The following is a 69,425-nucleotide window of genomic DNA, read 5'->3' as shown; positions in this document are numbered from 1 at the left end:
TAGAAAGCCTTTCTCTGTCTTTAGCAGCTTTTCTTTCAAATCTACTTACAAAATCCCTCTCTAAAGCATTTTTTCTACCAGGTTTTCTGGTTTCTTTTCTTCTTTTTTTTTTTTTCTCCTCTTTTGCCCTGGAATTCAGAGTATTTTCTCCACAGTCAAAATCTTTTTCCTCACTTTTTTCTGTTGTTTTGGTTTTTTTTTTTAATATAATTACTGTTCACATAGAAGCCCCAAGATCCACAATTTCTGTTACAAAACATATTTACAGCACAGCAAAGCTTTTAGGTCATGCACAGGAACCAATTTTTCACTGAAATCACTTACTGGTCACAATAACCACAACTGTTATTGTGTTGGCTTTATTTCAAATAGAAATTAATTTCCTTTCCATCCTCATCCCAAAATCCACCGTGAAAAGCTAATGTATTCTGAGTCATTTGCAGGCACCATGCACCACTCCCACTGTGGTTGGGATGCCACTCCCTCCCACAGGAACATAAACTGCTGACTCAAAGACCAGCTTTAGCGCTGCTTTGATGGATCCTAACTTGAGATAAGTTGGAATTTTCTGGCAGAAATTTAACCTCCTATACACTCAATTAGATTATTTTAGTCTCAGTTAAATCACCATCCGCCTTCCATTGTGTGTTATAAACCCTCCAAACAGCCTAAATCTTCTTTTTTTCTATTAATTCAGAAATTGAATCAATTTACCTCCCTTCTAGTCATGTTCATCAGGGTGCAGCTCTAAGAAGAGCCCAGCTGAGGCAAAGGCAGGCTGTTTACACTCCACAATATTCCTCTGCTCACTACATGTTATTCTTCATGGCTTGTTGGCTTCTCTGCTCAGAGTCAAAGCCATTTACTCAGTCTCTGTTGCTATTAAGAGCATTGCCCGTGTAATAATCCCGAGGGTCTGTGCAGCACAGACAAATTCAAGGTTTGTTCACACCACGGGGATCCAACACGTTTGTTCCTCCTGACCAGCAGCATTTCCTGTGACAATAATAGCTTCTGGTTACCACAGGCTGCCACATATTTACTACAAATTCCAGTTTCTGAGAAGAAAATAAGTGTTCCCTTCGTGTGAAACTCGACAGGTTTGGTTCACATGACGTGGTGGAAATGACCCCAGCTCCCAGAGTTCATCTCTGGGTTTGTGTTATTCCCCCTGTGTCTTTCACATCACCACATTTCAGCCATGAATATCTGTGTTTTATCCCCCTTGAGTATAATTTTCACCTTGTTTTAACCTGCAGCCAGTTTTACCCTGAGGGCTGGAAGCAGGAGCTGAACTGCAGGGTTTATTCTGGAACACTGCTGAGACTCCAAGGAACCTGTGTCAGGAGCAACGAGCTAAATTCAACAGCAGCTCCTGTTTTACACAGCCTGTTCCAGAAACTGTTGGCCTCACCCTGCCTGTCTGGGTGTGATGACACCTTGCCTGTGCCTGTGTGACAGTGCTGTGCTCCAGAGCTGTGCTTTCCCTGTGCTGGGATGGGTTCTGGGCTCCAGAGCTGTGCTTTCCCTGTGCTGGGATGGGTTCTGTGCTCCAGAGCTGTGCTTTCCCATGATGGGATGGATTCTGTGCACCAGAGCTGTGCTTTCCCTGTGCTGGGATGGATTCTGTGCTCCAGAGCTGTGCTTTCCCTGTGCTGGGATGGGTTCTGTGCTCCAGAGCTGTGCTTTGCCATGCTGGGATGGGTTCTGTGCACCAGAGCTGTGCTTTCCCTATGCTGGGATGGGTTCTGGGCTCCAGAGCTGTGCTTTGCCATGCTGGGATGGGTTCTGAGCTCCAGAGCTGTGCTTTCCCTGTGCTGGGATGGATTCTGTGCTCCAGAGCTGTGCTTTCCCTGTGCTGGGATGGATTCTGTGCTCCAGAGCTGTGCTTTGCCATGCTGGGATGGGTTCTGAGCTCCAGAGCTGTGCTTTCCCTGTGCTGGGATGGATTCTGTGCTCCAGAGCTGTGCTTTCCCTGTGCTGGGATGGATTCTGTGCTCCAGAGCTGTGCTTTCCCATGCTGGGATGGGTTCTGTGCTCCAGAGCTGTGCTTTCCCTGTGCTGGGATGGGTTCTGGGCTCCAGAGCTGTGCTTTCCCATGCTGGGATGGGTTCTGGGCAGTGCTCCCCAGCTGCTGTCCCTGCTGCAGGTGTGAGCCAGGCATGAGCTGAACACCCAGGTTTAATGTGGGTGCTGAGTTTGCACTCCTTAATCAGCTAATTACTATTTGTGGCCTCAGTGAAATTAACATTGAGCTATTTGGAATCTTCCCAGGCCTTTTACAACAAGGCCTTGGTTTACAACCAATCCCTTGGTTAATGTTTGTGGAAGGTTAGAATATGCATGATACTTTTTTAGCATCATCCATATATAAACATGTATGTGTGTTGCTAAAAAAGCATATATAAGCATATATAAAAATTTATAAATAAATACATAAATAAATAAATATAAATACATATATATATATATATATATATATATATATATATATAGCATATATGTTTGGGTTTTTGTTTTTCTTTTGGTTTTTTTTTTTTCTTTTTAGGATCCATCAAAGCACTATTGGGATTTCTTGAGCAACAGGTATGCGGTGGCCTCAGTAAAATGAAGATTGAGCTATCTGGGATCTTCCCAGGCCTTTCACAACGATCCCTTGGTTAATGTTTGTGGAAGGTTAGAATATGCATGATAATTTTTAACATCACACATGTATAAACATATATGTATATATATATATATATATATATATATATATATATATATATATATATATATATAAAGCACATATAAGCATATAAATAAATAAATAAATAAATAAATAAATAAATAAAAATACATAAATATATATACATATAAAGCATATATGTTTGGTTTTGGTTTTTTTCTTTTCTTTTTAGGATCCATCAAAGCAGTATTGGGATTTCTTGAGCAGCAGATATGCAGTGGTTCCTACCCTCTCTGTTGCACACACAATGCAGCATCTCTGTGCTTTTCATACTCGGCAAGACCATGGCAGCCCCTCGTGGCTTTGCCTCATGCCCTCAGCTCACAGTGCAGCTGGGATGGCCGCTGGCAGCCTCAGCACTGAGCTGGGATGGAAGCACAGCCCCAGGAATGCTGCCTGGCCCAGCTTCCCCTCTGCTCTGAGCTGGGGAGCTGTGCTGACTTGCTCTGCCCAGCCCCTGCACACCCAGTTCCTTCCCTGGATTTTGGGCTGGTTTCATTCCCTGCCCTGGAACTGAGGGCTGTGGATATCTCAGGATGCACTCGACAAGTTGACATGGTCTGAGCTAGTCAAACAACCCCAGCCATGGCAGACTTCCCCTGTGGTCCCTGAACATTCCCAACCTTCTTGCTTCACTGTGAGTGAAATTGTTCCCTGTTAATTGTGCTCCTGCTGCAGATATTCTGCTTCCACCCAGAGAGAGCTTTTCCCAGAACTTGAAAACATTGTTCTTTCACCAACCAGATTGGACTTTGAATCTCATGAGTGGCAGGGACTAAGTACACTGTGCTGTAATGCCCCATCTGTCTTCCCTGGAGTTGCACAGTGCACAGCCAGAGGACCTTTGGGCTCATGAAACCTGAACTAAAAATAGTAATTACTGGGAAACAAAGGGGACAACCTGACCCTGCAGCTGGCAGCCTCAGTACAACAGCAGTGAGCTGTAATTGCCTGCATATTTCTGAACTACACCAGGGAGCAGCTTCCAGGAACTTCCAAGGAGAGCTCCACACACAGCTCTGACAGATGGTTCCCCTTGCAGGAGAGAGAGCTCCTTAAACTCTGCAATCCCCATCCCAAATACAGGCTAGGCTGTCTGGAATATTGCTGCTCCACTACCAGCAAAATATCCCCAGACCTGACCCTATTCCCTGACAGCAGAGGATTTGAAGAGAACAGTGAAGCTCTAAATTACCCTGATGAAATAGGAGTAAAGCCCTTTGTGGTGGTAGAAATCCCAGAGTAGATCAGGGTCCTGTATTATTTGGCAGTGAATGGATGTCCTGCAGTTCTTGCAGAGAAAATGGGCAGAGCCCAAGAAATGACACAGATTTGAGTTTGTGAGGGCTAAAGGACAGATTAGCGTCAAAGCCACAAGTGTTGTCCATCTTCTGAGCCTGACAGCAACACTTTAATTCACTGGCTGAATTAAAGAAGTTATTGACACCCTAAATTAGCACTGATGTCAGTTAACCTCTTCTATCCACTCCCTTGCCCAGATGACTTTTGTATTTTATCTTGTAACTCATACCAGATAATTCTGGTATGAGTTACAAAACCTGTGTCCTCATACACAAATATCATTTTTCCATCTTCTTTCTCTGTTTTTCTCCTTTAGGCTGCTTTGTAATGCACAGCTGCAATAAAGATGACTTCAAGACTGAGAAACTCACACACACAGAGGATTATTGCTAAACCAAAAGCATCCCTCTGTCTAACACAACCCAAAACAAGGTATATGATGTTTGCAGAGCCCATTTCTGAGAAAATGAAAACCTTGCTGGCCTCCCACATCTTTGTGGTGGAGAACAGTCACTTCCCACGTCAAGCCCAGAACAGGTAAAGAGCAAAAGAAAGAGGCTGGGGTTGTCAGGCTGCTCAGAGCTGCAGAAGCCCAAAATCTCCTTGAAAGCTGAGATTCTGCTCTCAGGATCTAAGTTACCCATCAAAGGATCTCTCACCAGGGATCCAGCTGCAGCAGTGAGAGGCAGGGCTAATGAATGCAGTGTATGCATCAGGCTGGTTCAGCCTATCCCAAAAATGTCACTTTTCAGATGTTGTCTGCATGAGCAGGACCAGGAAGAGCAGAAATAAAAAAGACATTTCATTTTTCACAGTGTGCTCAAGTTTATCCACTGCTTTCCATGGGGAGACTCCCTCTAATCCAACCCACTGAGGGAAAACATCCCAATGATTATCCCAGACATCTGCATGGGGCAAAACCCTCTTGCATGGTGTTAGAGAAGAAAAAGAAATTTTAAATGGAATTTTGAGGGAAAACATCCCAATGACTATCACAGACATCTGCATGGGGCAAAATCCTCTTGCCTGGCAGAGAGGAGAAAATGAAACTTGAAATGGAATTTTGTACCACAGTTCTATGGTCCTTTCTGCCAGGTTTGAGCACGAGTGGATCATTTAGCAGGACAAATTCAGTCCAGACCATGCCTGGGCACAACAAGGAGGTTTCTGTTGGATCAGCCAGGGCTCACAACACGGCGTTTGTGCTGGCTGCGTGCCGGCAGCAGGGAGAAAGACAATATCTAATCTGGCATAAAGCCTACCAATACAGAGCTCCTGTCATAACTTCTTGAACAATTTTGAATGGGATCAGTGCTTTGGGTTGTGTGGTCTAGGATTTTGTACCCAGGAGCCCCAAAGCCAGGTTTCCTGCTTTATCAAACTATGACCACTTTTTGCCGTGCATAAAATTTTCTCTTGTTATGAGAAACCCTTATCCCATTTGAGTGCTTTCTGTAATTCATGATAGTGCTGTATTCTCTAAAGCATATATTCAGCATGTCCCTCACAACAGCCTTTCCCAGTTGCTCCTGCAGGTCTGTATGTGTGTGTAATTGTGTGTAAATTTTGTAAAACAAACATCTCAGCTGTTTGATCAACTGGGCCAATGGATGCCCACGAGCTGGGACTGCTTTGGGCAGTTCCTCAAATGTGGCAGTGTTGGTCTCTGAATCCATCTCTGCAGTGATCATTTCTGAAGGGACCTTCTCTCCACTGCAGAGCTGGGCTGGAAAGGCTGAGCTTTCTCCCATTCCCAGAAGGTGCTGTTTTCTAAGAAAGCTGACAGAGTGCCAGGCTGTCATTCCCTGAGGAACTTGGAGGAATCTGTTCTCTGAGCTGTTTTACCTGCTGACACTTCTCATCCAGTGAGTTTTACCAGAGTAATCCTCCTAATTTACGGCCACAGGCTGGTGTTTGTGTAGTCTTTGGGAGAAAACTTACACTGGAAAAGTTGCTTATTTTAGAACCCACAGCCTCAAGGAAGATATTTTCCCCTAATCCTAAACTAAATGATATCATACTTGGCTAGTGCTGTAACCATGGTACTGCAGTTATTTATGACTCTGAAATTAATGCTATAGTTAGCAACACTGGAACAGGGTTTCTTCTATGCTACTGTCCAAGTGCTTTCCTCCCGCAGCCCAAGGCTGCACTGGAAAGCAAGACAGAATGTCTCCAAAGGGTCTTTAATTTGCAGTAAACAATGTCAGCCTCTGCTGATTTCCAAAACTTGGCAACATACAAGTGGATATGTACAAAGATGCGTCTTCTAAGCAAAACAAAGCACTTGGCTATGTTGTTATTGATCTTGTTTTGTGAGGAGATTTATTTGGGGTTTGTTTGTTTTTAATTCTTAAAGTAAATGTTAATTTCTGTGAAAGGACCTGGAACTGCAGTGTGCAGAGCCAGGGCTGGCAGGAGGAGGGAGAGCTGGGCTGGACGCTGCTCATCAGCTCCACATCAGGGAATCACCACGAGGGCAAAGAGGAGAGGTCAGCCCTTATCCCTGGGACACTCTGGAAATCACCTCCTGCAAGTGGATAGCCTGGGTGCACAAAATATGTGTGTACAAAATATCTGGGGACCAAACCAACATTATTCCAGCCTGATCCCTCTGCAAAGAAATCCCAGAGAAAGTTGGGGAGAATCCAGCAAAGTAGAACAGAGGAAACACAGAAAACCTCCCAATGCTGGATCCCTCCTGGTCAGAGATCAGGCAGTTCCCTGACTCCAGATCCCTGTCAGGAATTCTCAGGGCCATATCCTGAGGGTCAGATGGCAGCCTGGGGACCCAGGCACCTCTCTCTGCTCTTGGAGGGGGACTCGTGCCAGCAGCAGTAGCTCCTGCATGCCTCACACAGTGCATCACCCCTCAGCCAGGGAATGAGGAGAGCCATAAAACAAAACTGCAATAAAAGCACTGAAATAGAAACAGAGAGGGCAAAATGCACAAGGGAAAAAAAAAGGGAAAGGAAAAGAAAACAAAGGAAGGAGAGACAGAGCCAAGTGTGAAGACGCGATGGGATTGTGTTGTGCAAAGGCAGCCCATGCTCTGATCCACACCTGGAGGCTGTTGGAGTGAATTTGAGGGAATGGAGCTCAGGTCACAGTGCCCATCCTCAGTGCCTACCCTCACTGCCCATCCTCAGTGCCTGCTCTGGGACAGCAGCCTGAGGTGGGGATACAGCACAGCAAGGCTGCTCACCTGTGCCACCACCATTTGATGTAAGGTCTGACTTCGTGTCAGCTCTGCTACCTGGATTAACCTTTCCATGCTGCCTCTGAACAGCAGCTGACAGAGCATTCTGAGTCTGTTTATGCCAAGAATAAGGAGGATCCAAGTCATTACCCCTCAGTTTAGGATTTTCCAGACTCTCTGGCTTTGGGCCCAATCTGATTTACAAGTTGGTGGAAGAAAGTCTCAGAGCCTTCACTGAGAAGCAGATAAGGCATTCTGGGAAAATTTATTGGGTGAGAAAGTAGCATTTATTTGGGGTTTCAGTTTTATTTTGGTTTACAGTCTAAACTTCCAATTCCCAGAGACACAATTCTCCCATCGCCTTCATGGGATTTATAGTGGAGTCACTTGACCGGGTTTTGCTATGTCTAACATGTTTCTTTATTTTTTCCTTTTTAAATTTTTTCTCCTTTTGACCACAGGCAAAGCAAATAAATCATCTGACATCGTGCCAGCAAACTGCCACAGGCACTTTGAGATTGGAGGAGTTTCTCCTGTCCCAAAAGAGCATTAAAAAAAAAGACTGGCTGATAACTTGGACGGGGTTCAGGTATGTTTATGCACATACCAGCAGTTAAACTTATTTCTTTTACTATCTTATCTGTCCATTTCTGGTTTTAAAGGGGAGGAAGTTTGGCAGGCAAGTTACTCTTGGAATGCACTCAGTAAACCATGGGCAAGAGGAGTGAAGAGCACAAACAGAAATAACCATAGGTACAGCAGCTGGGAGCCTGACTGCTGGCTTCTATTCCTGGCTTTACCCATGACTCAGTTGGTGACCTCAGGCAGCCACTTCACCCCTCCATTCTCCAGCTTTCTCACAGGCAAAATCCCCCAGCCCACAGGTCACCCCAGCCAGAGGGACCCTGTGTCTCCCAAATGGGGGGGTAAAAGCACTGAAATGGAAAAATTCTTCTTTTTTTTTTTTTGCAGGAAAAGCCCCATCCTCCTCCCTCTGCCAGCCCCAGAGCCCTCCACATGCAGGATGAGGACGTGGTGCCTCCCTCCCCGAGGGGAGCTGGCAACTTTACCCGAGTGCATTTTGCGAAGGAAAAGCACTATAACAAAATGCTGCTAATTTTAGCGTGACAGCACACAACACATTCCTGCTCTGGACAGAGCTCTGCTATCAGCCAACTTAATTATCCAGTACCTTTGCCCAGCTCCCTCCTTATTAATTGTGCCCAAAACGCTCAGCAAGGCCAATTTGCTGCTTGCTCTCCATTTCTCCTTATGCAAGACCAGTTCCTTGACAGCCTGGGCCGTGGGACTGCTGTGCTGGGCAGTTCTTGTGCTTTCTTTCCCCCCTAGCAGCTGCAAACAGGGCTCTGCACTTTGTTCCTGCAGCAGATTCCTGGGATGTTAATGCCAGGCTCAGTCCTGCTTTGGGATGAGCAGTCCCATGGCTGGGGCAGGATGGAGCTGTGCTGCAAAAACTGAAATAAAATAAAAATAAAATAAAATAAAATAAATAAAATAAATTTTAAAATAAAATAAAATAATAAGATAAGATAAGATAAAATAAAATAAAATATAAAATAAAATATAAAATAAAATAAAAAATAAAAGAAAATAAAATTTAAAAAATAATTAAAATAAAATAAAATAAATAAAACAAAATAAAATAAAATAAAATAAAATAAAATAAAATAAAATAAAATAAAATAAATAAAATAAAATAAAATAAAATAAAATAAAATAAAATAAAATAAAATAAAATAAAATAAAATAAAATAGCCCAGAATGCACCCCTGGAAAAGCAGACTCTGGTTTTGTAGGAAAAGCTTTTCCCTGGTGCTTGGGAACCTCCTGCACCATTTGGCCAAAGGGATGGAGGGGAATGGAGGGATGGAGGGGAATGGAGGGATGGAGGGGAATGGAGGGATGGAGGGAAATGGAGGGATGGAAGGGAATGGAGGGATGTCCCTCCATCCTCAAACCCGAGGTCTGTTGCAGCCAGGAGGATCTCAAGGACCATCAGGAAAGCTGAAATAACACTCAGAATGCCCACAGAGAGCCTCTGTGTGCATCGGGACCGGCAGCCGCACAAAGGCATCCTGGATCTATCGAATTTCTGTATAAAAACAGGAAACTGCCCCTCCCTTCGCCAAGGCAGAGGCAGAGCCGCGTGGCTCACATCTGTCTGACCGAGAAAAGGAGCGGGGGAAGCAGCAAACAGCTCCTTTCCTCCTCCCTTCCTCTCATCCCCGAGCGTGGCGGAAAGAGGATGCATCAGTCAATGTGTTCCTGGGACAAGGAAGTCTGTCCCCAGGACAGGTCCTAGAAAACAGTGAGATTTCAGAGCTCAGACCTCTCCTAACACCCATTTCCAGCAGGGACGTCTCCCCAAAACACCCTGGGAATTTCGGGTGGTTCAAGTTCAGTTTGGGCTTGGGGCAGCTGAACCCCAGTGTCACCTTATCTGAGGGTTGTGGAGGAAATGAATCCTCACACACCAGCCTGCCTGGCCTCCCCTCCTCCTCCAGTCTCACAACAGGGAAAGCCAAGGCTGAGTCAAGACTGAGCAAAAATAAACCCTTTCCCTTCAGAAACGGTGCTTCCCCCACTGAGCCAGGCTTTGTGAGGCCCGGGGAAGGCTCTCACTTCTGACACTTAATTCTACAGAGAAAACGTCTTAAGAGAGCGGGGATGTTAAATAATACCTGGCCTCTGCCCTACATCCACTACAGAAAGAAGAGTGAGAAAATATCTATATTCCTACTGTCATTATTCCCCTGGACTGAGGGAAATTTACTATCATAACTTGGGAACTCGTGTATTCTCTCAGGGCACAGCACCCTGCTCTCCTTCACTCATCATCTCCCCAGGTCATAGTGATGTAAGATGCCAATATAAATCCTGCAGCTCCACTGTTTGCTCTGGCATTGCGGGCAATGCAAATCAGGCTGTAATCAAAGCTTTACCCCTTTCAGTGTCAATGAAATCAATGTATGGTGTTAAACCAAAAGCCACATTCAAACATCATTGCTCTGCATGTCAAAGTTTTTCTCAGCTTAGCATAAAAGTGAGAAACCTCAAAATCATGATCAGCTTTTCCTGACAATGACTCCTGGATGTTGCTGTGTTCAAAAGGAAATATCAGGGTGATATTTATTCACACACTCATAACCATCATTTGCTTTTTCTGCTGTCTTGTACTCAGCAGGTCATGAACTCTGTGTACCAAATGATTTAGAGATGAGGAAGCAATGGGGAGATGCTCTTCATGCAAGGAGAATAAAAAAGGGAGAATGTAGATTCTTCTGGGGGTAGATTATACAGCTGAGAGTATCTTTATCTTCCCCTTTTGGGCAAAGGATTTTCTTTTCATGATAGACACTTGGCTTCTCAAACCTTCCTCTCAAATACACTCTTCTCATCTCTAAGCTTCACCTTTCCCCTGCAGCCAAAGAGTGGAGACTTCCCATGGGCTCTCCACACATCCTCAGGAGCTGCTCCACCTGCTTTGGAAATTTCATACAGGGACCAGACCAAACCATGCTCATTTTTACACCTGGAAGAGCTCCAAAGTGTCTCTCAATTCCTGTCTGTTCCAATCTGCTGTGATAGCTCCAAAACATCTGAGACTTTTTCAAATGTGGTCCAGCTTTTCCCGCTGTCCATCTTGTAGTCAAGGAAAGGGCACATCTGCCCAAATCTGCCCTGCCTGGCTCAATTTCAGCCAAAAGGAATCAGAGGAGTCCAAACACCTCAGCTTTGTCCTTGTTGTCACCAGTTCCCTCTGACATACCTCATAAAGAGTGTTCAGCCACCTCCCAAACACTGATGGGAGTTTGAGAGAAGGTCTGCAGGTCACTGAGAGGCTCAGGTGACAACTGTGCCCTCTGCCCCACACCCACTACAGAAAGAAGAGGGGAAAGTGAGAAAATATCTACATTCCTACTGTCATTATTCCTCTGGATTGAGGGAAATTTCCTATCATAGGGATTTCAGTGCCCTCCAAGGCCCTATCATTTTGTGCCACCCAGCAGAAGAGCTGATAACCTGCAGTGACTCCTTCCAGGGCAGCATCTTTACACCAGCACAGGCAGGCTTTGGGGGCTTTATCCCCAACCTGGAGCACCAGCACTGCCCTTTTGGCCAGGATTTCTGCTAAGCTCCTTCTCCCTGCCCAGCCCCTCCCAGCCTGGCACCAGAAAGCAAACAGAGAGCTCTGGGAGCTGCAGGATCTGCAGAGCCTGGCTTTCAGCAGGCTGGAGTCTCTGGGGGCACAGACCTGTGAGGGCACAGACCCTGAGTGAAGCTTTTCCCACGGTTTGGGCATCAATCAAATGTCAGCTCCAGTGGATTCTCCAGTGTCTAATAAGGTCTGACAGCATGTGTTGTTTTTTCTCACAGCTGCAGCCCTGGCAGGGCCATTCTTTGCCCAGCTGTTTGTAACGGCAGGAGCTCAGCTCTAACCACTCTCATTTTTTACAGAACTGGCCAAAGGGTTAAAAAGATTTTGAAGAGAATAATTTGGAGGAACATGAGTGGGCTGATATACAATGTGCTTGCATAAGCTCTGTTACATTAGGAAATCAAAATAATAGACCCTTTTCCCTCTAAATGGGATAGAATTCCAAATGCTGAGCCTGGTAGTGCAAAATCCTCTTTTAAACTTTGCTCCACGACCTCCAGACACACTCCAGAACTTCAAGTTGCTGCTTTATCTTCCAAGCCTGAGCACAGGAGAGGCAATCTTTGCACTTCAGGTCCCTGTGGAAAAAACGTGGCCCCCACCAGAATGGCTCTTGAGTCAGGCTGTGAGCAGCCCTGGGAGCCACAGAGATATGCAGGTTTGTAGCACACCTGATAGCCAAGGCAGAGTCTGGGATTGGAAACGTGTCTCTGACATTCCACAGGAAGCTTTGAGGCCTTAAAAGAGTATAAAGGCTGTAAAGGGTGCAGAGGTACTTCTCACAAGGAATAAATTAGCTGTGATGAGACTGCACAGCTCAGACCAGGTATTCTGCAAAAACAGCTCCATAACTGAGATTCACAGGGTGGATTTGTGCCCTGGAGCTGGGCTGGTCCCCAGAGCAGCTCTGCTTCCTGCGGCCTCACGTGCCAGCTCTGTGCACACTCAGAAGCAGCATCACCTCAGCGTGTCCCCAGCTGCCCCCAGCACAGGAGCTGCACGTTCAGGGACAGGGTGAGCGTGACCTTTGCAATCACAGCTCTCACAAGCACTTCCTGCAGGGTGACAGCACAGAGCTGCTCCTCCTCTGCCTCTCACTTGGCTGGAGAATATCAGGGACTGTTGCTTCCTCAGAGCCCACTGCCAGGAGCATCTCTTCTGGTCACTCTGTATCTGAACATGCTCTGCTGCTTGGAAAGCTTTAAAAAGCCCAGGTAGCTGGTGAGGGAAAGGCTTTCCTAAAACAAAACATCTCTGAAGCCTTCATCCATCCAGCTGCATCACCTGCCAGCCTCTCAAGGGACACACAAGCTGGGAACACCCTGGAAGGGACCAGCCCATCCTGGTGCTGCAGCCAGGCTGACACTGCAGAGCATTTTGGAGATGGCATTGAGCAACTTTTGAAGGATTTCTCCAGCAAATTGTACTTTGCAGACCCACTGGGAACCTTGCTGTATCTCAGGCCTGACACAGGCTGGCTCATCTCAGATATTCATCAAAGGAGACCTCCTGCTCCTGAGCATCCTGCCTGGAGTTACTGGAGCTCTCCTTGAAGAGGAACAGCAGCTCTGCAGGTGCTGCTGCTGTGCTGTACTCACAGCTCCCTGCAGCCTATGGCAGAGCTCACCTCTGCTCACCCAGCACCTTCTTAGAATCACAGAATCAGAATGAAACAGAATTGTTTGGGTTGGAAAAGCCCTCTAAGATCATCAAGTCCAACCATTACCCCATGGCTGCCAAGCCCACAAATAAACCATGTCACCAAGTGCCACATCCACAGGGCTTCTAAATCCCTTCAGGGATGGTGACTCCACCACTGCCCAGGGCAGCTTGTCCAATGCTGGACAACCTTTTCTGGTAGAAATTTTCCTTTATATCCAACCTAAACCTCCCATGGTGCAGCTTGAGACTATTTCCTCTTGTCCAGTTGCTTGTCCCCTGGGAGAAGAGATCAATCTCCATCTGGCTACAACCTCCTTTCATGCAGCTGTAGAGAGTGAGAAGGTCCTTCCTGAGCCTCCTTCTCTCCACACTGAGCCCCCTCAGCTCCCTCAACAGCTCCTTGTGTTCCAGGCCCTTCCACAGCTCCCTTCCCTTCTGTGGACACATCCAGCCCCTCAATGTCCCCTTGTCAACCAAACACAGATTTTGAGGTGTGACCTCAGCAGTTCCCAGCACAGGGAGGGCAGTCGCTGTCCTGGACCTGCTGGCCAGGTCTGAGCCTACTTAGCAACAAAAGGATAAGCAGAAAATTTGGGGAAACATCGTTGGGGTGCCCAGCTCTTGCACACGATGTGATGTGTCCGTCGGGTACCGAGGAACCGGCGGCAGCTCCCGGGGATGGTTCGCGGCTGCCCCGCGCTCCTGGGGCGCTGCAGTGGGTGCGCTCCCCGCCCCCGGCTCCCCGCTCCTCACAGGCTCCTTCTCCCGGCGGTCGGCGGGAGCAGGGAGCAGCCAGAGCCGCGCCGAGCCGCCAGGAACCCCCGCCCCACCGAGCCACGGGGACCCCCGAGCCGCCGGGGATGCCCGGACCGCCGGGACATGCAGGTGATGCCCGGACCGCCGGGACATGCAGGGCCCCCCAGAGCCACCGGGGATGCCCGGACCGCCGGGACCTGCAGGGGATGCCCGGACCGCCGGGACCTGCCGGGCTCCCGGACCCTCGAACCATCGGGACCTGCCGGGCTCCCGGGGATGCCCGAACAGCCGGGACCTGCCGGGCCCCCGAGCCGGCGCTCCCGGCGGAGTCGGGCGGCACCTGCGGGCAGGTCCCGCTACTGCAGCGGCGGCCGCGGGAACGGCACGGCCGGGACGGCTCCGGTGCGGGAACGGCCTCGGGGTTGAGCCCCGGGCAGCGCCTCCGCCCCCGGCTGTCACGGTTCGGCACCGACACGGCTCGACCGAGGATGCCGCTCTCTCCGCCGGTGCCTCTGGGAGCGGCAGGATGCTGCCAGTCCTTCCTCGGGAGCTCTCCAGGTTGGCACGGGGAAAAGCAGCTTTCCAGACCCCAGCAGTGTTCCTGGCTATGGATGGCAGCGTTTCCCATTGACAGAGAAGCTGCGAGGCCGAGCTGCAGCCAGGGGTTCACCGCCAGCCCCATGGTGCAGGGGGTTTGGAAGCTCCAAGCGTTTCCTCACAACACACATTTTTTTTAAAAACCTGATTTCTTATCATCATCTGAAGGGACAGACTGGATTGACAATCATAGGAAATCACAAGCCCAAATCATAGAATCCTGGAATGGCATGGATTGGAAGAGACCTTAAAGCTCATCTCATTCCAGCCTCCTGCCATGGACACTTCCAGTAAACCAGTTGCTCCAAGCCCAGTCCAACCTGGGCTTGAACAATTCCAGGGATGGGGCAAGTGTTCGTGGAAATATCTAAAAATCCCAAACACACACTACAAAGCAGATCCTGAAGACGTGGGAGCCTTTATGGGCATTTGTGAGCTTCCAGTTAAATGAATTGCTAAAGAAAATCGTGAGGGCTGGTGGCCCGGTCACACAGCAGGAGGGAGCAGCCTGGCAGTCACAGCTCCTCACTGCAGCTGCTCCCAAGATCTGCACAAGTTGCAGGCAGAGGAAGGACCTTGCTTTGTCTGGAGAGGTTCCTGGGTGAGAGCTGTGGAGATCCCACTGTGAGCTGGATGGGTGAAAAAGAGGAAAATCCAAAGTGCTGGACAGGTTGAAAATGTGGGAGGCACTTTGGGTCTGTCTGATCCCCCAGTGCAGAGGCAGAGGGATCAGCTCAGAGATGCTGCTTGCATGGGTGGGGGTCAGGGTGGAGTTTTCACTGCAGGAGTCGCATTTGGGGCCTATTTTAAACACGTCCCCCACGTCGCCGAGCACACGTCTCGAGGATTTAAATAGATGGCGGTTTGATCATTGTCTCTCCCAGGGAAACAGTTTTTAATGAGGTTTTAAATAATAAAGTGGGATAATTTGCCTGGCTGGCAAGATCATGAAATTTTTATGCCTCCTTTCTCTCCCAAAGTTTTATCACCCTTTATTTTTAGTGATGTATAATCCCCGCTTTTGAGGAAAAAAAAAAAAAAAAAAAAAAAAAACAGAGAAACCACTGACACAGGGAAAGCCACTCCTGAGCAGCGACATTTAGGTGGGAAACAATCTGGGCAAAGCTTCACAGACAGCCCTTCCTCATCCCCTGGGGATGGAAGAACACCCCAGAGTAGCAGAGGGGATCCCCAGGGTTGGTGCAGGGTGCCAGTATTGGTGCACAATGCTGATGCTGGGTGTAAGTTTGGGGTGCAGGGTGTGAGTACCGGGAGCCAGTGCTGGGTACGTGATGCTGGTGCTGGGTGCCAATAGTGGGTGCATGGTGCTGGTACTGTACCGGGTGCTGGTGCTGCTTATCAATAGTGGGAGCACAGTGCTTGTCCTGTGTGCCAATATTTGACACTGGGTGCTGGTGCAGGGTGCTGGTACTGGGTACCAGTGCTGGTATTATGTGCAGGGTGCTGGTACCGGGTGCAGGGTGCTGATTCTGGGTACCAGTGCTGGTAGTGTGTGCAGGGTGCTGGTACTGGGTACCAGCGCTGGTTCTGTGATGCTGGTGCCGGGCACAGCCGTGGGTGCCCGGCGCTGGGGGCAGGGGGCCGGGGCGGTGGGTGTTGCGGGTGGGTGTCAGTGTGTGAGTGTGCGTGTGTGCGCCGTGAGGAAGTGCCAGGGCTGCAATCGCTTTCGGAAGTGGCCGGCGGGGCCGGGCCGGAGCCTGCGCAGTGCCGCCGCCGCCGCTCGGCTCCCGCTGCCGCTCCCTCTCCCTCCGGTGCCCAGCCCGGCGGCAGCGCAGCGGCGGCGGCCGGGGGCGGCGGCGGCGGCGCGGATGCCCGGCCCGTGAGTACCCCGCGCCCCGGCCGGGGGCTGCCGCGGCCGGGGGGGACGCGCTCCCCTCGCCCCCTCCCTCGCCCGCTGCCCAGCCCAGCCCCGCTCCCCCGCCGGACCCCGCTTTGCCCACCCGCTCTCCCTCCCCCAGCCCCTCCGCACGCTCCCCCTGCATGGACCCCTGCCCCGAGCATCCTCCCTCCTGCACCGCTCCCCCCACACGCGCGGAGGATGGAGAGCCCTGCCCGTGCCTGTCTGTTTGTCCGTGCGTCCGTGTGTCCGGCTGCCGCCTGTCACCGGCCCCGTGTGCGAGCGCTGGGGCGGGGGGATGCTCCGTGGGGACCGGGCGGCAGGGCGGGGGGACCCCGAGCACGGAGCAGGGAGGGGGAACTCCCCGCCGCATCCCCCCAGGGGAGGGCAGGGCTCCTGCCAGGAGGAGGAGGAGGAGGATGGAGAGGGGGAAGGAGGGGGGCACCCTCCAGCCGCAGGGCCGGCGGCGCCGGGGTTTGCCCAGCCCGGGGCGGGGGTTGCAGGGAGGATCCCCCCGAGGCCTCCCCGGCTCTCCCGCACCCACAGGTGGGTGCCAGGGCGGTGCCGGAGCATCCCCGCAGCGGCGCGGCCGGGCAGGGCTCCGTGCCCGTGCGGCTCCCCGGGCTCCGTGCGGAGGGTGCCGAGCCTCGCCCGGGCGAGGGGCAGCGCTGAGCCGGGCTCGGGCAGCGCCGGGGCTCGGGGAGGTTGCCTGAGGTCAGGGCAGCCTCGGGCTGCGGTGCCCGCGGGTTCTCCAGCAGAGCACAGCCAGGGGCTGGCTCAGGAACCTGCCTCGGGGGTGTCGGGGACGCGGCTGTCCCCAGAAGGGCCGTGACATGCGAGTGTCGCCCGACACGAGCCCATCACGTGCGCGGCGTCGCGGGATGCTGCACTTGGGGCTGGGCTCGGTGGCCCAGGGATGGAGAGGGACAGCGCGGCCACCACGCCCTGAGCGGGTCACTGCACCCTGTGCGGGTCACTGTGCCCTGTGCGGGTCACTGCACCCTGTGCGGGTCACTGTGCCCTGTGCGGGTCACTGCGCCCTGTGCGGGTCACTGCACCCTGTGTGGGTCACTGTGCCCTGTGTGGGTCACTGCACCCTGTGCGGGTCACTGTGCCCTGTGCGGGTCACTGTGCCCTGTGCGGGTCACTGCACCCTGTGTGGGTCACTGTGCCCTGTGCGGGTCACTGTGCCCTGTGCGGGTCACTGCACCCTGTGCGGGTCACTGTGCCCTGTGCAGGTCACTGTGCCCTGTGCGGGTCACTGCACCCTGTGCAGGTCACTGTGCCCTGAGCGGGTCACTGTGCCCTGTGCGGGTCACTGTGCCCTGTGTGGGTCACTGCGCCCTGTGTGGGTCACCGTGCCCTGTGCGGGTCACTGTGTCCTGTGCGGGTCACGGTGTCCTGTGCCGGTCACTGTGTCCTGTGCGGGTCACTGTGCCCTGTGCGGGTCACTGTGTCCTGTGCGGGTCACTGCGCCCTGTGCCGGTCACTGTGCCCTGTGCGGGTCACTGTGCCCTGTGCGGGTCACTGTGTCCTGTGCGGGTCACGGTGTCCTGTGCGGGTCACTGCGCCCTGTGCCAGTCACTGCGCCCTGTGCGGGTCACCGCGCATCCCCCGGCACCCAGGGGCTCCCCAGGAAGCTCCCTCTCCCCGCTGCTTCCATGAGGCTGCTCTGGCACGGATCCACGGCCTTATTTAAGAAACTAAACAAAACGTGTGAAGTGAGTGGGAGGGATTCCCCTGCTGCGAGGGGAGTTCATTCCCCTCTGGATGCGTCTCCATCCCCATCAGTGGAGATGCTCATCCCGTGTCACGCTGGGTGAGCGGAGCTGTGGCATTTGCTGGCCTGGTGCACGGCGTTTTCTTTGGGAAAACGGGTCACCCCAGTGGGCACATACTTCAGAGTATCTCCCAGGGGAGAGCGCCACATCAGACTTCCCTACAAGGATTTTAGCTGCTCCGCGTCAGCCCTTCCCCACAAATGACTCAAGCCACTGATCAAAATACAGTCATGTTCTTCAGCAATTAAACAACCTCCACCTCACAGGATTGTAGTGGAGAAGCAGGAGTTTAGTGACATGAATATATCTCAGTCAGGGTGCGAGCACCCGTTTTGGTATTATTATTTAAGAAAAGAAGGAACTGAAGGCAGATAAATATTTCAAACGAAACCCAGAAAGAGTAAGGGAGAAAAATACCTTGGCAGGGTTGTTGGTTCTGAGTCTGCCCAAGGTGCTGGAGCAGCCCATCTCAGCCATCTCCTGAAGTGCATCCTGTCCCATCTTGGCTGAGCTTTGGTTCTTGTCTTTGCTTTTAGGCTGGGCCTGGGTTTCAGCTGGGCTGATGTGAAGTGAGTGGGTGAGCTCAGTGCTCAGAGCTCTTCCCTGTGAGCAACAGGTCAGGAGTAGCAAACCAGCCACTGTGTCACTCCTCAACCTCTGCAGAGCATGAGCTTGAGCTGCTGAGGCTTTTCCTCTTTTTTTTTTTTTTTTTCCCCAAATTTTTATCCTCTGGATAAAAATAATTTTGGAAAGCTCATGAGGAGGTAAGAGCCACTCTGCCTTTCCCCTCAAGCTCCTCCTGCTCCTCGGATCAGTTCATGCACCAACCCCTGGCCATGCCTGAGCACCCCAAAAAAGAACAGGCAGGGCACAGCAAGGCCAGCAGGCATTCCCCCTGCCATGCCACACTCTCAGGGCTCAGCAGTGGGCTCTTGCCTGAATAACAGCAGTTCTGAGTGATCTGGTGCCCAGGGCCTTCACCCGAGACTTCCTATTGCTCAGTTCCTTTTTCATCTGCACATCCCTCTCTGCATTTCCATTACAGAAGCTCTTCAGAGAGGAGGGATCTAAATCCAGCTGGTTTTATACTTTATTTCATAGTTGTCACTTATTCTGGGAGAAGAAAAGATCCTGGACCTCATCAGTGATTTTTTACATCCCCCCATGTGTTACAACCTGGGTTCCACCTGTGGGGAGGGCAGGAGAGGGAAGTGTCCGACATCTTCCGTGGTGTGAGAGGGGAAGGAGCTGAACTCGCAGGACTCCCAACACCCTGTCACAGAGGGGAAGCAGCTCTGTGGTGCCATCACTGCCCCAGCTCTGGCAGCTCAGGGAACAGGCATCCAGCCCCAGCATCTCCCTATTCACTGCCCATCCAGCACCACTCGAGCCTCCTCCAGCTCATTCCCAGCACTGCTGGGCTCAGCCAGCCCTTTTCCTTCCCCAGCTGCCACTTCATGGGTTACCCCATGCAGCACAGGGAGGGTCACCTGCAGAAAATCCTGAATCCTCACTGCCCTGGCCATCCAAAGGGTGTGATGGTAACTCCAGCAACACCACTGGCCAGCTCTCCTCTGTGCTCCCACGGGTTTCAGGACATCCAGAACTTCTCACAGGGATCAAACATCTTAAATCCAGCTGTGCATGCTCTGCAGGAGCTGTTGGCTGTGCTGCTTCACAAGCCCTGGGGTGAGTTCCCTGTGCAGCTGCCCAGCCATCCTCAGGACCTGGGGACACAGGAGCTGGTGGCTTTGGGGTAAAGCTAGTGAAGGCAGAATCCTGGCTCCATCCAGATCCTGAGCGCCATGTAAGACAAGGCAGCAACCCCAGAGTTTTGATCAACCTTTCACCCTTCTGCGAAAGCGCTCCCTGGGAGCATGGAGAATTATTTTATTTCTGTTATTTTTGGCTGCAAGTCCACTGGGTTCCTTCTTCAGAGTGGACCAGTAACAGAAACCTGCCTGTGATTTTTCCCCTCCCCAGACACTGTGCAGGGCATGGAGGGTGATGCCTCAGCCCATCCCCTCATATTTTCTGGATCCATAGGACCTCAGTCATTGTGGGTGAGTGCACCTGGAGAGGCAGGGAGTGCTCTGCCACTCACCCATCCTGCAAAACCTCCTGCCCTTGGCCATTTCGTGAGAGCAACATTTAACCAGCAGAAGGGTGGAGCAGCAGTGAAAACAACAACAACGTTCTTTGGGGTTCAGCTTCACCATTCATCTTAGACATGGAAAAAAGGGGGTTTCCTGACCGCAGGAAAATGTGTGGTCGAGTTTTCGAGCAAGCCGCCCTTCAAGTTCTCCGAGCACTTGGAACCAGCCTGGGTTGACCTTTTGAGGGCTCCCTGCTGGGCTTGGGGGCCCAGGTTTGCCACACTCCACTCTCACTTGTCAGCACTTGCCCCACTCTGGAGGCAGAAATGCTGCAAAGCCTCCAGGGGAGCAGCGGGATGGGCACGGCAGAGCGGGGTCACAGCATTCCTGTGCACGGCCGTGGCTCTGGGTGCGCTGGCAGCCCACTCCCAGTGCTGGAAACACCCCTGGTTCCGCCCAAAGCGGGTCAGCAAAAAGGTTTGGGGCAAGGGTTTGGGTTTTCCAGCTGCTCCCCCTCCTGCAGGTTTAACCCAAGCAGGGCTGCAGCTTCCTCGACAGAAGGCGAATGCCCAAGCAGCGCTGCAGGGCAAAGGGCAGGAGAAGAACAAACAGGTACATATTGGCATTAGTGGGCAGAAAGCTTCAATCTAGACTGGAAAACACCCTCAAAAACCAAGGGAAGATGCTGCCTGAGAGCCTGGTGGGGGTTTCACCAGGAGGAGAGAGCTGCTGAAGCAGATTTGGGGCTGCAGAAATGTATTGCTGTGACAGCAGCTCGTGTGCTCTGATGGGACCTGCACCCTGCAGCATCCTGGGGGCTCAGCAAAGGCCATCACCATGGCCTGTAAATCAGGGTCTCACTGAGATGCCCTGCAAGGCCCACTGCCACCATGTGAGCCCAGAATGCCTGCAATGGGCACCCACCATGGCCAGGGTCCTGCGCCCCAGCTGTGCCTGCCCTGTCTGGCAGCAGGGGGATGAGCAGCTGCACTGCCAGACAGTGTCCCAGGACATGGGGCCACACAGGGTGACAGTGCTTCCTTCCTCCCCACACTGCCAGCTCCTCCCTGGGTGATGGAGCTGAGCCCTGCCATCAATCTTCCCCTTAGGTTGGCGTTTAAATCACCAGGGCAGCTGGATTTGGGGGACAAGAATTGCTCACCCTGATCCCTTCTGGTGGCTGGGGCAGGGCAGAGCCTCCCTGCTGCCCTGGCACCATGACCACACCTCAGGGGTCACCTGTGACCCTTGGGACTCTCCAGAACTTGGGCAGGGCATTGGGTCAGCAAATCCCCCTTTCTCTGGGTGTTTGCCTGCAGGATGAGTCCTGGGGGATTCATTCCTCAGTCCCTCAGTGTTTTAATGCAGGACCCAAGTCTGATGTGGGAGGAAGTTTTGCTGGCATAAGTGACAGCCCAGCTCTGAAAGCTGTAGTCCAGGGACTTGATGCTGGGGACATGTCCCAGCCCTGGTGCATGTCCCCAGCAGCACAAAGTGACATCTGCCTGAAGCCAGGCTCCAAAGGCATCTGTCAGGGCTGGCAGTGTGCAGGCAGCAGCACCCACAGCTGAATAAACCATGGTGGGCAAATGCCCCTGGGTGCAGTGTTTGGGACATGCTCCCCTTGTCCCCAGCTGTCCCCAGCTGCTGGTGTGGCCCTGGCCTGGCTGGTCCCACTGCTGGTTGAGCCAAGCTCTGCCCTGCCCTGACCACATCAATGCCATTGGGGCCGTGCTTTGGGCAGGAAGTGTGGCTGCAGAGCAGGGCCAGACCTGTCCTCGGCGTGGTCACACTCAGCGCCTGCCCGTGCCAGCACAGGCTCCCAAACCTCCTCCTGCACCTCCTGGTGCCTCCCATGCAGGGCTCTGCGTGCAAGCATGCAACCCAGCTTGTGCTGGGGGAAGAATCATCCCTCAGGTGTGCTGGGAGCTCTCAGAGCTGTGCTGAGCCAGCCCTTTGATCCAGCATTGCCCTGTGATGCAGTGTTCTTCCTTTTCATCCCATCCTGCCTTGGTTCTCTGTCTGGTTCCTCATTTCCTTGAAGGATGCCACTCTTCATCCCTCAAATCACCACTGTCCTGTGGTCCCAGGGGCTGGCAGCTTGCTGTGAACAAGGAGCACCCCACCACCCATCCAGCTCAGCTCTCCCCTGGCCATGCCAGTGCCTTATCCTCCTCCCTGTCCCTCTGATCTTCCCTCCCATCAACCAACAGGCTCCTCCATCTGTTTAGCCCCTGCTGGGTATTGATCACTGATCTGTCTTCTCCTCTCCCATGGATCATTACTGAGGTCAGAACAGGCCCCTGCCCTCACACCACAACACCTCTGGTAGTAGAAACAAATTGTCAGTGCTTGCCTTACTAAATCCCCCAGCTGACTGGCATGGGGCTATTTTTGTGCTATAAAACAATTGACTCTGGTTCAGTGTTTCAGGGTCAGGGGATGGGTGCTGGCAGTGCTGTGCCTGTCCTGCTGCCCAGCAGCCATGGTGCCAGGACAGAGCCATGGGTCTGTTCTCCTCTTCCCAGCAGGTGCTGGATGGGTTCATGTGGTCCTTTTGGGAGGGCTTATGGTGGGATTTAGCTTGGAGGATGCTCAAGCAGAAATACACAGGGAGCAGAGGAGGTGGGTGGTCTGGAGAAGGACCCTGGCATTGTCCTCATCCTGGCAGGAGAGGGGCTGTCAGCTCTCGTGGTGTTAAAGACTGGGGAGGTGTTTGGACACACTGAAGCATGTCACAGTTCCCATCAGCAGGATTTGCCTTTCCAGCCTTTGGGAATGGCAGAGGAATCACTGCAGGACAGAGGATCTCCCCAGAGGTACCTGCTGGCCACCGCTGCCTCACCCACATGTGCAGGCACATCGGTGGTGTTATCAGTGCCATGGGCTCCTTATCAGTGCCATGGGCTCACAGGGCAGCAAGGACGTGGCAGGGTGCGACCACATGGGCACAACCATGCCTTCATGCCAGCAGAGCCCACCCAGCCCTGCCAGGGATCACTGGCACCTCTGTGCTGGTAGGATTTGGCTCAGCCCAGCCCCATCCCGCAGAGACAGGGGGCTCAAGCCCTCAACCTCTTTAATCTTTTTCTAAAAGATTGCTAAGGGGTGGAAGGGGGGGGGGATTGAAAACCAAGTCTAAAAATAACTCCTAAAACTTCCTGTGCTGCTGGCAGGTGGCTGGGACAGGCTGCGGGGGCGGGAGGCAGCTGTGGGGCTCGGGGCCGTGCCTCTGCTCTTACCATGGGGTAACCCCGGCAGAGGGGTCCCGGGGGGGTGCCAGCCCCCTGCCACCCACCCCAGCTGCCTGCTGGGCTGCCTCGCCTCTGGTTGCACTCCGTGGCTGGTTCCAGCCAAATTTGGCAGAGATCAGAGGTGCTGGGACCTCCTGGGAAGATGCCAGGGAGGGGGTGGGGAGGCTGCAGGCTGTGCTGAGCCCTTATGAGACACTGGAGAATCCAGCAGCAGCACGCCAGGGCTGCCAGGCTCTCCTTGTGCTGATCCAGCGGGGCTGGTCTAGCAGGTGGTGGGTGTTTGCTGCTCCTCCAAGGCATGGAGAGGGCTCAGAGCCGGTGCTGCTCCTGGCTGAGGCATCACTGGGCTGTGACAGGGATTTGGACAGGGATGGTGTCTCCATGCCGCTGGTGGTTTGTTCATTGTGCCCACCTTGCGGGATCCTGTGATGAGCAGCAAAGCTGCTGTCCCGGCTTTGACCCATAAAATACCAAGGGAAGGTCCTTCCTGGGGTGGAGAGTGACAAGAGGTGACCAGAGAATGGAAATACTCTCAATGCCTGTGAGCTGGGGGTGCTGGAAGCCGTGAGAGCGTGGCTGCATCCTGACAGCCCCAGCTGTCCCCCTGCCTTGTAGCAGCAGAGGGAATCCTGGAACACCATCTGGGGAATGAATGAGGTGCGCAGAGAAGCGGCGCCCGGCTGAGCCCCTGGAGCGCCGGGGGTGACGGCAGGGGAAGGGGCTGCCCAGGCCGGTGGTGGCTTTGGGTGACAGGAAGGTTTCCATCCGGATGGAGTGACTGGGGACAGCAGCAGCACAACCGCGTGGGGTTTCGCGTGCCGGGTGTGCGGGCTCGGAGGAGGGGAGGTGATAACTCGTGTCCGGGGAAGGCGGCGCTGGGATGAGCCGATAGCAGGCACATGGCGCTGCCCCAGGGGAGCGGGGTGGCTGCCGGCGTCCTTCCTCCCTCTTTCTCCCCTTCTGCCCTTTTTCACCTGCGGTGAGACCGTGCCACCGAGGGGCAGCCGCCAGCACAGACCACAAGCCGTGCTGGTCGCTTGTGGGCTGCAGCCTCCTCTGCCCACAGCAGGGCCGAGGGTGAATTTAATCAAGAAAACGGAGGTTGGCTGATTCCTCTCTCTCTCTCTCTTGTGTTTCTATTTTTCCTGAAGAGGAAAAAAATCAAACAACTTTGTTTGTGAGTCACTCTTGGCCGAGGGAGCAGGGCTGCGCTCTGTGTGTGCATCAGGCTGGCACATCCCACCTCGCAGGGACAGGGATGCTGCCGGAGGCACCGCCGGCGGCTCTGACTCAGCCCTTCCCGCACAGCCCTTCCCGCACAGCCCTTCCCGCACTGCCCACCTCGCTGCCGGTGTCCGTGCCCTGCGGGCAGTGCTGGCAGCCCGGGCACATCGGGGGCACAGCGTGGCAGAAAGCGCTGTCGCTTTGAAGCGGCCTCGGCTGCGGGGTTGTTCCTGCCTGGCACCCTCGGCAGAGCGGGGTTGTTCCAGCACCAGCGTGCCAGGGCTGTTTCCGAGGAGCTGCCATCAGTGCCAGTCCTGGCTGGGGAGCCCCATCTTGGTAGCCCTCGTGGATCCATCCTTGCATGGATCCAGCCCTCCTGGAGGCAGGAGGCTGACCTGGCTCAGCCCCACTGTGCCCCTCCATGGGGCAGCTGGCCCCGTGATGGAGCAGCAAGGAGAGCGTCTGGGCCGGGCTGGGGCTTTCCCAAAAAAGGCCTGAACTCTTCGGTTGAGTTTGCCACTTCCCTTACCACTCCCTTTCCTGTGAGAGGATGTGTTTGGCCGCTTTTCTCTTTCTCTCTTCTTTTCTCCCCCACCTCCCTGCCCGCAGAGCCGGCGGTCCTGGCGATGCCGCGCACCCCCTGAGCCGGGCAGGGTCACCCTGGCTGGTGCCATGGCCAGGCTGCAGGTATGGACACAGCACAATGGCTGCTCCCACACCCCCCAGTCCTCCCAGCACCCACAGCACAGGTGGGCACGTCAGGGACAGCACAGGTTGTGCTGGGAGTGCTCCTGCACTGAGGTGGGTGCTGATTTGTGCCCTGTGCTGCAGAACTGGGGGAGATTGCTCTGCCCAGGGTGAGCAGGGCACGAGGAGCTTCATATGCAGGTGTGTGGGATGGGGCCAACATCTCAGCAAGGCCTGCTGGAAGGGGAGGTTCCCCTTTGAAAGTGATTTTGGGGAGAGCTCATCTTGTCTGGTTGCTTGGAGGGTCCCTGCTCCATTTGGCAAGAGGACAGTGCCAGACATCATGGGGACATCACAGGTGTGTGATGCCACCTGGCACAGCCCAGGGACACCTGGCACACGGGGACTCCCAGCCTCACAGGGGGCTTGGGGAGCTCAGGGAGGGTGGTTCTGGGCTGTCTCTTCTCTCTGTAGGGAAATGTCCCCTTTTTGTCATCCTTCCTCTTTCTGCAGCCTCGAGCGCACGCCCTCGCCTTCCCTCTGGCACTTCCCTATCCGCCAGCCCCCAGGGAGGCCTGGCACTGGGGCAACTGGTGACAGCCCCACAGCACCCAGCCCCTGCCAGCTGGGGAGCTGGGGGTGGCAGGGACATTAAAGGGTGCTGAGAAATCATCCCTGCAAATCCAGACCATGATGGCAGTGCCCTTTGATGTCCATCGGAGTGTCCTGGCATCGCCTTTTGGTGCCAACCCAGATGTGCTGAGCTTGGCTTTTGGTGCCAAGCCAGATGTGCTGGCATTGCCTTTTGGTGCCAACGAGGATCACACCAGCAGCACCTCTTGCTGCCATCAGACAGTGTCCCTGTGGTCCCTGTGGAGGCCCACAGTTCCTTTCTCCCTGTTCCCATGGCACAGCACACTCTTCCAGAATGGCCCTGGGTTGTGTCTCACAGCACCCAGGGTGGGCAGTGGCCTGGTCCTGCTCCTGGCTGGGTGCTGAGCACACCCCTGGCATGGGAAGGGGGTGCTCCTGCCTGGGGATGCTGCTCCCTCCTGCTGCCTCTCTAGGGTGTGTTGGCTCAGCCACTTATGGCTCAGCTCTGGCCAAGGAGCAAAATGAAGTACCTGGATGTCCTCACAGAGCAAAGCCACACACTGTCCCCATATCCCAGTCCTTCAGTCACCCCCAATCCAACCGTTCCATAGCCAGGGCTGTGGCAGAGCCAGGCTGAGCTGGGAGGGAGCTGGGTGTTCCCAATGCTCAGGGTGTCCTGCTCACCCCGTTCCCCCAGCCTCAACCCCAGCTCCTGTTGGTGCCACAGCCCCTGGCAGTGCTGGGTGCCATGGGATGGGCAGTGGGATGTGGGTGCTGGGAGTGGAAGATGGTTGGGCCAGGAGAGGCAGAGGAAAGGGAAGAAGTGGGGAGTTAAGTGGACCCGAAGGCAGCACGGTGTGAGAGGGAGCAGAGCTGCTGCTGAACCGGGTGACAAGATCACAGCCATCCTGCCAGCACTTGGGGCTATAAATAGGGACAATTGGGAGTGAAACACAGACTCTCTCCTTTTTCATTCCTGTGGGAGCACTGGGACTGTGGGAGGGTTTGGGAGAGCCCAGGAAAGCACTGCTGGGAACAGGGGGGCTCTACCCCAGGGCTCATGGAGGGCTCTGGGGACAGCTGTGTCCCCAGCTGCATCCCACAGCCTTGCTGTGTCCCCTTGCTGAGTGGCAGCAAGACTCAGACGAGGCCTGAGGCTGCTCAAGGTGGGGATGCTGAGATCTCTGGGGGCTCTCCCTGCTGCCTCTGCTCCCATTCCTTCCTTCTGGCAGGGGAAGGACCAGGATTGCTGCCCATCACCCTTGGCAAGGCACAGGGAGGTAGAGCCAGCTGTGGCCTGACATAAACACTGCCCGTGCTGAGCCCAGCATCTCTCCTTCCCAGGAGCATCCCTGCTCCAGGCTGAGCCAGTGGTGTGGGCAGGGACAGGCAGGTGTCCTGGACAAGGTTTGGTTTAGCACCAGGAGCTGTGAAAACTCACCACCACCGCCCTGTTTCCTTCCACTCACGTGATGCTGTGTAGCAGCTCTGACTTCCCCATCCCATGCCTGAAGACACCAGGGGTTTCAGCCACTCTTCCTCATGGCACAGGGCATGGCCAGGGGTGTGCAGGGCCAGCACTGAGCCCCTCACCCTGCCAAGCCCCACTGCTGCCTGCAGTGAGCCCCACAGCATCCCCAAAGTGTGGGATGGGATCCCAGGCAAAGCAGGGGGCTGACAGAGCATGTGCCACTGCATTTCCTCTTCTACTTTCCTTCACACTTCCTTTTCTTGCACTTTCTGCCTGCTGCCCTGCCCTCGCTTGCCACCTGCCCAGGGCATTTCCCTGCACAGAGCTGCCCTGGAGCCACTCCAGGCCGGGGGTTCTGTGCAGTAACGAGGTCCCACTCCTCCCCTCCCCACAGGCTCCATCCAGGAGGCGGCAGGGACGGTAGCCAGGGGGTCTCAGAGCTCACCCGCGGGCTGGGAGGAGCTGAGAGCAGCAGAACAGCCCCTGAAACACGACCCAGACCCAACGCCGTCCGCCGTGTATGAGGCTGGGACACAGGTGAGGCGTGACTGGGGTGGCAGGCAGGAGCCAGCACTAAATTACAGCAAGTCACTGCACAGGGGCTGCTCCTTTGTGTGCTTGCACAGATGGGGGTTGGTCACTGCAGCTTCCTGACCCTCTCCCCCTCTCAGTACGCAGGACCCGCGTCCACAGAGTCGTTCCTTCCGATGTCCCGGCATGAGACCTCTCCGAGCACGGTGCAACCCGCCAGCAGCCACCGCCCCAACGCCTGCTGCTTCTGCTGGTGCTGCTGCTGCAGCTGCTCCTGGTACGTCCCCCTGCCCCTGCCCTGGCTCCTGCAGCCTCACCCACTGAGCATCACCCACCCACCTCGTCAGGGGCAGGGGATAGAGTGCTGGGTGCACTGTGATTGCTGTTCATGACACAAATCTCTTGGGATGCATAGAGGGATTCCCCCATGCTGCCCTGATGGTCTCCAGGCAAGGATGGCCCCATCCATATGAGCCCTCTGGGAAGCTCTGCCTTGCAGCAGTGAGCACAGAGTCCAGCCCTGCCCTCCCAACACTGCCCAAAGCCAAGGATGGAAGCAGCTGCTTGCCTCCATCTGCATCTCCTGTCCTTACTGAGGATCTCCAGCTCCTTATTCTCTGGATAGCCTAGGTTTTGGAGAGCCCATCTGCTCTTCCTCCTCAGCATCTGCTCATTCAGAAATTGCTGATGACTCCAGCTTTGCAGCAGCTTTGGTCTTTACACCCACCAAGAGCAGTGAGCTTGGAGGAGCAAAAACCCTGGAGCTGAGCCCCATGCATCTCCCTCCTAGACACTGTCCTAGGCTTGGTGGCATTCCCTGTGTCTGTCCTTAATTTCTGCAAGAGCCTGTGACAGAGAGGGAGCAGAAATCCCAGAGATGGGACAGCTATTCCTCCTGTATCCCCCCCTGAGTGGGGCTCAGCCCTGGCAGGCAGCGAGCCCTGGGGGTGGCACAGGCAGGGACATGCCCAGAGCTTTGCCCACCCAGCTGCCCATGCTGGGGCAGAGGTTTGCACAGCCAGTCCTGTGTGAGCAGCAGGGACAGTGTCGCAAGCAGGAAGGGCTGCGGTCAGTGCTGGGACCGAAATTCACGGGCCCAGGGGAAGTTGGCTGATGGCTGCTCTCCACTTGTGCCACCAGCACCCCCGGGGACAAGGGGACACAGAGACAGGGAACACTACATCCCCAAACCCCAGCACCTCTATCCCACTATCTGCCTCCAGGCTGGACTGGTGCTGGCACGTCACCAATAAACACTTGTTTATTTCTTGGTGATTGTTCGTGACACAACAGCTCACAATTGTTGTGAACACATCAGCTCCGCCTTGGGCTGGTCCAGCACTGACCTCTGCCGGCTGCTGTGGCCACTCCAGCTCAGCTCAGTCCTGGCACATGGCCCTGGCACACAGCCTGAATGCTGAAGCAGGACCAGAGCCACAGCAGCCCCCGAGCACAGGGACAGCACAGGGACACGCTCACATGGTGACAGCATGAGGGAACCAGGGTGCCACCAGGGCAGTGGTGAGAGAAAGGCATGGCTGGGGGGTACTGGTGCCCACGGAGGAGATTCAGTGGTCAGGGGTCAAGGTGGGGTCTGCATGTGTCCCCAATGCCCCTGACTACCTTTCTGTCTCCCCGTTAGGAACGAGGACCGAGAGCGAGCATGGAGGGCATCCCGGGAGACCAAACTGGAGAGCATCCCAAACTGTGAAGCGTGGTGAGTGCAGGGCCAGTGCAGTGGGCTGGGGTCAACCACAGCAGGGCACAGTATGGCACTGTCTCCTCTGCCACCCTCCATGGCAGCCAGGACTGTGTTCTGCCCTTGGGGTACACACCAGGGCTCAGGGGTTCCTGGTGATGTGTCCAGCTCCTCCCCAGTTCTCACCAAGAAACAGGGAATCTGGAGCCACAGGCTGAATCCTACTGTGGTTCTGCCCTCAGGCCCATTGCAAAGGGAAACTGAGGCATGGAAGAACCTCAGCAGATTTTGGACCTCATTCTGCCATTTAGATGCACTGCCAAGAGCATTCTGCAGCCACAGGGAGAGGAGGGGACAGGCCATTCCCAGGGGCTCTCAGCGCTGAAGTGGAAGCAGCAGCAGTGTCTACATTCACTCAGGGAGGAGCAGGATGGGCCAGCACCCCACTCCAGGAATGCTGGGCACCAAGCACCCATTCCCTGAGCGACAAGTGTGACACACCCAGCCATGGGGGCTCTGTGCCATGCCTGGAACAGCTGGGTCAGGGTTAGATGTGCTAATTAGCCGTGGATAATGAGTGTACCTGGCCTGCTCAAACAGGTGCTGAGCATTTGCTGGGAAACAGCCTCCCTCCCTCTCCACCCTGTTCTCTCCCTCCCCAGCTGAGAGGGGTGATGGACCCATGTCAGTCTCTTGGCTCAGAGCTGCCTCTCCACCAAAGGGCTTTTCCTCCTGTTGATATTTGTGCAGAGCCAGCACCAAAATACACCCCAGTTTGGGAAATCCATACCAAAGCAAGGCTACACTCCAGCTTGGCTGAGCAGAGCCAGGACAGAGCCCAGAAGTGACCTCTGGAAGCTCCACACCACTGGAGCCTGAGCAGGAACATCTCCTCATGGGCACGGGGGATGTGGTTGGGCACAGTTCCTCTGGGTGGGACCAGGGATGAGCAGGAGGGACACAGTGGGATCCTTGGGACACAGGAGGGACACAGTGGGATGTCTGTCTGGCTGTAACACCTTCCCCTTGCCTTGCCATGGACCTGTCAGTGCCAAACCCACGCCGGAGGAGGTGCAGGGCTGGGCACAGTCCTTTGACAAGCTGATGAAGAGCCCGGCGGGGCGCAACGTCTTCCGGGAGTTTTTGCGGACTGAGTACAGCGAGGAGAACATGCTCTTCTGGCTGGCGTGTGAGGAGCTCAAAACCGAGTGCAACAAGCACACCATCGATGAGAAGGCCAGGATGATCTATGAGGATTACATCTCCATCCTCTCTCCCAAGGAGGTAGGAGGCAGAGCCTTTGAGGGGAGGGCTCTTAGGGAGAGGGCTCAGTTCCAGCTGCTGCCAGAGCCCTGTGACAGTTTGGGGATGAGTTTGGCAGGGTGACGGCGGTGGGAAGGGGATATCCAGCCCCCCAAAACCCCCGGGACGCTGCTGGCACTGTGACTGCGGGCCGGGTTGTGCTGCGGGGCCGAGACCTCACGAGGGCACCAGCGGGCCGGGAAAATGCTGCATCCCGGCTCACAGCATCCCTGGAGTGGGGTACCCAGGGCGGGACCACCCCATCCCACCTCCCTATGCCCAGCTGGGGGACACAGAGGGGTCCCAGAGAGATCCCCACTCGATCCTGCAACCCTTCCCAGCCACCAGGGCTCCAGTGCCAGTATCTTCTGGGATGGAGCACACTGGTCTCCCCACATCTGGTGCTGCATTGTTACTCAGTTTCCCTTGAGAGGGGTGCGGGGATGGGTGCTGGGCCAGGGGCTTGTCCTTGGGTGTCCCCCAGCCCCCACTTTCTCTCCGTGCCCCCCAGGTGAGCCTGGACTCGCGGGTGAGGGAGGTCATCAACCGGAAGATGCAGGAGCCGTCCTCGCACACCTTCGACGACGCACAGCTCCAGATCTACACGCTGATGCACAGAGACTCCTATCCCCGCTTCCTGAACTCTGCCATTTACAAATCGCTGCTCCAGACCGTCTCCCACTCCTCCTCGGAGTCCTAAGGGCACCCACTAGCCGTGGGGACAGCAGTGGGGACATGGTGGCCAGGGACGGTCGGTGCCTCCTCCCCTCTGCCGCCCTCCTTGCCAGACCTCACCGTTTTTAGCTTTTTACCTATGAACTGTCACCCCGGTGTCTGGGCCACACTGCAGGACTGTCCCCAGGACACAGCCTGGGCCAGTCCATACTACTGATTCTCTGCCCTGTCCCCAGTGCTGGCCAGAGCGAGCTGGGGGAGCACAGGACAGCGCCCAGGGCCTGGCTCTCCCCACACCCTGTTTGGAAGAGGTCACTTTATCCCATCTCCACACACCTGGGGACACAGAACGTCCCCATTTTCCACCTGAGACCCAGTTGGGGGTTTTTTGAGGTGGGGGGGAGGTCAACTGTTGTTGGTTTGGGTTTGTTTTTTTAATTTTAAATGCTCCTTTGGTTGGCTTTTACTGGGGGACTTGGGGTGCGGGAGGGGGGTTGACGAGCATCTCTGTACATATAAAAACTTGTCAGGTTTACCTGGTTCCAGCTGTTTGAGGTGGCCCAAAGGGCAGGGGGGTGGTGATAGAGGCTGTTTGCATTGCTGGTGGGGCAGAGGGCAGAGCTCTGAGGTGCCATAAGGGACCATGGGGATGTGCTAGGGGGTGGGCAGGAGATGTCTTACAGCTGCCTCCCCTGCCAGTCCCCATGACACCACACACTGCCACCCCAAACCCAGAGCATCCTCCATCCTTGGTTCATGGACCTCAGGGAGGGGGAAAACACCTGTACAGGTGTTGTTTGCCCTCCTGCAGAACCCACAGGCACCAGGATGCCTGCATGAGAGCTCCCAGCTGGCCCAGGCCTGGGAGAAGCCCAGGGGTCTGCCCTGGTTCCTCCCTGAGCAGGCACCTGGGCTCCATGCAGGATGGAAGTGTCACAGGGAGGATACAGAATTCCCATGTTTCTCCACAGCACAAGGAATGATTTACTGAAGGCTCAGTATGCAGGATTAAAACGTCTGTCCCTGCCCTTCACACTGAAACAAAGCCAACACAGGGGTTTTGCTGCCAGTCTTTGCTTCTCCTGATCCACCACAGCAGTTTCTTATTTATCCATCCCTTCCCCTCCTCTCTTCAGCCCTTCCAAAAGAAAAAAAATGCTTTTTATTGAACATATTTTTTAAACAAACCAATTCTTTCAGCTTTTTTTTTGTTGTTTTTGTTTCCTTCCTTCCTCATGGCATGACTGTGTGGAAATTCATGTCAGTAAATTTAGTTTTCTTTGCCAAGCTGGAAATACAGTTCAAGAAAATGTATTTTTGAGAGAGACCAGCAATGGTTTATTAGGAATGTCGGTATTGTTATTATTGGCAGGTTTTTCTTCAGTCTGCAACCTTACAGCATCCCCACCCTGCACAGGGCAAGTTTTAGTTCTGGGTTCATTCTGTGAGTAAGGGAAATACTCTCAAATGTGGCCCCAGCCTGAGGGTTGGAGGTTGAACATCCCTGAAGCTGTTCAAGAGCATGCCTGGGGGTCAGAATCCCTCCACACACCACAGAGGTCTCAGCACAGGGAAGACCCCACTGCCATGAGATAATCTCGTTTTTCTCTTGCTCCCACTCCCTTTTAAACACCTTACAAGCAAATCTTTACTTCTGAAGCACCTTTTTATCCAGTGTGCTTCCCCTCCCTGGCTCTCCTGGAAAATGGAGCGGTAAAATGACATGGTAGTTTTCCCAAACTCCTGCTTGGGACTCTTGGTACCTAATTCAGGATTGTCAGAAGGCTGTACACAAGCTCAGCTCTGCTCCTCACAGGAACACAAGAAGAAAGGCAAGAGGCACTGGTGAAGAGCTGGCTCCCTTTCCCAGCACACGAGCCAGTGCTCTGGTCAGCGTGGGTTTTAGATCCTGAAGCTTTTTCAGCAGCACTGCGAGGACACTGCTCCCTCCCAAGCCTGGCTTGAATAATCCCATTCACCACAAGACTCGTGAGGCTTAAAGGAGTTGTCAGCGTCTTTGAATATTTTCCTTCTTGGGAGACTTGGCTGCACCCTGTAAAGTGAAAGCCCTGAGCGAAGGATGCTGGTGGGATCCCTGCCTCCGGAGCAGCACAGCCCTCCAAGGGGCTGGGAGCACGTTTTCCGCTGCTTTCATGTGGCTGCTTACTCCTCTCCAAACATCTCCGAGGTCTCTGCTCAATGTCTGCTGTCTGGCATGCTGGGAAGCCAGTGGAAATACTTGTTTTTCACTCTGGAAGAGGGAAGCAATGCCATGAGATGTGACTGCTCCTGCCCTGCCCGTCAGCACAAGAGCTGGAGAGCGCAGCACTGCTCCTTGGCAGCCTCAGACCCACAGAGCTTGCTGGGGTCCCCCAAGTGCTGCATCACCCCAGCTAAAGGCTATGAAAAGGAAAGAGGAGGGATTTTAAGTTTGGCTGAAAGCTGTTGTGAGGTCAGATGGAATTTCCCCACCAGGTTTTAGTTAGCTCCCAGAAGGAGCCTCATTCTGTATCTCTCCTTCACAGGGTCACATCTGCAGATGTGGCACCTGGGGCTGGCTTAGCTACAGGATCCTTTCCTTATCTGACCCCTTCCAAGCACCAGCTCTGAGCTCACTTCAAACCTCCTCCACTTCCACAGCTGAGTGCCAACAGCTCCCACCCATCCCTCTAGCCCTTACCTTGTCCAGATCCAAGCCTCTGGAAAAATTCCTGTATTTGCAGCATTTTCCCTCCTCCTGAGCCTCTCCAGCAAGCCCCTCTGAAACTCCAGGCTGTTTCTCAGCTGTCAAGCTACAAGCAGAGCACAAACAGGAAAGTGCCTGGCACTCACTTTGAACAGTTTGGGGTGGGATTTACTGTGGCTGGTGTCACCCTACTCTCAGTCTGTTACAACCTGGGCAGTACATTCTGATCTTTGCAGCAGCCGATGCTGTTGGCATTTAAAGGCTCAAGATGAAAAGGAATCAGTGCAAAATCCAGTGAATGCTGCCAAGATGGAAAGCAACATCTGATCTCTGCCCCAAAAGCTGTTCCCTGTCAATAGTACTGCCCACCCAGCTTCCCCAGGCCGTGGCCCAGTGATTGAGATTCCATGAGGTGACAGAAACAAGCCTTCACACACCAAGGGTGTGCCTGCAAGTCACATCTCACTTTCTGCTGCTCCAGGCATTATTCAGTCCTCATCCACCTGGACATGGACCGCCTGTCAAGTTCCCATGCTGGAAAAACAAAGTGCTTCACACACAGTTGAAATAAAAGTCAGAAACTGACAAAAATGTTTAATATTAGTTTTGAAGAGAAAGTGACCGTACTCGCTTAGATGAGAAAGTAATGACTGGGTGTGTTTAGTGAGCTCTCCTGCCAACCTGTCAGCCCATGGCTGTGGCTCTCTGCGAGGCCCAGGCCTCCCTGCTGCTGCTCTCAGCGTGTGACAATGCAAACTCACTGGGACACAAAACACAACTGCCATGGGAGCCGGCGTGCGGAGGCTGCGCTCGGGTCTGCGTTTGGCTGCCGCTCTGGGCCTTGGCACGTGTCAGCAGAACTGCAAGAGAAGGGAGTTCAAACCCCGTTAGAAACCTCACTGCTAAGAAGGTAAGGATCCAGGTGTGGGCTTGTTTCAGAAGCTGGCAAGGGTTTGGGGGTTCTCAGAAGCAGGGGGCAAAGGGAGCTCCCATGTGAATCTCTCGCTGTGGCTCTTTGGCACTTTGTAGTGGCATCATTTCTGCTCACCCCTGAGCTCTGTGCACAGCATGAAAGAGCCATTCTGAAATCCTGAACATCATCACTACTACTCTCAGAGGCAGCATGGAAAGCACTGTGAAGCTGGTTATGGAAGAAGGGACATGAGAAGAGAGCAGGGAATGTGGAAATGAGACTTGACCCCAGCTGGTCTGCAGGGATGAACCCAGGAGTTCTTGCCTCTGTGCTGAGAGGGAAGATCACTCTCTAGAGGGTTTGGCAAACACCTCTGAGCAGCAGGCAAGTGCCTGCAGCATGCTGGGAACAGCCCCCACCACCCCTCAGTGCCAGTAATAGCCCTGGTGTGCTACCTTCCAGCGATTCCCACACTCATTGCACACGACGAAGGTGGTCATGGGCTCATCGGAGCTGCGGGTCTGCACCTGCGGGGACAGAAGGGAGGTGAGAGCTGAGCATCACACATGGCCCTGTCCCTCTGGCCTCCAGGGGTTGGTGCTCAGCTCACAAAATCAATGAGAGACCAAGGTTTGGGATGGCAAAAGGAGCTTTCCAGTAAAATCAGTCTGGTGATTGTGTTACACACATACACACATCATGACCACCTTCATCCTGACATTACCTCAGTGACAAGTTTTGGGACAGTGTATTTCCCTCTTTACCCAATCTGCTGTCCATTTCTTGCAGGTGACTCTGGAAGTGGACATGCACAGCCAATCCCTCCCCTCCCCAAACTGTCCCCCAGGAAGGGATGTTGCCAGCACTGCCATGACAAACCCCTCAGTCCCAAGCACAAAAGCATTAAAAAAGCACTCCAGTCATTTCCATTTACAGAGCAGTCCAACGTCGTGGCCTCACAGGAACACACTCCGGGTTACCAGGTTCTGCACAGTTCCAGTCTGGTTTGTGTTTGAGCCATTAAGGAACTCTGATATTTAACCCAGATGTGATTGCTGCCTCTGACTGGCTCTTGCCAGAAACACATACTTTAGTAAAAACCAGATTTTCGTGGCATTTGAATACCACAAGGCAGATCTAGACTGAAAACACTGGTACTGCCACACCAGTCAGGCAGAACTGTGCTGAGGGGTGATTATGGTGATCTATGTGTGTAATTACCCCATGTGCAAGAGTCACAGTATTTGCATGATGCAAATTAACCATTTTTACAAGAATGCTGGATAGCTGAATTCTGTAATTCTCCCCCTTTACTGTCTGCTTCCAACATGTTCATAAATGCCAGTGCATGTACTTGAGACTTACATCCCATCACCCACTAATGATTTCACTAGGAAACAAAGTACAGAAAGCCTCCTGATATTGCTATTTAGGGGACACTGCTGTCTCCTGTTCAAATTCCAGGCACTCAAACTCCAGTCCACTCCAGGTGGAGCCAGTGCTGGGAGTGTGCTGGGACAGCCCAGGAATGCTTACTGGGAGCACTGGCAGAGCGAGGCCCCTCGCCTGAGCCAGCCTGTGGGATGTAAGACTGCTGCTGAGCCAAAGGAAACTCCCTGGTCAGACTCCTGGATCTCCTTCTCTTTCCATGTGTTTGTATGTCAAGTCCAAGCAGATGCAGGAGTCTCAGCCGGCACTTGCACACGCAGTTTGTGCGCAGTCACTCAGCAGCAATCTGGTGCATTTTTGGGTATCTGCACATTCTAAACCACTGACTCACAGCAAAGGCACATTTATCTCCAGATGCCTGGCACAAACATGGGAGCTAAAAAGCACTGGTAATGCACAAGGCTTCCAACAGCTGGCCACGGGGAAGAAAAAGCCTCTGTCTGCTCACATCACAGCTTCATTTATTCCTTTTGTTTCATAAATTTAATGCTATTTGATTTTAAATAAGTTGGGACTCATCCAGCTGCAGGTAATCTATATTCTTAATTTGTACTTTTAATACTATCAACATGTCTGAGTCAGTTTCTGCAGCCTCTCCTCTACACTACCCACTCCTTTCTTGTCTGAATCCCAGCATTCCCAGCACCTGCTTTCAGTGTAGAGCACTGCTGAACTTTTGAAAGCTTCCTCAGTGCTGCACAACTCCTGCTCTTGTTCAAGTGAGCCAAAATTTACACAAGCTCACAGAAACATGTGCAGAAGTACATTTTAGACAGCCATGAGTGTTTTCTCTCTACCAGTAGCAAAATTTGTGTTGTGCTGCAGGGCCTGTCACAGAGCAGTGCAAGCTCGTGACCATGACGGATCATGGCCTGTGCAGAGGCCAAGACAGGAGCAGGAAAACCAACCTGGGTGTAGGTGCAGTTCTTCTTCTTGCATTTCCCACAGGTGAAGAGGTCAGTCTGTGTCCCTCCTGTCTTGGCCATCTGATGCTCCCGGATTGCTTCTTTTGTCATGGCTTTCCTGATCTCTTTCAGCTCATTACTGGCCATTTCCTTTCAGAAGGAAAAAAAAGAAAGAAAAAAGAAAAAAAAAAAGGCAATAAAATCACATCTGCCCAGTTTTACCACCACACCCACTACCATGGAAACAGCCAACAGGACAAGGCAGACTGACAGATGGGCACTAACACAGAAAGCCTGTTCCAATTCTGGTTTCTGGTTCATACCCAGGGCCCTGGGATGATGTGAAGACCCAACAAACCACTCTCCACACTGCAAACCCCACTGCAAGCTCACTCCATGCATTCTGACAGCAGCTACTGAGAAAACTGCAACCCTGAAGCAGCCCAGCTAAGCCTCAGCACATCCCCTGTGAGAAGCAAACCCTGGTCCCCAGGCTCCCTCACCTCCGAGGTCATCACAGCGATCTGCTCAGGGGTGATGGCCCCACACAGCACGTTCTTTTTCAGCTCAGGATTTTTGGAGTCCTTCAGGTTGGAGATGCGGCTCCTCACACGGTTTTTGTATTTCATGTCAGTGTTCTTGACATCCTGGTAGATGCGTGAGGGCAGTCAAGGAGCCTGCAACCAACCCAGAGGCATCAAGCACTTCCCAGCCACCCACGAAGAGCAGGGACTGTCACCCACTGACAGGATGGAGGTGCTGGGACACAACAGCAGCATCTGCTCTGGGAGGTCAGTGCTGGATTTGAGAGCAGGTTTATACAATCCCAAACTCCAGGGGCTTCCAGCTTGGGCTTTTTCACTGTGCTGGAAATATTCAGCTATGCTCAGGTTCTACAACCTTCCCTTTCTCTCAGCAAGGCAGCCACAAACCCCTCCACTGAGAGAGCCCAGCTGCACCTCCAACCCCACAGTTCCTAAATCAAGCAAACTCCTCACATAAGGCTTATCTCACACCACCATGCAACTTGAACCTCACTGCTCCATCCTTTCCATTGCTTTTGTCTAGATCAGCACACTCTCCTCAACAGGGAGCCCAGGGAAGTTGCATGTATTTGGAAGCAGAATCAAAAGCAGGAAACAACACCCTGATGGGAAGGACAAACAAGGGATTACAGTCTCTGAGCTCCAACTCCACACTGGTAGTTCCTTAGTAGACCCAGACCCCTGACAAGCTGCAGCAGAACATTTATGCACAGAGAGTCCCATTTTTCCTTTGAGCACATGGATTTCTTGCTGGAGGCATGCAGGAAGCACAGTACAGCAAGGATATACTCTTCAATCTGGGCTGCTATGTGCTCGCAGTCGGCACCGATGGCGATGTAGTCGTCTGTAAGACAGCACAAACAGGAGCTCAGAGCCTTCCAACCACACCAGGGCTCCCCAGGCTCACTATTTCTGAGCTACACATCTGGACAGCTTGCTGGTTTGATTCACATGCTCTTCCCATCAAATGGCATCTTGCCCTTTGCTCTTGCTACTCTCTGACCCTTTGGAAAAGGGCAGTGATGAAAATGGATTAATCTAGCCAGTCTGTGCCCTGTCCCTCTCTAGGATATGGACTGCAAGAGACAAAGCTAACAACAGCCTAAGAACTTATTAGTTTTCCAATATATTTTTCATACAATTGAAATCAAATGTATATAGGCAGGAATTGAGTCTCATCAGCTATTCACCTCAGTAAGTAACTCTACTCAGACCAGCCATCTGGGAGGCCTGGAGGTGTGCAGCATTGGGATCAAGCCTTCCTTTCTCATCTCATCTCAGGACTGTCTACTCCTCCCCTTTTCCCCCACACACCAGTTAAGCAGCATCATACAGAGTGCATAACTGCCATGGATTAGGACAGCCAGTATGATAAATACCATAAAGGAAGGAAGGTAGGGCACAGCTGAGCTTAGGGAAAGGCTCAAGGGAACTCTTTCCCAGATTTCATATGGAAAGGGTTTTTCTAAGAGCTGTGCAAAGCATTTAATGCAGCATACAAAGACATGCATTGGAAGGCTAGAAATAAAGACCTCATGAACTTCTCCATCTGTCATCTACATTCCTTGGCTCCAAATTAATAAGACTCTGCAGTGCTTAGACCCCAATTTTTTTAAGTGATCTGCAATGTGGACACAACCAGATGCTCAAATTTCCAGACATGCTGAGTACCTGCCTCTCACTTGAGATGGCACAGTCTGAATGCAAGAGAGATCTGTTCCACCTCAGATCCAGAGGACCACAATATTTAAGGGGCTCCTGTCTGCAAAGGCAGCAGAGTCTTACAGCAGATGCTGACTGGCATAAGCACCATCCCTACAAAGTCCATGTACTGAGTTACAGCTTCACTTTGTGTCCCAAGGGTGATAGGGAAGACAGCTTCACTTAACACTTAATCAGAAAAGATCTAGAAAGTGAAGCAAATCCCTGCACACCCTGATTAAACTCACAGACCGCCCCATGTTGCAACCCTGTGTGACAAACCCTGTGTTCTTAACAGCCATTGCTTTGCACGTTGTCATGCCTCCAGCTCAAGCCTGGTCCCTGTGTAAGAGTCTGAAAAAGCTGCAACAGCAGCCAGTTCATCAAAGGGGTGGCTAGACTGAGGTGCTGGCAATAATCCTCTGACAAGGCTGCTCTAGAACAATATGTCTAAGCTGAGCTGGCACTGAGAGTCTCTGTGAGAATGGTCCAGGAGCTGTGAAGCACTTGAGGCAATGCAGAGCTTCCCCCAGCACTCACCATCAGCCTGCAGAGCTGCTGTCAGCATCTCCCTGCATTTGTTGCGCACAGCGTCGCACGTGACGGGGGCCGGAGGGAAGGTGGTGATTTTGGGGGTGGTCGGAGTCTTTGGAGGCTCCTGCCTTTTGGTGGAGCTAAAAGAAAAACTTCACCTGTCAGAATGTCTCAGTTTGGGCCACTGAGAGCAGAGAAGGAAGCAGCAGGTATATGGCCAAGCATCCTGTTAATCACAATACAGAACCAGTCAGAACACAGTGCAAAGTCATTGTCCCAAACCAGCACAGAGCACAGCACAGCAGCCAACGCCCTCAGCCCAGACACAGCTCTCCTGTGGACACTGCTGGCTGCCAGCAGAGGTTTAATCCATGAACAATCTTGTGTTATTCAACACACATCAGCTGCTGCACCACTGGGCATCAAGTGAAAACATCACTGTTGACCACCAGTAACCCAAATACACTCAGGACATCTGAGACCATCAGCACTCTCAGTTTGGCACTGCAGAGCAGATTCATGGTACTTCTTTCCTCTTTAACTTTGCAGGACACCAGGCCTATCACTGCTCTCAGCAGAAAGCAAGCAGAAAGCTCCAGAAGAAGGAGGTGTGCTAAGAAAAGCAACAACAAAAAAAAAAGGTTCCTTCAGCTTTGATATTTAAAAAACAACAACAAAGTGTAGCACATAAAAGGTTCTTCCTTTTTCCTGTAATCTGAGCAAGACTGATTACTCATCTCACAGAAGAGCACCCCTACACAACCACACACACAGCTCATACAGGGGCCAGGCTAGCACAGGACTAAGAAATACTGCTTTGCTCTCAAAAATAACTCCATTTCTACCTGCAGGCAGTCATGGGCACAGGCAAGGGAATGCAAACACCTGTCTGCTGTGGCTGACTCAGTCAGGTCACCTGCCAGGGGAGCAGGATGGAGACCTGCCTGCACAATCAGCACATGATGTGGGCACGCTGAGTCACTGCTGCAGGGTCTGCATGCAGAGAAGGAACCTCAATGAGCAGCTCAGCTGGCTGTGCACACAGAAAGCCTAACATCTGCACATGGTGTTAGTCAGCCCTGCAAATACTGCTGGTAAAAGATCTGGGTTAGTATGAATCACAGATGATTTTCTAGAGCTTTGTTCTCCTCCCTAAATCTAGGCAGCAGAACAGCAATTTTTTTTTCAGCAGAGATTGCTCTGGCTTTGGTGATTTGGCTGTAAAATGCCTGGTACCATTATTGCACAAAGAGAGGGAAAGGGAAAAAAAGAAACCTCAATACTCCACCCATGGCATGCTAGCAACATCTTCTTGAAGATCCAAGTGGCTTGACAAATTTTGTTCAGCTGGGTCACTACTGCCAGTTCTTTGCCATCAAAAATAAATTTGTTATGAACAAGCACTTCCAATACACTGTCCTGGAAGGGATTAGTCAGCCCACAAAAAAACAGCACTAAGCTGGAAACCTTCCGAATCTGCTGCCACACAAACTGAGCCAGACGACTTTGGGACTTATCCTGTGACTAAGGTCATATCCAGTCTGGCTCAAATCCCACAGATCATCACTGGGGCTACCAGATTTTCTCAGTTCAGAACCTCACCAAGCCCTTTTCAGAAGCATCCATCAGTGAACCTTCAGCAAATGGTTCACATCAAAACAAAACAGAACTTTGATTTCTTGCTTATATGAATGAGATGATGCACTCTGTGAGGGAGATTGTACTGTCAGCTCTCTGTGTTTTACTGACCAGTAGCTGAATAAAACCCCTTTTTACCAGCTGGTTTTACTGGTCAGCACTGCAGGATTTTATTAAAGAACAGATTTGTGTCCAAGCAGCTCAAAATATTCAATAGGATTTACACTGCACGTGTTACAAAAAGAAGAAACAACTTAGCCTGTAAATAATCCATTAGATGATGATTTTCTCCCATCTGGAATGTAGAAACTCTCATGAGGTACTTTTGTGCTTAAGAAGCTACACACAAATCACAGGCACCACTCAAGGGGGTGTATATACCAGAGCATACACTAAGGAATAACCCATAATTCAGGAATAACCCATCTAAAAAATCACAGCTTCTCATGTTACATAAAACAGTTTGGAAAAATTAGACTTCCCAAAGGACAAAGGCAAAGCATACTTAGAGTAAGAGGAAGGACTGAAGGAATATGGGTGGTTTGTGGCAAGAGAAACTTAAAGGAGACAAGTCCTGAAATTCCTTACAAAGGAGGATGGTAGGAAAAAATCCACAGAAGGGTGTGTGTAGAAATGAGTTTTGTAAGACAGGTTTTGATTGAGAGCAAGTTTTAAACTTACAAGTTTTAAACTGTAAAGGTGAGTTATGAATTGGAAATACTGCCAAGAGCAGCTGTGACAATGTCTTACCCTAAGGTTTTCTAGGGCTGTCAAAGAGCTTGAACAAAGCCTGTGAGGGACAGCTTGGGCAGAGGTTGTGATGTGCTGAGAAAGGGCTGCAGGAGAAGTTTCCTGAGAGCTCTTCCAGATTTAAATTTTGTATCATTTTTCAATCAACAAACAAAGGTTTCCCAGAGCAAAATGCTGTGTGTGAACTCAGTGACCTCAGTGTGAACTCAGAACATCAACCTTCACTACAATGAGTCCTCAAACACAGGCCTTCAAACCTGTATTTGCAGAAGTAATACTTGATTTTCAGGGAGGTTTTCACTGCAATTGAATATTTAGATATTTATTCCTTGGGGATGGAAAAAAGCTCAACAAGATGCATGGTAATCCCACCTCTGTTAGCTGATGAGGAAAGATACATTTACCTGCACACACACACCAACCATGCACTGAGATGAGAGCTGATTCCTCAAGAATTAGATGAAACAGACTTCTCAGCCATTCCAAGGACAGAAAATTATTTATTAAGGTTTAGAGGTTAGTTTATAAATAGAATTGTTGGGAAATAGAGTTCAAACACACCTAGAAGACTTATTTCAGGAAATCCTTGTGGTTCACACTGTTCCTGTTAAACATAAGAAAGAGCTTGTAAATCTATCCAGGCAGCAAAAGTTTATACATAAAACAAGGCTGTGCTGGAACAAAATGGTGGCAAAGCAGCAGCCAGGGATTGCAAACAGATCTCAGGGCTGCACTGGAAGAAAATGCCACAGAAGAGCTAAGTTCAGGCCACAGATCCAAAACCTCCTAATAAAGGCAGTTTAGAGAATCCTGGAAAAGGAAAACCTCATGCTGCCAGAGACAGAAACATTAGACACAGCCCATTAAAATGCACTACACTATGGGTCTGAAACTCTGCAGCACAACAGAATATGCTTTGGATTAGAGTAATGCAGCATCTAAATTCACAGGTGCCAGCTCCACACTGGCTGGCTCAGAGCCTTCAGGTCTTGCAGTGATAGCTCCAGTCACTACACAGGGATTTCTACATCTGTGCTCCAGAAAGCAACATGAGTTTCAGGCTAAGAGTTAGTCAAATATTTTTCCCTGACCAAAATGGAAGGCATAGCCAAAATCTAACAGACTAAGAGGCTGAAATATCTGAATACAAACTGATTTCTTTGGTGTCTTGACAGCAGCCTCATCTGAACCAGCTATCACACACTGAGCAACCAGTCTGACTCCACTGCAATCTCTGCTTCAAAGAACAGAAACTCTCCTCTGCCAATACGTTATAATTTTTTTTAAGGCAGATTAGTAGTTTATTTTGCAGGACTGGAGAAAAAACATTCCTATCTCTGGAAGAGAGCCTGGCTCAACAGACTAACACCAGGAGCTGGCCCTTGCTCCTGGTCTAGGCTACACTAATCCATTGGCTTCTGCTCATCCTTCACAGCCAAGGGGATGCTTTGCTAGTCAGAAGATGGAGGTTGAATACATGTAAAAAGCACCAAGGATTAAAAAACCCCATCAAACTGCAGTATCTGCCGCACAAGGGAACATCACCAGCACAAGACAGACAGCTCCACCCCACATAACCCATGATAAGGGACAAAGAAGGGAGGCAGCAAGGAGAGGTTTTGCCCCTGTGTCTACAGCCAAGATCCTCTTCTGAGTGAAATCCCACACAGATACACACAGATCTGGCTCCCACTCTGCACTGCATCACTGAACTCCATCCTGGCTGTGAAGTTTTCCAAGTCCTTTCATTGCACTTAGCAAATCCTTTTTGCCATTTTATGGAAGGAAATAACCAAAGATACCAATCATTTAAAGTCATGGAGCATCAGCAGCCTTCTCTCCATCAGCAGCTCTGGATCGAGCTGCAAAGGCTCACCCTGAAGTGCCAAGCCTTGAGAGAGCTGAGCAAAACCAAAGAAGTGACAAGAAAGTGACAAACAAAGGCTGCAAACATGGAAAATCCTGCAAGCCAGCAGGACCACAGCCTGAATACTCTAAATCTTCTGTCAAACTTGGGAAATTGGCTAAATCACTTAAGAGCCAAATCTAGGAAGCACACACCCTTCTGGGATCTGAGGCTGGGAGAAATTTCTAGAAGAAAGCTTTAAATCCCATTTTTCCCCTCCCCTTTGATCACTGTCTGCACTCAACAACTGCAGTCACAGGCAGTGGAAACAGAATGTAGCATCCAAGGCATGGCAAGGAGCAAGCACGCAGCTGACCTGCCAGCTGGGGGACATCAGCCCAGGGAAAAGGGCCCTTCTGCTGGGATTTGTCAAGGACAAAGAAATGGAAGTTTTACTTTAGTAATGTACCAATCAATCCCATCCACTGCAAAGGCAAAAAATAATCTTCATTCTAAGGAGTTTAAAGTTAGAAATAAACAAAAATGCATAAAAATGCAACTTTAAAAGAATAGGGGAATGTTCTACTACTAGAAAAAGCAACATATAACCAAGAGTAAAAAACTTTAAATAAAATATGAATAAAATTTAAAAACTCACTAAAGCCACTGTATTTTTAGATGTGCATTTCTGCATTATAGTTAATTATTAACACCACACAGATCAAGAAGCACTTCCAGCATCTCTGACCAGAAATTTGACTACACAAAATTCCTGACTCAGACACTTAAAAATAAAAATTAAAGTAAGATGCCTTAAGAAAACTTATTCTCTAACAGTGACATCTTTGGTAAAAGGGAAGTATTACCTTTGGTCTCTTGAGTTACCAGTCTCCCTGGAGGAAGATGTTGGCAAAGACAGGCTTTTCTTTTTGTCCTCATTTTTTTCCTCAGAAGCATCTATGTTCAAAAAAGGAATAAGTTCAGAACTGGTCTTTATGCTGCAGCCCTGTCTATACTCCTCAGTGTTTTCACACTACCCACTGTTGGCCTGAAGTTACTATTCTCCCAAAAAGAATCAGGAGAAAAATGCCTTTATGGCCTTCCTGCTTCCCAACAGACCTTCTCCTTGCCTCCAAGTAGAAACTAATTCAAACAAAAGCTTTCCTCACCAAACTGGAGAGCAATCAGCTTCCCTGCCTGGGAGATAAGCTTCCTCACAAGACAAGTCTCCTCACAAAAGTTTCTTTCAGAAGCTGCTGATCAGGGATTAGATCAAGTTCTCTCAAGCACAACTAAAAGCAGAATTTCCAGCCAACACCAGCTGAAAGGCCAGTATAGGCTGGTCCTTGTGGAACTTCTTCTGATTCCCAAGTGCTGCTGAAAGCCAACAGCACAACCCTGGAAAGGACCTTCTTGACACTGTAGAACAAGTTTGACCCAGAGGTGATTTGTCTGAGTCTAGCCAATACACACCCAATCTAACAAGGAGGTAACAATCCAGGACAGGAAAAGAGCCCTTTTAACACTCATCCAGCCTGGCAAGAAATGAGAGCCCATAACAGGGAAAGCCTCCCCAGCTGGAAATGGTGCATGTGAGTTTATCTTCAAGATGGTGAACTCAGATCCTTTTCCAACACACCACCCCAAATCCATTCCAGCACTTCCCTTCCTGAGCTGCTGACAGCACACATAGTGCTAATACCATGCAGAGCACCAAGTGGGAGCAGAGGGTTCAGAGCACAAATAACATTGCTAATTATTATGTGATGAGGTATAAGTTAATAGTCCTGAAGCTTTCAGTGCTCTTCCAATGATGAGCTGGCTAAACAGGAGCTAAATCTAGAGGGATGCATGATAGGACACAAAACTCGAAAGACAGAGAGGGTGGAACTGTAAAGGCTGATTTGCTAGAATGTTTATTCAGATCAAGAGATAAGCTCTCCCAAAAAACTCAGCCTCCCACTGAAGGCAGCTTGTTCACAAGCTGAATCTGACAGGAACATGCTGATTTCCTTACCTAGAAGTTTCTTCCAAGATTTGATGAGGGATTTGGCAAGTGATATCACTTCTTCATCTGTGCTCTGCTTCCTCAGTGCGTTCACCGACATCCCAATGCGGGTGGACTGCAAGGGAACACCCCGGTGAACCACTCCAGAACACACTCAATATTATTAACTGAAATCTCAAATAACCACAACAAAGTCAAAGCCATAACCAAAACAGGAGTATCCAAAGGCTTGCAGAATGATTCTGTGACCCTTACAATTCTGGAAGAGCAAGGTGCACCCTCCAGCTTGCACAGCTGAAGAGAAAACACATCCAATCCCCACAAATCCCTTCCCTGCACACTTGTGAGTGACTTTCAAGCTTAGAGTGAAAAACTCCAAGATGCATCACAAACTCCAAACTGCAATTCTGCTCACTCCTCCCCAATGTCCTAAATATCAACATTACAAAGAACTTCTCCCACGACTGCCCTCTGTGTTTGCTACTTTAACCCAGTCATTCCTCTTTTTGCAGCCTACAAACAAGATTTGAGCAGTTACACACATGGTGACCCAGAGCTCTTTTACTGCCAATTCAAAACCCAACTTCTGCAGTATTTTGTTGGATTTAATGTTTATTTTCATTCTTTGGATGAAACGAGAAGTGTGAGGAAATCTATTAAGTTTATTTAGACAACATTTTGAACTCATCCAGATGTAAACTCAAGCTTTTTACCATAACTGTGCGACTCACCTGCAGTAAATCCAAAGTCATAGGCATACTTTTCAGTTCTTTCAGTAAATCCATTGCACCTTCCTGGAGAGGAAAAGAGAAAGAGAATGAGTGCCTCAGCTTTTATTAAAGAAATACAACAGTCTGGGAATACACACAGAAAGTTGAATTCAAAGGGAAGAACACCAACAAGCATTCCCTGAAACATCAGCAAATACACTGCTGGGTGCTGTTCCACACAAACAGTAGATCTTGCAACCTGAAGGCACCTGAAGCATTGGAATGGGCAAAACAGAAGATCAGCGGAGTGCTACAGGTCCTTGCTTGTGTATGGTGCAAGTGCAGCGCTAGTTTATTATTCTTACCTGGCACGCTGAACATTTTTAACACCTGAAAAACACACTCTGAATTACAACTGTCAGTGACTCCATGTAGCTGTTTCCTGGTTTTCATATTAATACCCCACTCTGCTCAGGACAAAAGAGAGACCAGGAGCAAAGCCAGCAAGCTGTGATGCTGAAGAGTTGGTCATTTGAAACTTGTTCTGTGAAGTCTCCTTACATCATCTCTACATCCCAGAACCCAGGACCAGGAAAAATCTGATGAGGAATCTGTAGATACCTAAAACTGGCAGTCACTCAGAGAACTGGAAATCACTCTAGCACATCCCAGCCTGGCCTAGGCCTGTCTCCATTCAGCTGGCTCTTTCTTCCCAACCCCCTTCCCTCAAACAAGGCTTCCAGTGTTCACATTTAGCAGCTCATTTACAACACCAACCACTCCAAGCCCAGTTGCAGCACAAGGCCTGCACAGCCACCACTGTAGCCAGCCCTGTCCTCACATCCCATCCTCTCTATGCAGAAGGGCTGCTTCCAACTCATGCCAGGAAGCAATCCAGCTGCAATCCACCCTACAGATCAGATGCTCAAATCAAAGCAGAGTCAAAGCTTTCAGTGTGCATACAATTTATTGTACCCAGAACGACTGACTTGCCCCCCAGGCAGTTCCACACCTTCCTGTTCCTCCAGCCCTGAACACCCAAAGTGACCCAGTCTGACTCCAAATGGAGCCATTTGCCACAATGGCAGCTGATGAGGATCCACGAAAAAAACAGAGCAACAAGCAGGTACTCCAGCAAACTGTCCTGCAGGAAGAGTTCTAAGATTAGCCAACACACAACATGCTGCAATTCATCACTGTCTCAAATGCCAGCCAAGAGGAAATGTTGCATACTCCTCCTGTAGAAGCTGCCTCTTTCCCAATGAAGCTGGAAGCAAATTCTGCTAAGTTGTTCCTTTCCTATTTCAACACTGATGCTGAAAACTTGCCACCAGCAAGAACAGACATCACAGGCTGTGCTTTAGCCCAAACACACTTCCCTGAGCTGTTCCAACAGTGACACAAGTGACAGCACTTGCCCTACCCACAGCTGGCAAGGTCAGTCCAACATCCAAAAGTTCATGTGATAACAGCACCCAGCATCCCACCACACGAGTACCACACTCCTCTAATCCCTCCCACTCCTCAGCCATCATCTCCCACTCCCAGCCCTAAAATCCCTGTCCCCCACCCCAAACACAGATGTACAGCCTACCTCCGTCACAAACCCTTGTCAGCTTTCTGCCTTAGCACCCGCATGACACTGTTCCTACAAGCCCTGATATATCCCATTAAGCTGGAAAGCACCGGCTCCTGTCCCCCCAGGCTGTCACACGGGTCACAGCACACCCTGCCAGAGTCCCCAAGTGCAGACAGCAGCTTGGCCAGCCCTGCACACTCCAGGGGCCACGGCAGTGACAGTGACAGTGGTGCCGGTGCGGGATGGAGACGCAGGAAGCAAATCCATCAGCACCGGGGCTTTCCCCGAGGCAAACCGGACCCCGAGCCGGTGGGGACTCCCCTTCCAAAGGGCTCCCAGCGGGACAGGGGAGCAGGGCTGGGGATGCTCTCCAGGAAGGAACACCGGGCAGGCAGCACAGGGTGAGCCCCGGAGGGCTGAGATGCGGGCTGGGGATGCCGGAGGCCTGGGGTATGGGGACTGGAGAGTGCCACAGCACCCAAGGGGGCACATAGGGCTGCCCGCCCAATAAGTGGCAGTGGGTGGATCCCACACCTCCGCAAAGGATGGGGACAAGAGAGGGCGACGGGGCCTGCGGGAGGGTACCCCACTTTAAAGGGGGGAGCGTCTGCTGCAGCACGATGTAATGAACGGGGCGGCACTGGAAGAAAGGCTCCCAAAATGGGGTCTGGGGGGAGGAAGGCTCCTGACAACGGGCACCGAGGGAGAGGCGGGGGTCCACCAGCGCGGCAGCGAGGAGGGGATCCTGCGGAAAGGAGGGGGCGCGTCCGCCAGACAAGAGCCCGGGGCAGGGGGCGGCTCCCCACGCCAACCGGGCTGCGGGGGCCCTGCCGCCGCCACTCACCGCGTTCTTCTTGGCCACCATCTTGTCCAGGCGCCTGGCAATGCGCACGATCTCGTCCTCCCCGCCCATCTCGCCGCTCCCCGGGATCGGTGCCGGGGCCGGACGGGGGTCCGGGCGGGGGGAACTGCGGTCGGTGCCCGGTGCCCACCTCAGCCCCCGGTGCCGCAGTCAGGGCGGGCGCACGCGGGACACGACGGGAGTTGTAGTCCTCGGGACGCCAGCTCCACCCGCTGCCTGCCGGAGCGCAGCCTACGGGTGGGACTCCATCTCCCAGCGTGCCCCGCGGCCGTCCCGTGCAGTGCCGCCCGGCCGCCGGGGGCGCTGTGGGGGCTGCGGTTCGCCCCGCGCAGGGGGCTCGGAGCGGAGCCGGGGCTGAGGGACCCCCGGTCCCTGTCCCCACCCACAGCCGTGTCCCAGAGTGCTGCTGCAGCTCCGGAGGAGGTCACCGAGATAATGAGCACCTCTGCAGTGGAGACAGGCTGAGAGCTGCGGGGTTCAGCCTGGAGAAGAGAAGGCTCCGGGCAGACCTTTAAAGCTCCTTCCCATGCCTAAAGGGGCTCCAAGAGAGATGGAGGGAGGCTTTGGACAAGGGCCTGGAGTAACAGAGCAAGGGGGAACGGCTTCATACTGACTGAGGGCAGGGTCAGATGGGATATTGGAAATAAATTCTTCCCTGTGAGGGTGGTGACTGGACAGGGTGCCCAGAGAAGCTGCCCCTGGATCCCTGGAAGTGTTCATGGCCAGGTTGGATGGCGCTTGGAGCAGCCTGGGATAGTGGAAGGTGTCCCTGCCCATGAGAGGGGGTTGGAACAAGATGAGCTTTACAGGCCCCTTTCACCCCAAACCATTCTGTGACTGTGACTGTTGTCCATGGCTGTGCTGAGCCCTGGGAGCAGTGCTGGATAAACTGCTGGATAAACTGGATGAAAGCTCCCTGGATAAACCGGGGCTCTGCCCCTCACACGGCCTTGGGGTCTGGACAGCAGTTACCAGTGGCGAGGGGATGGATGCTTTGGGGGGCCAGGCTGGACCCCCTGTAGATGGCACTCGCACACTGTGCGAGGGCAGCGCATCCCCCGGGAGCTGCTGCTGAGCGCTGTCGCTCCCTCCAGCTGGTTCCTGGCAGAGGGAGAGCTTCCATGCACAGCCCTGGCCAGGCGCTGCTTCAGAGACGGCCCTGACTGTGCTGGTGAGGAGCGGCCGTGTCCTGCCCCGGTGGAGCTGCCGATCTTGTGGAAGCACGGGGATATGCTGCTACGTGTGGCCTCGGGATGCACAGGCAGGTCTTGGGAACCAGAATTCCCAGCACTCATCTCCAGCTGCACTCTGTCCTGGGGCAGGCTGAGTCACTGAGGGCATGATCACAGACTCACAGAATTGGTAGGGTTAAAGGGCTTGGAGATCGTCCATCCTCACTTCAAAGTCAGAGTCACCTAAAGCAGGTGACACAGGAAGTTGTCTGGATGGGTTTTGAATACCTCCAGAGAAAGAAGTATTGAACAGATCAGTGCTAAAGCTCTGATGGTGCCTGACCCCCAAATCTGCCCACTAGCAAGCTGCCAGCTTGCTGTTCTTTATAGCAATACCATGGAGATTTATTACAATACCACAGAGCTCTGGGATCCCCTTGAGCAAGAGCTGCACCCTGGATGTGTGAGACACGTGTCAGTTCATCCCTGAAGCAGCAAAGGTGGTCCCAGACCAAAAGTGAGTCCTGGGCCCTCTCCCTGGCATGACACCTTGAAACTTCCTGGCTTGGCCCGTGTTTGTGAACACAAGTTCCCTCCACCCCACAGTCTGGAGTCTGTGCAGCACCTGGAAATCAAACAGCCCTTGGCAGGGTCTGGCTGTGGAGTCGGGGGTGCCAATTTTGAGAGCCCACCTCTGTTAGGGAGGTGGAAACAAGTCCCAACAAGGGGACCTTGTGGAAATGAGCAGCTGCCTGTCCCGTGTGTGGGCTCGGGTCACGCTGGTCCTTGGCGTCAGAGACACGCTCGAGCAGCACTGCTGCCACTGTCAGTGTGGTTTGTGTCGCTGCAACGCAGAGATGGTTCCTGACCACAAGAATGGCCAGGGACGTGTCTGAGATTCCAGAGCTCACAGTCACTGATGCCGAGCACCATCACCCCGGCGCTCCCTGCCTCGAGCAGGAACCATCACTCTGCCAGCGCTGCCCTCCTGCAGTGGCAGCCAGCCTCACCCAGGGCCCACCACTGCCTGCCTGGCACCAGGTGCCTAAGGACAAAATGGCACAAAATCCTCAAAATCCTATGTGCCTGCTGGGCACATCCCCTGCCCCTGTGTGCCCACAGGCACAGGCCAGCTCTGCAGCCCAACCCTGCCAGCCTGTGGCTCTGCTCTTCCCAAGGGTTAACAGGACACCACAGGCCAGGCGCTTGCAGAGCAGGGAGGGTTTCTGGCTGACCTTGGCTGGGAAGCAGCCGTGCCGTCGCTCAGCCCTGCCCCCCCAAGCGTGGAGCCGCTGGCCGGAGCGCTCCCCAAGCCTGGGTGGAGGTAGATCCAGAGGAAACTCCACCTCCGCGGGAGCCAACCTGCTATTGCAGGAATTCCCAGAGAAATTCCCGCTTGGGGTGATCTGTCAACGGATCCATGAACTTTCTTTTACCTCTTGTGAAAGCAGCTACTTGAATGTGCTAAAAACAGAGCAGGGGCGAGTCCATCAGGGAGAGGCTGGGAGGGGGCTTTTGCTGACCCCTGCACACCAAGAGACTCCCTGAAAGTCTCTGCTTGTGGTGCCTCGCTGGCAGCTGCCCTTGGCAGGCAGTTCTGGGTGAGCCAGTAGAAGTTTCCTCCAAAATAAAACCCCACAAAATCTCACCTGTTTTTTCCACTGGGCTACTGTATTTCCCAAGCAACTCTCAGCAGATTTGAACACAGCAAATGGGCTGGATCAAGTTGCTTGCACTATCCCCAGTAAGTTCAAGTCATTTGGAGATCAGCCATCAAACCCCACCCTTTCTCTGCTCCCAACCACCAGAGGCTTGCTCTGGTCCACTTTTGGAAAAAGCAGAGATGAGAGGTGCTCCTGGGCTTGCCTTGTTCATCCACCCACCATAAAATCCACAGAGCAGCTCTGTCCTGAGACACCCCCTAACTTCAGGGGTGCCTAGATCTCCAGGACCTCAGCCTTGGAGGACTGACTGTCCTGGATGACACACTAGGCTCTGAGCTGGTAATGACTGACCCCATCCAGAAAACAACAGATCAGTAGCTGGGGGATGCTGAGGTAGGAGATGAGAGCAGCTGCTGTAGGCTTTGCCAGAGCACCACTTATTTTGGGGAGGGGTTTTGAGGTTAGGTTCCTTTTCACCCTCATGGTTTTGATGTGTTTCCCCTCGTTTTCACCCTCAGCCTTGGCTGGAGGGCTCCTGGCTGATCCTCTAACCATGTATTTGTGCCACCCCTGGAATGGAGACAGGGATCTGTCTTTTCTTCCCCTCCTTGCTGCAGATGTCTGATGTCCTTAATCTCCTAGCCCTGGCACTGGGGACACTTTGACCCTAGAGCAGACAAATCCTCCATTCAAATACTTAGGAAACCTGGAGAATGTGGCATGAAAGGTGACTTCCATTTCTGTCTTACAGACCATCCTGTTTTCTCCTTTGAGCAGCCAAGGGACCTCTCCACACCTCCTCTTGTGGCACCAGACACTTCTAACACAACAGAAAGCATCACGGTTCCCAGGAGATATTTTAGGATCCATCCATGCCATTCTGGAAGAGCAGCCCAAGGAGGCTCTGTGTCCTCCACTCCCTACACCCCTCACTGCATCTGTCCTGGAGCTGCAGGTGAGCACCCGTGCCTGGGGACACTGCCATCTGGACCTCCTGGGACAAGTCCTACACCAGGAAAAGCTGCAGGATTTGGCTACAGTGGGCAGCAGCTGTAAGGGGAACATGGCCAGGACCACCCTGTGTGCTAGCCCAGCCTCTGCCACCCTGAGAAACGGGGAGCATGGAAGGGAGGATGCAGAGGAGATGATGGCTCCCATGGGCCCTGCTCATCGCGAGTGCCAGGGTGGAGTCTGGACCTCCAGCTTTGCAGATGCTCTTCTGAGACATTTTGGATTTTCCCTAAACCTCTTCCTCCTAACGATTTTAATTATACTGGCTGCTGTTCAAAACAATAACGACAGGGAGAGGAATAAATGCTAAGCAGCAGCCTGTCACGCTCCGTGAGATGCCCCCGGGGGACACTGGGCCAGACAAGCAGCCAGCCTAGAGCCATGCCAGCCAAGTGGGTGCAGGCTGCCACCCCACATCAGCCACCAGCAGATGGTGGGTCTGGGCTGGCCTGTGTGAGCGTGAGAGCCTGTGCAGGCACTCAGGTCTCCTTTCTCTCCCCCTCTCTGTCTCCTTTTATTCACCTCCATAAAACATAGGAAGTTCAAGCCATTCATTTTGCTATTTGTGTCTCCTTCCCCACGCCCCGGTTCCCTCCCTTGCCCCCTGCAGCCTCTCCTCTCACTGCCCAGCATCCTTGACCCCAAGAAGTCTGGTGTGTGTGCACTTCCCTTTTGGCCCATGGAAAGCACCACTCTGAACTGGTGCCTTGATAAGTCTGCTGTGGGAAGGCAGGGGCTCCTGGGCTCCCACACAGGGCTTTCCCATCTAGCATTTCCTATGCTGTCCCTGCTCACCCAGGGAACTCCAGACCCGGGCAGTGGGAAGCTCTCTGGATGGCAGTGCCCCTCCCTGGCAGCAGGTCCGACCTCCTCGGGATCTCTGACTTGCTCTGTGTCAAAATCCACGGTGGAGGCATCCTGCTGAGGAGGAGGAGGAGGAAAATGGTTGACTTCTTAGGGGGTAACATGGCACCTCTCCATTCAGCAAAGAATTGCAAAGGGCTCAAACACCCCAGCCCCTTCCTCCCAGTGCTTTTGCAAGCAGAGCTCTGATATTGTCTCCCACAGAGTTTGGGATCAACAGGAGCTGTGTCTTGTCAGCAAAGGAGCAAGCATGTGGCAGAGCACACAGGATTGGGATGGAGACCTCAGCGGGGCTGGAGTCAGAGATTGCCTGGCAGAGAGGGAGGAAGGAGAGGCTCAGCGAGGAGGGCTGGGACCTTTTCCATGAAATAACCTCAGCATTCGGCCGTGGTTTGCCGGAGGGCAAAGGCAGTGCTCCCTGCTCAGTGCCCTCACCGAGCAGGGCCAGGTCACCGCGGCTGTGCCGTGCCCTCTGCTCCCCGCGGCGATGGCAGCGCTGATAAGGACCTTGTCCCGCTTATCGCCCCATCAGCGGCCCTGCAGCGGCTCCGCTGCCCCAGCGCCGAGCACCGAGCCCTGATCTCATCAGCGCGCCGCACACTTGCAGCTCGAACAATAACCAACACAATTCCCAGAAATGCACAGCCTCCTGCTAAAGCCTCCCGGGGGGAAAGCATGCCAGCCGGCCTGTCGGCACCAGCACAGCCATCGCTGCCAGCCGCTGGCAAACGCGGAGGCACCCCCGAGAAAACAAGGGTGTGCTGGCTGGGGTGGAGGAGAGTCCTTGGGGCCACCCATGAGCTCACTGTCCTCAGGAGGTCCCTCTCCCTTTGCTGTTTGTGACCAGGTGTCTCACCCCGTCCCAGCCACCCCGTTTGCAGCCCCTGCCCGCTCTGAATGCCCGCTCAGGTCACAAAGGGGCCGAGATGCAAAACTGAGCCCCAGCTGCCTGGGCTGCGAGGATACAGGCAGGGCCATGGACATTCCTCAGCTCAGGGGGGATCTGCAGCCTGGAGAGGCTTCTCCACATCTCACAGCTTCCCTAAGTGTCTCAGGCTGACAGAGCTTTTCCTGTCACATTTGAGTAATTGCTGTTTCCACTTCCAGATGGAATATCTGGACACTGAAGCAGGCACAGCTGAATGCTCAAAGCAGATATGTGCCTTGTCTGAACTGAGTTGGAAGTGGAGAGGGCCAGCAGCTGGCATGGCCACCCTTTCTCCAAGCACTGTTTCTGGAGCTCACCAGCCTGTCTTCTCCCCACACAAGGCCAGATGTGCCAGGGAAGCAGCACAGAGCTGTCACCTCCAGACCTCACAGCGATGCAGCAGACACACCAAATCCCTCTGCAAAAAGTGCAACGCCAGCACCATCCCAGAGCTCACACAAGCTAAGAGCAGCACCTGGAACAGCACAAAAGTGTTCCCAGTGCAGGAGGATTAACCTTGCAGCGCCCCAAGTGAAGGAGGACCTGCCTGCCAGTGTCCCTGACACGAGGTGCATTGTTCATGGAAACACACGGGGAAGTCCAAGGAGGACAGACTCGCTGGCTGCGTTGGGCTTCCTGCCTCCTGCCCCGGCGGCCGCCTGACATCATCGCTCCCGGTGGGAATGGCCACCCTGGCCCCACTCGGTCCCTGACATTAGCCAACAATTTCCTGACCTCCTGTCCGGCTTTTCAGCCTCCCACGGCCCCCCACGGTGGGGAGGCTTTTGTGCCTGAGGTGATAGAAAGATGATAGATAGATTAGATAGATGATAGATAGATAGATAGATAGATAGATAGATAGATAATAGAGAGATGGATGGATAGATAGATAGATGCTTGACCCCTGCCACCATGGCACAACAGCTGGCAAACCTGCATCCTCTGCCTCACTACCATGGGCACAATTGAGATGACGCTGCCCATCACCTCACCATCCTCATCTGAGGGTATGGGAGTGTGTGTTCTCCAAAAATGCCCTGTTCAAATTCACAGGGGCCGGGAAGGCTGAGGAGAAGGAATGTGGGGGTAAGCAGCACAGGTGTTGGAAAGATGTGTGTGAAACATACAGGTACTGCCTGGCCTCTGTGCACCAGCCCTGTGCAGGCACCCACCCTCTCCCCATCATCCTCAAATCTGCCCAAGTGACAGCAAGGTCTGGATACAGTGTGTGCCACATCACGCATCCACCTTGCAAACACTGTCTTTTCCAAATAAACAGACTTTTGAGTGAAAATGTGGAGGATTGTGCAAGCCACAGGCTGTTGCTGTACATCCCATCTTGCCCTGCAGCTGTGAGTTTTTCCCTGAGTGACTCTTCACGAGCTGAGCACAACCTTGGGCTGACGTGCTGCAAACCTGTCCTTGTCCAAACCCGCTGCCATCAGCACTTTGCTGCAGCTGCTTCCAGTGCTGCTCTAAGAGTTTTTCCTTGCAGCCGAAACCCCCACCGCTGGCTCCATCCTTCTGGCTCCAGCCCACTGGGGATGGAAGGTTTCTCCTTCCCGAATACAAATATAACTGTAATCTGCTAAACCCTGCTGTTGATCCCGGCTGCATCCTCCTGTCCTGAGCTTTCCTACAGTGCCTTTTATACCGGTAATAGCACCAGGCTCCTTCTCCCATCATTGTTGACTCGACAATGAAAACTGTTTGTATTATTGTGTCCCCGAAGCTTTGCCAATAGCACATGTGTCCCGAGCTGATAGCAACAGGCTTTGGCAAGGCTGCAGCTCCATCAGATAAGAGCCTTTAACCTTATTTCTGCAGCTCGAGCGCTCCTCCAAGGGCCATTCTGTCGTGAGCCTTTCCTTATCCTTCCCCTGAGCTTGCAGATCCACGGGCTCCATGGGCCAAGAGGAGGGGTCGCTGGCAGAGGGCAGAGGTGGAGGTGTTCAGGGCAAGCAGCCTGGGAAACAGCCTCAGCTTGGGTGAGGGAAGAGCCCTGGAGGCAGATGGAAAGACAGAGCTGCTTTCCCAGGCAATTTAAGGGCCAAACGCACGGCCGTCCCTTGTCCCCTGCCTTCCTCGGGGACCCGCTCCACCCCGCCGTGCTGCACCTTGGCTCGGCTCCCGCGCACAGCAGGAGCGAAGTGGAGGAGAAACGCTGGAGCCCGGAGGCCCTCGCACGCTCCCGGCTGGCCCGCGAACAAAGCCTTTCCCTTGGAGCCCTTCCCCGCCGCCTCCCTGCTGCCCCGGCCCCCTGCGCTCCGCCAGCCGCGGGCATCCCCCCCCGGCATCGGGGGTCCGCAGCACCCTGCCCATCCCACCCTGCATCCCTGTGCCAAACCCCTCCGAGGCTGCTCCCAGCGCCCCCGAGCTCCAGCTCTGCTGCTGGGGGATTTTCCGAGCTGCACCACAAAGGATGCTCTGAAATCAGAAAGCGAAGAAAACGATGCTGCCTGTGACAAGCTTTAAAATCTCACTTTTAGGCCAATTTATGGGAGGGATGTCACGGTTCTTGGGGTTTTGAGCTGCAAATGCAGCACATCCCCTTTCCCTTCCCTTAATGTCCCCAGTGAAGCACCTAAAAGCAAAAGTTGTTCCTCTGCTGGCAAGAGGGAATGCTCTCAGGTCCTTCTCTTTATTCTTAGTGTTATTATTCTTGTTATTATTATTGTTGTTGTAATTGTTATAATAATTCTCTCTGAGGATAGAAGCACTCTGTCATCCTGCCCTTTGCTGGGGAAATTTTTGTCTCTAAAGGGCCTGAGGAGAGGCTGGGTCACCCCATGCCCTGTACAAGACATGGAGAAACTGAGGCACGGAGCCACAGCAGCATCTACCCCACTCTGAGCAAAAATTCCTCTCCTCCATGTCCCTTTCCCTGTCTGTATGAGGTGAGATTCTCTCAGCAACATCCTCATTCTTGCTGCTGGGCAGCAAAAGCCTTGGTGAAGCACAGAGGTGGCCACGAGATCCTGTGTGCAATGGGGTGGGCTGCAAGCTTCGGCAAAGATTGTCACTTCAGGGATGCTGCAAAGGGCTCCCCTCCTTCCAGGGATGCTGTAGTGCTCCTTTTCCTCCAGGGATGCTGCAAAGGGCTCCTCCTCCTCCAGGCCTGGTTGTGGTGATGCTCAGAAATTGGGCAGCCACCTTTCCTGAGCAAAAACCAGCCAGTGCATGGAAACCCCGAGGAGAAAGCACTGGGCTGGGGGCTGCAGGGGAAGTGGAGAGAGAGGGGAGGGGAGAGGAAAGAGGGGAAAAGGAAGAGGAGAACATGGCCCAGGCAGCAGCCATCTGCCATGTGCTGCTGCCCATGGAGGTCATGGTCATGCCTCATGCTAAGTTAAACCATGTCAGGAGCCACAGCAGCTCCTGAGAACAGCAAACCTTTCCTAGATGCAGCTGTCCTGTGCTGCTGGATCCATCCCAGCAAGAGAGAGGATGGGTGACCCTTCTTCTGCCAGCCAGGGGGCTCGATGCCCACAGTGGTGCCACCACCCACTGTCTCACGTGTGCACAGAGGTTGGGAATGCACACAGCAGAGCCCTGTGAGAAAGGTATATTCAAACTGCACTTCTCCTGGGGATCACATCCTCTCCTGGGAGCCCCCAAGGCTAAGACCATGGAGAGGGACCATGCTGGAGCTGCAGATGGCTGTGGTTCTCATGGCCATGTGTAGCTCCAGGGCCACAGATGGGCAGCTCCAACCTACCTCCCAAAAAACCCAGGCTCAGAAATCATTCTAATTGCAGTTTTCCTTTCCTTAGCACCCAAAAGGAGGTCAGGCATCCCGAGGCAGCCAGCCTGGGCATGCAGAGGGAGCAGGATCTCAGTTCTTGGCTGCATCTCCTGCACAGACACCAGCAAGCAGTGTTCTCTGCCAACTGAAGCGATGGAAGCAGCGAATAACCCCGGCATGCCCAGGCTCTGCACAGCCCAACTGTCGGCCAGCTGCCTGTTCCTGGGAGGATGCAGTGCCACAGGCAGGGAGCATTTTCTTGCTATAATCAAGAAAAGAAATTGTGCGGATCGGAGCAGCTGAATGGCAGCCAAATCTGCTTCTCGGCGGCTTTTCTACATTCTGTGTTCATGTATTTGGCATGAGCAGCTCTGCATTGAGGTAATTCATTAATGCTCAACCAAAAATGTGTTTATGGAAGTCTTGAAATAGTTGGTAGAAGTGTAAGACTTTCCTTCCTAAAAGCCTGGGCTCTCTCTGTGATGGGAACTGGGTATTAAAGCAACGAGTGCTGCTGCAACCAGCTGCCAGGGAAGTGACTGCAGGCGGTGTGTGCCCTGCACATTCCCACATGCTCTGATCCCCTTGTGCTGAAGCTTTTCCTGGAATTTAGTGTCCATAAGCACCATGGGTGGGATTTGCAACAGTTCTGCTCGTGTTTAGGGTGTGAGAACCTCACCCTAGATTTCACAGGGAGCAGCTTAGGGAGCAAACACAGGGTGATGTGGCTGGAAGTACAGCACTCCAAGCTGATGGTGGGACAGAGAGTCAGCTGTGCCAGAAAGGGCTGTGGCAGAGCAGAAGCAGGGGAAAGGGAGGCAGGACAGCCTTGGGGAGGCCCAAGGTCTCTGGCCATCACCCAGGAGGTGCAGTGGCTGCACCCATGCAGAACAAACAGCTTTTTCAGGTTCGCTGCGGGTTTCGCTGCTCGCACAATGGATATCGCTGTTGTCGTTCCAGTTATAATCCTGTATAAACAAGGCTGACCTCTGGTTATTGAAAAGAGCTGAAAATAAAGACAACTTTCTCTGCTTCCTCAGATGCAGTATCTGATTGCCAGGCTTGGCTGACACAGCCCACACCGTGCTCCCAGCTCAGCCCTTGCAGCTGTCGGGGACCTGCAGCACGGTTGGCAGCAGGGCAGAGTGGCAGTGAGCACCCAGGCAGTGAGCCACTGTGGCCCAGGACACCTTCCCACTGTCCCTGATGCCCTTCACTTGTCAGCTGACAGCCAAAAAAAGAGCACATGAGCAGCAAATAGCTGAGCTGGGCATTCCCTGGACTGGGAGTGGCACAGCCTCCCACTTTCCCCGACTTGGGTGGGTGTTTGATCCTGGCTGGGGACACTGGGGATTTGTCACCCTTGTACAGGCACAAGGCTGCAGCCAGGATGCTCCTGACACAGATGCTGAACCTCGCTCGGCACTTTCCAGCTCCACCTGACCCACTGAACTCTTTGTGCCCGAGGAAACCGCGCGCTGAGCTGGGCCCTGGAGCAAGGGAGGCTCCGGTGAACGCAGCATTTGCAAGGAATGACTTCAGCCTCCCAGCAGGGCTCACACACAGCCCCAGCCCTGAGTCCTTTGCTCTGCAGGAAGCGCCTTTCTTTGGGAAGCCTTTGTTCCAGCAAGGCTGGAGCAGCCCCAGGGGAGCCCAGGGGAGCTGTGGCATGGGGGCACCTCTCAGGGCACTGGGGGAGCTGCCAGCCTGGGCTGTGCTGCACAGATTCCCAAAACCTGTGTGGGGAACAGCCCATGGCCACCCCAAGGATCCCCATCTCCCTTGGTAGGTGTCAGGCCCATCCCACCTGGCTGCACTGTTCCTAGTAGCCTAATGATAATTATTCACTGTAATTAATGACAAATCTCTCCCTGTGAAATATCTCATTCATCCATGTTGGACACACAACGGCACCGGCCACACACTGCTGGTAATTGCATGGTGATTAATCAATTAATGGTGTGAACACATCTCGAGGCAAGGCTGGTCTGTGTGAGCAAGGGAGGGCAGTGCTGGGCACCAGAGGAGGCTGCAGCACTTGCACCCAGGCCCAAGGACCCATCCTGCCCCTGCCCCTGAAAAAGGAGGATAAAAGCACCCTGCACCCTCTGAAAAAGGAGGATAAAAAGCAACTTTCCCACTGCAGCTTGGAGCCTGGCCACTGCTGTGCCACAGGATCCTTCCAGCATCCACTTGCCACCTCTGTTACCTGGATGCAAATTCTGGGGACAAATCTCTTGTATTTGTTGCACAGGGGCTCCTGCACCAACCCGCAGTCAGCAGCAGCAGAAATAACCACCAGGCTCAGCTGGCACCAGGCTCTTCCCTTCTTGTCATCCCCACCAGCCCCTCTTTGAGCCCTCAAACCCCTGCCATTCCTTGGGATCATCCAGGTGGTGCCACGTCTATTTTTAGCCGGGTGGGAGCTCGGCACTGGACCTGGCTGGGAGGAATACCGGGATCGGGCGGGCTGGGGGCGGGCAGGGACAATGCCTTTGTGCTGGGGGGCTGGGGGCGGGCAGGGACAATGCCTTTGTGCTGGGGGGCTGGGGGCGGGCAGGGACAATGCCTTTGTGCTGGGGGGCTGGGGGCGGGCAGGGACAATGCCTTTGTGCTGGGGAGCAGGAGCGGCCATCCCGCCGCTCTTCCTCCGCTAGGTGTGGCCCTGGGCTGCGCGGGATGCTCGGGAGGGAAGCCAAGGGCCGGGCTGGGGTCAGCCATCTGCCAGCTCCGTAAAACTGGGGAGAGAATGAAAAAAAAAAAAAAAATTAACAAACGCACAACTCCAGAGGCCGTGTGCTGGACTGGGGTCCAGCTTGCCTGGTTCCAAGCGAGGAGGGCATGGGGAGAGGGCACTGGGCGGGTCACTGGCTCCATCTGGGGTTGCCCAGAGCTTCCTCCCTGCCTGCGGTTGCAGGTGTGGCTGGTGAGGAGCCGCTGGGTCAGCAGCACCCCATGTTCCAGCCCTGTGGGCAGCAGGGAGAAAGGAGGGCTGTATCAAACCCCTCCCAGGAAGGCTGAGCCAGGCACAGACCCTGCAGCTTCACCCCACACCTGGGGAGGGGCTCTCACTCCTGGAGTGCAGCTCTGTGGTGCTGGCTGTGGGGACACCGAGGGGAACAAAGCAGGGTGGCATTGTCCTTGAGGGCAGGCTCCTCCCGGGATATTTTGAGTGCTTTGCACACAGGCATTTCTGCATCCAGGCATTTTTGTGCGCTTTGTATACTGATCCATCCCACTCAGCTCTCCTTCCCCTCTCTTTGTGCTTTGCCTCCTCCAAAACCATGCCACACTCCATGGCTCTTCATCCCATTCCTTTTTTTTTTTTCTATTTGTTTCCTTTTTTTTCTCCATTTTTAATTCCTTTTCTTTCCTTAATTATTTCCTGTTCATGCAGAACCAACAGCAAATGCACTGTAAGACCAGGTTTGCAGACCCAGTGCAAGGCTGGGTCTCATGCAAACTTGAGGGTCAAAGTGCCTGGCTTTGCTCCATGGTCAGGAGCTCTCAAACAATCCCATTATAACAGGGACAGCAGCACCACCCTGATTTCTGCCCCTTGCAACAGGGAGAGCGTCCTGAGCCCAGGCCTGGAGTGACTGCACAGAGCAGTGTGGATGACATGAGGCTCTACCTCCCCTGGGGAGGCTTTGCCCCAGCTCTTAACACCATTCCAGGGCTAGGAAAATCAGAGCTGCCCCCACTCCAACCCTGCTGCAGCTCATCCCCACCCCATCCCAAATGCCAGCTGGTGCCACCAGGTCCAACCCCAGCTCCAGGGTGGCTCTGAGCCCACCTGGAGGCCAAGGATTGTGCCAGGGCCGTGGAGGAGGCACAGAGACGATGTGATCAGGGAAAGAACCACATGCTTGGCTGAAGCCTGGGAGAAGGAGATGTCCCCATCAGCTGCTGAGACTGATTGCCCGACAGGCTGCTCACTTCACTCCACAGGCTGCCACAGGTCCCAGCTTGAGAGTCCCCAGATCCCCCAGCACCCACCTTGCTCCTCCCAGAGCAGGCACAAAGAGCCAAAGGCTCCAGGGGCTCTGCTCTGGATGGCAGCAGGGACTGCTTCTCCACCAAAGCAGCGCTCCAGCTCCCTCTGCATGGGGGAGAGAGGAGAGGAGACTCCTTGCAGCTGTGTGGGCTCTCCTGTGGACTGGTGCTGATTTGCACTTTCAAAATTTTAATAAGAAGCTCCAGAAACGTGAAGGAAATCTTGCCCGAAACCTCTGTCGCTCCTGGTTGATGATTGAAGAATAAGTGAGACATGATTTTTAATTTTTTTTTATTTTATTTTTTAGAGGCCTTTGTTTTGTTTAGGGTTAACGGCAGATTGGCTTGTCCAAATCACTTCCAGACACACAGAAACCATGGCATGCAATACCCCACGGCTGTGAGAGGCTGGAGCTGGGCTCTTGTGCAACCCAGTGCCCCAAGTCTTCCTGAGGCTGAGGTTCACATTTCAGCCTGGGGTCTGGGGCATGTCCACAGCCAGAGAGGGCCTGGGGGCAGGTACCCGGGGCTGGCACATCTCTCCCGAGTCAGCCCCATTGCCCCGGGGGTTTCAGGGGGCAGGCACAGTGTGCCAGCCAATTGATTGCAAATGGGTCCCGCAGTAACTCCAGTGCTGAGGGCAGGAAGGACCTTCAGACAACCTGGGCTGACCCTTGGCACTGCAAATCCCCTCTGGATGGCAGCCAAGCCAGCGGAGCAGTGACCTGGTGGCAGGGGACGTGATGCTTTGCTGTGGCTGCCGGTGGCAGCGTGCTGTGGGCACCCAGCCGTGCCCAAGGCACGCAGCGATGGCACAGCCGTGCCAGCCCCTGCAGGCTGGGCTCAGCCACCATCACCTGGCTGACACTGAACCCCCCGTTCCTCAGCAGTCCCTAGAAAACACAACGCTTTTCTTTTCGTGTAAAACCCAAGGAGCCGTTTCTGTGCCTGACACTGAAATTCCCACAGAAAACTGACGGGGTAGAGAGGGCTCACCCCTGCCTTCACCCCAGGGCTGCTCCCAGCCCCGGATGGGGAACGCTGGCCAAAACACACACACCGAGTCAGCCATAAGAAAAATAAACGCCGAGCCCTGAACATCCCTGTGCTGCTGCACACAGCCTGGCAGGCAAAGCTGAGCGCTTCCCTGCTTCCCTGCCTCCCTGATCCCTGCTTCCCTGATCTCTGCCTCCCTGATCCCTGCCTCCCTCATCCCTGCTTCCCTCATCCCTGCTTCCCTCATCCCTGCCTCCCTGATCCCTGCCTCCCTGTTCCCTGCCTCCCTGATCCCTGCTTCCCTGCCTCGGCACCGCTGGTGGCAGGGAGCGAGGGCAGGGCACAGCGAGCAGAAAAGGGGCTCGCAAATAGAAGAGAAAAAAAAAAAAAAAACCACAAAAACATAAAGAAGACATAAATAAAGACCGAGAGAAAGAAAGACAGAAAAACAGAGAGAGAAAGAAAGAGAGAAAGAGAGAAGAGAGAGAAAGAGAGAAAGAGAGAGAGAAAAGAGAGAAAGAGAGAAAAAGAAAAAGAAGAAAGAAAGAAAGAAAGAAAGAAAGAAAGAAAGAAAGAAAGAAAGAAAGAAAGAAAGAAAGAAAGAAAGAAAGAAAGAAAGAAAGAAGAAAGAAAGAAAGAAAGAAAGAAAGAAAGAAAGAACAGAAAGAAAGAAAGAAAGAAAGAAAGAAAGAAAGAAAGAAAGAAAGAAAGAAAGAAAGAAAGAAAGAAAATTAAAGAAAATTTTAAAAAATTAGAAAGAATGAGAGAAAAATGTAACAACCCTTCTCCTTGGACAGAAGGGAACGGGGCAGAAGCTTCCACACCGGTCCCAGCTCGGCCCTCCCCGGGTGGTTCTTCCTGCTGGTGCCTGGGGACGCCCCCCCTTCCCTCCTCCTCCTCCTCCTCCCCCTCATCTCCTCCTTCTCCTCCTCCCCCTCATCTCCTCCTCCTCTCCCTCTCCTCCTCCTCCTCCTCCCCTCGCCCCGCTGATTGGTCCAGCCCGGCTATATTTTGCCCCTTCCAGCCCAGCATCATCCCAAAAGTTTTTTTTTTGGGGGGAAAGGGGGGAAAAAAACCAAAAAAAGATAGGAAAAAAAAAAAAAAAAGAAAGAAAAGAAACCAAAACAAACGCAGGCGAGCCCGAGTCCCCCGAAGGCAGGCGAGGCAAGCGAGCTGCGGGCGGCTGCTCGGCGGTGCTGGACCCGGTGGGACGCGGCAGGAATCCCGATTCTCTCTCCGGCACCCGCTCGGGTCGGACACAAAGTGCTGTCTAGCTGGAATGAATATATCTGAGTCTAACTACTGCCGAGAGGAGATATCGCAACCCCGGGGCGACTGTTCATGGGTCACCGCCGCCGTGCCGGCCGCTGAGCCCGGGCTCGCCTTCCCCGCGCCCCCCGGGAGCCGCCTCCCCCGCCAGCCGCACGCCCAGCCCCGAGCCCGGCTTCGCCTTCGGCCCCGGCCCCGGCGGCGCGGCCCCCGGCGCGGCCCCCAGCCGCACGCCCAGCCCCGAGCCGGGCTATGGATACAGCCCCCCGGCCGGCCGCCCCGAGGGCAAGGCCGCCGAGGACTCCCGCATCCGCCGGCCCATGAACGCCTTCATGGTCTGGGCGAAGGATGAGCGCAAGCGGCTGGCGCAGCAGAACCCCGACCTGCACAACGCCGTGCTCAGCAAGATGCTGGGTGAGCGGGAGCGGAGCGGGAGGAGGGCTGGGGGCACGGGGATGCGGGGAGCGGGCTGGGGATGCGGGAGTGTGGAGCTGGGGATGCGGGGAAGCTGCGTTACGGGGCTGGGGATGCGGGGAAGCTGCGTTACGGGGCTGGGGATGCGGGAGTATGAAGCTAGGGATGCGGGCTGCAAGAGTACAGGGCTGTGGGATGCGGGTTTACAGAGCCAGGGACACGGGGATGTGGGACTGGGGATCCAGGCTGCAAGGATACAGGGCAGGGCTGTGGGATGAGGAGGATATCGAGCTGAGAGATAGGGATGTGGGAATACGGGGCTGGGAATACAGCAATACAGAGATACAGGTCTGGGGATGATGCTGCGAGAGAGTGCAGGGATGCAGGGGTACAGAGCTCAGAATGTTGGGGTACAGGGCTGGGGGTGTACAGGATAGGCAGGTTTGGTTCTGATAGCCCAAGGCAGTGGGATGCAGAGCTACAGAGCTGGAGATGGGAACTGCTGAGGTACAGGGATTCAGGGCTGGGAGTGTGGGATGGAGCAGTACAGGGATTTGGGGTGTGTGCTGAGAGTCCAGGGCTGTGGGATGCACACTGCGCAGATACAAGGCAGCAGGGTGTAGGATGCAAGGATATGGGGCTCTGCTAGCCAGGCTCCAAGGGTACAGGACTGTGGGATGCAGATTGCAAGGATATGAGGGTACAAGGATGGGGTGCTGTGGGATAGAGCACCTGGGGGATGCAGGGCTATGGGCTGCAAGGGTAAAGAGTTGCAGGACACAGGCTTTAGGGACGTGGGATGAAGGGCTACCAGTTGCAGGTTGCAAGGATGCAGGGCTGCAGGGATGCGAGCTGTAAGGATGCAGGACTCTTGGATGGCACTCTTGGATGCAGGACTCAGGCTGTGGGATGCGGTGTTACATGATGTGGGACTATGGGGCTGTGGGATATGAGGATGTGAAGATACAGAGCTGTATGTACACAAGATGCAAGGAAACATCTCAGGGAAACAGGGCTGCGGGATGCAGAGATGCAGGGCTGAGCGGTACACAGCTGCAGGGATGCAGGATATGGGAATACAGGCTGCAGGATGCGGGATGCACGACTGTAGGATGCGGGATGTGGGAACACGGGAAGCAGGATATGGGTAAATGGAGATGCAGGATGCGGGACTACGGGAAGCAGGATATGGCCAGGCAGAGCAGCAGGATGCAGAGACACGGGGCTGTTGGGTGTGGGGATGTGGGATCCAGGATATGGTGCTGTGAGTTTTTGGGATGAGTGATTTGCTCTGCAGAGGTGCAGGTTATGGATGCGAGATGCAGGGAAGCAGGTACTGTGGTCTGTACCAAGGGGCAGTGGGAGGCAGAATCCCCAGCCCTGGCAGAGGGGTTCCCATTCCATGCAGCCCCATTCTCCCGCAGCACTGAGGTGCTGGGCACTGCTGGATTCTCCTTCTGGGACAAGGGAACAGCCTGGCTTGGGAACCCATTCCCCAGCCCTTCCTGCTGCCAGCAGTGAGACCCGGCTCAGGTGCCAAGCTGTCTGCAGGAGCCCTTCACCCCTGGGCTGCCTCTCCCTGGGTGCCCCCCTGCCCTGGCCAGTGCCAGGTGACTGAGCCACTCTCACAGAGCTTCTCTTTCCTCTTCCAGGCCAGTCATGGAAAGCGCTGAGCGCCAGCGACAAGCGTCCCTTCGTGGAAGAGGCAGAGCGCCTGCGAATCCAGCATCTCCAGGATCACCCCAACTACAAATACCGCCCAAGGAGAAAGAAGCAAGCCAAGAAAATCAAGAGGATGGAACCCAATATCCTCCTGCATAACCTTTCCCAGCCTTGCAGTGACAACTTCAGCATGAGTCACCATGGCAGCAGCCAGCCGGGCCACCCCCAGCCTCCCCCACTTAACCACTTCAGAGAACTCCACTCCATGGGGTCGGATATTGAAAACTATGGCTTGCCAACTCCTGAGATGTCTCCCTTGGATGTCTTGGAACAGACCGAGCCGGCGTTTTTCCCCCCGCACATGCAGGATGACTGCAACATGATGCCCTTCCGCGGCTACCACCACCATCACCAGATGGAGTTTCCCCAGGAGAAGTGCATGGGGCGGGACGTGGCCGTGCCCTACACTCAGACCCCCTCACACTTGGCCGATGCCATGAGGACTCCCCATCCCTCCAGCCTTTACTACAACCAGATGTGCTCAGGAACTCAGAACGGGCTTTCTGCCCACCTGGGCCAGCTGTCTCCCCCTCCTGAAGCCCACCACATGGAGAGCGTGGATCACTTGAACCAAACCGAGCTCTGGACAGATGTTGACCGCAATGAGTTTGACCAGTATTTGAACATGAGCAGGACTCGTCCCGAAGCCTCGGGCCTCCCTTACCATGTCTCCCTGTCCAAAGTGACTCCTAGAAGCATCTCCTGTGAGGAGAGCAGTTTGATATCTGCCCTGTCCGATGCCAGCAGTGCTGTTTACTATAGTCCCTGCATCACCGGTTAGGTTGACCTCACCATCCAATGCGTGCACCAGGAGAGCCCCGACTCTCCTCTAAAAAAACAAAAAGCCCTCTTTCTTTAACCACGAGCTCCATCATATTTAGAGTATCTCATTAAATGCATCGCTTTCTTGTTTGTTCTTTTTTTATTTTGATTTTTTTAAAATTTTTTTTAGAGACAGACCATGCTGAACTCACTGATATACCGTATAACTATATAACACAGATAGATGCCTTTCCCCGCCGTGCTCCCCGCTCCAGCCCTCGGCAGGGCACATCTCCAGCTCCCACCAGCTCCAAGGGCATTTTCAAGTCAATTCCAGTAAATCCTGCCTGAAACAATCACACCAGGATGAGCCAAAGTGTGACCTGTCCTCAGTATTTAACCCAAGGACAGGCAAACTTTTAGGGGGGGAAAAAGCTTTTAGAAAGACTTTGCCGGGGCTGTTAAAGAGTCGGCGCCCATTAGGGGTGGGCTTTAGGACAGTTTTTACTGTATTCTCAGCAATATATTTTAATTGGGCAACAAAACTATATTTTTACTAAGCATTTTTATATATAAAATGGTATTTAATGTCTTTTGGGGTTTTTTTTATTAGACTTTTTAAAAAGAAATCAAGGGATATCCATGAGATCTAAAGCATTTATGTAGCAAAGCTGGATTTAAAGAAAAAAAAAAAGGAAGGGGGGAAAAAAGGAGATATTTTGTGAAAAGGGAATGCTAATGTAAATATTGAGGAACAACTGACTGGAATTTTGTACAAAAGAAAAATATGACTGCAAACACTTTTATTGTCTAGAACTGTATGGAGAGCAAACTGTTTTATTCTGGTTAATTATTAAAACATCTTCATATAATTGTTCCCATCTTGTGTGCTTGTTGTGTGAACACATATTTTCCGCAAATACATGTTGTCCCAACCATTTCCAGATTTTTGTATCCGTTGATTAATGTTTTGACAACCTGGCAAATGTATTAATTTCCAAGCTGCCGCCCGCCCGCCCCGTCAGCCGCCTCGGGCTCCGCGAGCGCGGCTCTGCTCGGCTCGGCACAGGACGATGGCTTGGGATGGGATGGGATGGGATGGGATGGGATGGGATGGGATTCTGGCGGCAGCCCCACAGCACCGCGCCGTGCCGCCCTGAGAT

General features: G+C 53.2%; 3 protein-coding genes across 4 annotated transcripts; 2 read left to right on the top strand and 1 right to left on the bottom strand.

The window, feature by feature from the left end:
* Positions 1-16,244: 16,244 nt before the first annotated feature.
* On the top strand, positions 16,245-32,038 carry RGS19 (regulator of G protein signaling 19). Its single transcript, XM_058814812.1, has 6 exons — positions 16,245-16,264; positions 27,784-27,926; positions 28,061-28,197; positions 29,563-29,637; positions 30,669-30,903; positions 31,433-32,038. The coding sequence occupies exons 3-6, from the start codon at positions 28,097-28,099 to the stop codon at positions 31,619-31,621; spliced, it is 600 nt and encodes a 199-aa protein (XP_058670795.1). The 5' UTR covers positions 16,245-16,264; positions 27,784-27,926; positions 28,061-28,096; the 3' UTR covers positions 31,622-32,038.
* Positions 32,039-34,891: 2,853 nt separating this feature from the next.
* TCEA2 (transcription elongation factor A2) lies at positions 34,892-49,882 on the bottom strand. 2 transcript variants are annotated; one of them, XM_058814746.1, is made up of 10 exons: positions 49,705-49,882; positions 47,303-47,365; positions 46,581-46,686; positions 45,430-45,520; positions 40,336-40,469; positions 38,882-38,938; positions 38,053-38,207; positions 37,553-37,699; positions 35,651-35,722; positions 34,892-35,142 (listed from the first exon to the last, which is right to left on the bottom strand). In XM_058814746.1, the coding sequence occupies exons 1-10, from the start codon at positions 49,771-49,773 to the stop codon at positions 35,134-35,136; spliced, it is 903 nt and encodes a 300-aa protein (XP_058670729.1). In that variant the 5' UTR covers positions 49,774-49,882; the 3' UTR covers positions 34,892-35,133. The 2 variants fall into 2 exon arrangements, with proteins under 2 accessions (XP_058670729.1, XP_058670728.1); XM_058814745.1 differs by lacking the exon at positions 34,892-35,142 and having other exon boundaries at positions 35,621-35,722.
* Positions 49,883-65,167: 15,285 nt separating this feature from the next.
* On the top strand, positions 65,168-69,323 carry SOX18 (SRY-box transcription factor 18). Its single transcript, XM_058814771.1, is given in 3 exon segments — positions 65,168-65,482; positions 65,484-65,778; positions 67,431-69,323. Coding segments are annotated over 3 exon segments (1,254 nt in total). The 5' UTR covers positions 65,168-65,374; the 3' UTR covers positions 68,282-69,323.
* The last annotated feature ends 102 nt before the right edge of the window (positions 69,324-69,425 follow it).

The sequence above is a fragment of the Ammospiza caudacuta genome, chromosome 15 (assembly GCF_027887145.1).
Source record: "Ammospiza caudacuta isolate bAmmCau1 chromosome 15, bAmmCau1.pri, whole genome shotgun sequence".
Lineage (NCBI taxonomy): Eukaryota > Metazoa > Chordata > Aves > Passeriformes > Passerellidae > Ammospiza > Ammospiza caudacuta.
Note: the sequence above shows the minus strand (reverse complement) of the source record. Positions and strands in the feature narration are given on the sequence as shown.

What these genes read in the sequence shown, in the direction of transcription:
- RGS19 (XM_058814812.1), top strand. Translation starts at nt 28,097, where the DNA reads ATGTCCCGGCATGAGACCTCTCCGAGCACGGTGCAACCCGCCAGCAGC. An exon ending in TGCTGCTGCAGCTGCTCCTG is followed by an intron (nt 28,198 to 29,562) that starts GTACGTCCCCCT and finishes TCTCCCCGTTAG; the next exon opens with GAACGAGGACCGAGAGCGAG. An exon ending in ATCCCAAACTGTGAAGCGTG is followed by an intron (nt 29,638 to 30,668) that starts GTGAGTGCAGGG and finishes TGGACCTGTCAG; the next exon opens with TGCCAAACCCACGCCGGAGG.
- TCEA2 (XM_058814745.1), bottom strand. Translation starts at nt 49,773, where the DNA reads ATGGGCGGGGAGGACGAGATCGTGCGCATTGCCAGGCGCCTGGACAAG. An exon ending in GGTAACTCAAGAGACCAAAG is followed by an intron (nt 40,470 to 45,429) that starts GTAATACTTCCC and finishes TTTTTCTTTTAG; the next exon opens with CTCCACCAAAAGGCAGGAGC. An exon ending in TCGCTGTGATGACCTCGGAG is followed by an intron (nt 37,700 to 38,052) that starts GTGAGGGAGCCT and finishes TCCTTCTGAAAG; the next exon opens with GAAATGGCCAGTAATGAGCT.